Source organism: Ixodes scapularis, unplaced genomic scaffold, assembly GCF_016920785.2.
Source record: "Ixodes scapularis isolate PalLabHiFi unplaced genomic scaffold, ASM1692078v2 PGA_scaffold39__5_contigs__length_11793443, whole genome shotgun sequence".
NCBI classification, from domain to species: domain Eukaryota; kingdom Metazoa; phylum Arthropoda; class Arachnida; order Ixodida; family Ixodidae; genus Ixodes; species Ixodes scapularis.
The window spans coordinates 472066-543802 of NW_024609867.1; the positions used below are offsets into that span (position 1 = coordinate 472066).

General features: G+C 48.1%; 1 protein-coding gene, 2 long non-coding RNA genes and 1 other non-coding gene across 4 annotated transcripts; 1 reads left to right on the forward strand and 3 right to left on the reverse strand.

Annotated features, from left to right (window-relative positions):
- Positions 1 to 7666: 7666 nt before the first annotated feature.
- Positions 7667 to 16252, forward strand: LOC121836987. Its single transcript, XR_006078051.1, has 2 exons — positions 7667 to 7706; positions 15978 to 16252. It is a non-coding gene; the product is annotated as an uncharacterized LOC121836987 (long non-coding RNA).
- An 8638-nt stretch (positions 16253 to 24890) lies between these two features.
- On the reverse strand, positions 24891 to 52370 carry LOC8023731 (phospholipid-transporting ATPase ABCA1-like). Its single transcript, XM_040217783.1, has 4 exons — positions 51980 to 52370; positions 50737 to 50976; positions 45285 to 45631; positions 24891 to 25557 (listed from the first exon to the last, which is right to left on the reverse strand). Exons 1-4 carry the CDS (start codon positions 52215 to 52217, stop codon positions 25144 to 25146), a joined length of 1239 nt encoding a protein of 412 aa, XP_040073717.1. The 5' UTR covers positions 52218 to 52370; the 3' UTR covers positions 24891 to 25143.
- Trnas-uga lies at positions 26635 to 26716 on the reverse strand. Its single transcript has one exon. It is a non-coding gene; the product is annotated as a tRNA-Ser (tRNA).
- LOC115324726 lies at positions 35322 to 38619 on the reverse strand. The gene is made up of 4 exons (XR_005716963.1): positions 38566 to 38619; positions 37564 to 37698; positions 36356 to 36478; positions 35322 to 35368 (listed from the first exon to the last, which is right to left on the reverse strand). It is a non-coding gene; the product is annotated as an uncharacterized LOC115324726 (long non-coding RNA).
- Positions 52371 to 71737: the final 19367 nt, after the last annotated feature.

Consider the following 71737-nt stretch of genomic DNA (forward strand, 5'->3'; position numbering starts at 1 on the left):
CGCATTCAATATGCGGTCATGTAAACGGCATAATGCGCAAAGCGCATCGCATTTTGGAACGGGGAGGGTTATCGCAAGGCGCTCGCTGCGGGATCGAGTGAACAGCTGAAAACATGGCGGCGGCCAACCTCGTCAGCGGCGCGGAGAGCGGTCCCGCAATTTTTTTTTCCGAGAACAAACGCAAGCTTTTATTTCGATCATAAGTAAGCGGAATATAGCGGAGCTGCTCGGTGAGGGCGGCCCCGTCCAAACCTTTGCGAAGTACGACTTTCGCGTCCGAAGGGATCACAAAGGCTTCAGTACAAGCACGAATGACACCGTGAGCTTCGAGCACTGTAGAGCACTGCATGGTAGCGCAGAACGAGCAGCTCCTACCTCGGTGCCGTTCCTGGCTGCGCAAGAGCCTCTCGGACTCGGGGTCCGGTTGGTCCGGTCGCGATCGGCGAGGTCTGGCGCAGCGAAACGCGGAGGTTTTCTCAAAGCGTGCACACACACGTCGCCTCTCGTTCAGAGTAAACCGGCGGCCCGGCCTGGGGTCCTAAACGCCTTGGTTTTGATGCTTCTTCCGTCTCCCGACTTCTTCCACAGCACCGAAGACAGCGGGCACGATCTTTACGTCCACTGAATGCGACGTAAGGCCTCCACGTCCGATGCACCGGAAAACGTGGTGCGGCTGGTGCCGGAACGGAACCGCATAACTTCGAGCTTTGAGTCAACGTGCACGGCAACAAACCAGACTTGTACGTAGTTCAACTACTCTACTCAAGTTACTGTAGTTTAACTACTTTTCTGAGTGGTTTAGTAACTTCCAATTACATTTTTATTTCGGTAATTAGTAGTTTACTTTAATTACTTTTTCTGAGTAACTTCTACTCAAATTACAAATTACTTTCGAATTGTAGTGGTTGTTTTGCCTATCAACAAACACTCCTGCACAGAACAGGTAAGATGTTGGAAGATCAGCTGATATTTGCAAAGAGGGAGAAGCATCTGGCGTAGGAAGGGGGGGGGGAGAGAAAATGACGCGCCATCCCCCCCCCCCCCCCCCCCCCCTGCAACAACACTGCTACGAGGCGCGGGTAGCGAACAGACACGACACAAGAGGGGTCGAGTAACTACGGGATTAGCGCCGAAGACTGGCGTTTCTTTGAGTCCCAAAGACTGCCGTTTCTTTGAGACCCATTTGAACAAAAAGCTCGTCTTCGCTTTTCCTCAGCGTAGAAACTCTCGCCCACTACAGGAGGTGCACAGACTGCATCCTCACTCAAAGGAGGCAACAAAATGCAGCACGTTCTCTGAAGCTCTTCTGTTGCTACCGTAGTTTGTGCCGTACTCAAAGAATCGCGTTTCAAAGGGCAACGCCAAGAGGACCTTTTTGCGTTGCCTTTCGTCCCAAAACTTAGAATATGCAGATCTTCGAAGATTCGAAGGTCGTTAAAGAAAACTTAATAATTCCCCCAACGTTTTTATATAAAAAATAATAAAGAAGCACTGTTGGGAAGAACTCTAAGTACCATGGTACTTAAAGTACTACTGTTTAGAAACCTTGTACTTTACTTGAAGTACATTCTCTGAGCATGTACTTGTACCTTCCAAGGAAAGAAAAACTCCCGACTTCAATGTACATTCCCCGAATTTGAAAAAAAAAAAGGTGTATCGCCGTGTGAAAACGCTCTTTTTCAAGATGTCATCTGCTCATTTCTCTGAATTAAGTAATGACAGCTATAAAACCGATACAAATAAGTGCCTTATAAGTTGATTGTGTCGAATAGCTCGTCAGCGAGAGTACAACTATTCTGTGGTGACTTGACTTTATACAATATTTGCTGCCATTTCCGTAAAAACCGATGCACCTCTGATTACCCCTGGAGCAATGCATACCAGCTAAAAGACACTGTATAGAGAATGAAAGGTCATCATGAAAGATTGCGTTAAAGGTATTTCTACTTTACCTTCAAATATATTGTATTTATACTACGTTACTTCCAAGTACATTGCACCCTGTGTACTTACTACTTTACTTGAGGCACATAACGTCTCATTTACTTTGTACTTTCCTTCAAGTACTTTCAAGATGTTCTTTACGCAACACTCTACACAAGCATGCACTATCTAAAAAATCAATCTCAGGCAGTGCTAAACCTCAAAGTAGAAATGACACATTTGCAGTACATAATTGACCAAACAAACAAGGAAGTACAAAGCAATTAGGCACGCAGAAGCAGAACCAGCTTTTTCAGCATTTCTGTGAAAAAACAAGCCGATCTATATTTGGCAAGCACAATTTCGCTAACGGATCAAAACCTGTGTACTTTCTTTTTACCATAAAAAATATAAAAGTAACTTCAAAAGTAACTTTAAAGTAATTCGCTACTTTTTTACGGTAGTTAGTAATTTACTCAATTACTTTCCATTTGAGTAATTTCTACTCTACTTAAATTACCTTTGAGGCCAATACTCAGTAACTTAACTTAATCACTTTTTTTTAGTAACTTGTACATGTCTGCAACAAACCGATCGTGACACCAATCCGCGGATACCGCATCGCCGGTCGACAGCGGCAAACGGCACGTTGCTCGTATCGTGGGCCGTAACTCGTTCTCGGCCAACTTGGCGTCTTTTCGTGGCCCCTCCCGTCGTCGCAACCAGCCGCAAACCCACCAGCCCGCAGCCGTAGCCGGCGTCGGAGAAAATCGAAACCGAAACGTCCGCCAGTGGCGTCCGCTCCGGAGCCTTTTCTAACTTCCCGGCTTCCACGCTTCCGGTCGTCAAGGAGATGGCGACGTAGCGGTTTTGGCGTCGCTGGCTCGTTCTGCGTTTTACGGGACAGATGTTTTACGGTCCGTTTCTACTACGTCTCTGGCTCTCAACTCGACGACGCCTCTCATAGTTAAACCAGGCGTGGTCAGCCTGGGTCAGGCCGGCTCGACTCGTCCGATCGCCGTACCGCAGGCGACTTCCAAGTTCGGCCGTGAGGCCTAGGATCCGAAGGCGGCTGTCTCCGTGAAGCGGTAAGCGAATCTCGTCCCGTTTTCGTTCTACTTTTAAAGTACGTTAGGTGCGCTACAGTGTAAGCATGCGTGCCAAGTGTTGTGACAATTTTGAACTAGAATAATTGTGCTTCATTGCGGTTTGTCATTTACCGAAAATGTAAATCGAGCAATGAACGAGGAGCCATGCTTGAAAACGATGTATGTACTCGATGCTGACTTCTACCTGGGCGGCTTTAAAAAAAGTCAAGACTGGTTACGGTTGGATGCAAGGCTGGTCCCAATGCAATGATAAGCACTTAGAGCGCGCCTTTCTGAACGGCATGTAAGCAATATAGCGATCAACGAGACGAGCGGCGGCGAGAAGCTACGAGTGCCGGCGCCGAGCGACGAAGATTTCTCACTCTCGCTGCTTGCGCCGCTCAGTTCTTGGGCTTCTAGAAAACGTCGCTCATCGCCTTGGTCGCTCGCACCAATCGCTTTCATAATGTGTGTCCCGTCGCACGGCTGACTAACTTTAATTTTTATTTTGGGTTACGTCGGACGAAATTTGTATGCTTGACAGTTACGTTGGTCGTAAATAATCTTTATTTCGGGTTCCGTCGGACGTAACGTTAGACACTGCGTTACACTTAAGCAAAATAGGGGCTGCTGGTTCAACGTATAAACCAACTATTTGTGTTTAATTAAAAAGCATCACTGGCCTAAAAAAATACTGCTATCCTATAGGAATGTAGCGCATCAGATAAATTTGTTAATTTTTACTTTTAGTCCCTGCCCCACCAGATACAACATCTGGCCTAAGGCGCGAAACACATGTACGACGAAACTGTCCGTTCCGACGTCCGACCACGCAATACGACGGTCGCAGGCGAGGGTTTTCAACGCTCTCCGATGCTACGAAAACCCTCGCCCCCCAAGATGATTCCGGCAGTCCGCACGTCGGATCGGAAGGTTTCGTCGTACATGTGTTTCGCGCTAAAAGCAGTGTTTCGGATCTCCTTCGAAGACCTCAGGCGGGCCGTCATTCAATCCAGGAGTCGGCGGCGTCTCATGGGCGTGTTGCTGGTGCTTCTTATTGGATGGTGCTACCTAGGGAAAAGTGGTCGTGCTTCGGAAAAGCAAGTACGGCCGCCGTAAGTATACTTATTGTTTTTACCTTTGCTCGAATCCACTTTTAAGAAATGCACAGTTCACGTGTGTGCATCTCTCAATGCTTCTACAGTCGGCTGTTATCATTTGAGGTGCTCCAACGCTGTCAGCGCTAGTTTCTCTAGATCATGCAAATGGGATGCAACACTAAACCACAAATGCTCTCGCAACAAACAGTGTTGTGCTGAAGCACTGTGGAATCTACTCTAGCTTTATAATGCAGCACAAAATAGTTGACGCCAAGTATAGCTACTTTTGTGACTCCGTTTTACCAAAAGCTCTGCCGAAACAAACTTGCCACCTTATAGGTAGTGCAAAACAACCTCGCGTGCCTAACCTGGAGAAGGGCATTTTTTTTCATAGGTCAATTTTTTGTTAAACCAATACCTTCAGCCTCCTTGAAATGTTAACATCATGTGACACACGGAAGAACAGTAAGCCCCTTAATGTTGGCGAACCTTTCGTTTTCGCAGCCTGTAATTTTGCGGAATTCAGTGGCTGCGATTATGTCCTCTGTGACCAATTCGAGAAGAAATAGGGGCCACGAAGATAAGGGGATTTTACTGTACATCGGAGGAAAGAGGAAGTCACTTTTCTTTGTATGCAAGAGTAAAACCAACAACAACAATCATGGTGTCGACACTTTGTGAGCCTATCTGTGTTTATTGAATGTTATCAATTTTATTTTAGTTTGTTAAACATTGTTGCCTGTACATTGTGGGATGTCGTCTTTAACACGAGCAGTGGTTTTCCTCTGAAACAGGCAGCATGGACGCGTGCCGCACCACAACATAGTTTATTTGCAGGTGGTACCGCTGTTTGAAGGATGGTTCGCACAATATGGGGGAATCACAATTCAATGTTCTACCTCGGGCGTAGACAAAATTTGCTCATTCTAAATCATTTTGTCTAGAAATCGCGGATTTGCGACGAATTTACCCACATGGTTGGAAGGGCCAGACAAGCCTTGTGAGCGCTTCGTTTTCTAGCCTCTCAGTCCTGAAGCCACTCACGCACCACACGTGTAGATGTTCCGATAGGCGGGAGCACTTATTTGGAAAATGGTGAATGGCAACTGTTGTTACCTTTAAGGTGGACTGCATATTTGCAATACTTATTCTCACTTAAAAATATGTCTTACTAAAAATATGTAGTATAGCCGATGACAAAAAGAGAATGGTTGGGCGTCCTCCAGCACGTGCTTGTGCTTTTCACTCCGCTTTGGACAGATGTGCTCGCTCCAGGCTCATCAGACGCTGAAACGTCATCGAAGGCAGCAGACGGGCTGGAGGTCGAACAACGGAGACTTCTCCCTGCCTTTGTCATGGTGTCAGTGAGCGTGTACTTCTATACTCTAACTTAGCTTAACCTGCACAGAGCTGAGTAGAATAGGCGTGGCCCTTATTGCATATGCATTTGTACAGCTGAGGCACTTTCTGAATCACGAACATTGTGTACCTTACCTTCAAAAACACATCATTTTGGGGGTGCAATGGAATTCTAAGGCATAATTTTGTTTGTATTGTCCTATTAGGCATCGACTCCTTCAACTTAATGCGGGCTCGACCCAGCCTCTTGAATAATTTAATGCCTGCCAGGTAATTGTTTTGCATTTCGTTAATATATCAGTATTCAATTAGGTATCCCAAATCATTAGTCGCTGAGGTGGAGTCTCTCTGTAAGTCAGTCATGTTTAACATTCATAAAAATGCGTGTCAAATAATGGTAGTTTCGAGGACATGTACTCAGCTCGAAGAATTGCTGGGCACTAGCTGGTCGCCTGGTTACCAGAGCTGGCCAAATTACTGATATTTTGTAATTAAATTACATTACTAATTACTTTACTGAAAATTGCTGAAATGTAATTAAATTACATTACAAATTACCAAAGCCAGAAAGTAATTAATTACCATTACAAATTACTCTTAAAAGTAATGACATTACTTTCGCATTACTTTTGTATACTTTTAAATATAAAGGAGCTATTGATAACTTCCTTTTACAGATAACTTTATTTACATTATTTACACAGTTCATGGCACGCAGCTAGAACTCTCTGTTGCATGTTTACCGATGGACAGAGGAACGCACGCGACTTATCCGTTTCCCACCTCAACCCGGACAACTATTTTTGGAAATGACTGAGGACCCTACGCGGATTATCTCTGGGAGGGGGGAGAACAATTGTCATTGTTCGCAAAATCGCGTCGAGGGCCGTTCCACCAGGGGCCTTAGTTCGATATACTTCCCCTCCTTCGTTTCCCAAGAATGTCGAGCAGAAAAGCTCGAATGACAGGCACTTACCAGCCCTATTTCTCACAGTGGAAGATAACACAGAGAGGGTACGCAGTATGCATCAGAAAAAGTAAGCGGAAACTTTCAAGAGGGGCCAGAAAACGTCGAATGCAAAACCGCCAAACAAAGGTAGAGAATCGCGCTGAGCGGGTTTTCATAGTTCAAGAGAGTGGCAGAAAGTGTCTTGCTGATAGCGGGCGCGAGAGTCACAAAAATTCTTTTTTTTTTTTTTGTTAAAACAATTAAGGAGTGAAATGCCTTGCCCAGTGCGGTTGCGTGTGCCGCGAATTCAGAAATGTTTTTTCAGAGTTTATTCGCCCCCTGCGATAATGCCTGATGGCGCTGCAGGAAAATGATGAATAAAGAATAAAGCCGCATTAGCATCAGCAACATAGCGGCGGCCAAAGAGCGTTTTTTTGGAAAGGTGTAGAGGAAAAAGAAAAAGTAAAATAAAAAGAAAAGCTCTCTTGTGTATTGTGAACACAAAAATATGCCTGGTGCGAAAAAGTAATTAGGTAATTTAATTACAATTACCGTCGCTGGAGTAATTCATTACATTACTAAATTACCTGCTACAAAAAGTAATGAATTACATTACTAATTACTGGAACAAGTAATTAAATTACTGTAATTTCATTACAGTAATTACATTACTGCCAGCTCTGCTGGTTACAGGCAGCAAACATTCCTGTTGGAACGTCCTATTTCGCAATGTAGCTGCAGACTAGGTGAGGGCCCCACTCACAAACGTCTATACTTTGCGTCTCTTTAGGCTGGATTACTTTTGACCACTACAAGCCATTGCAGCAAAAACAGCATGACACATGATTATAAGCTCGACGTACCATGCCGTAAAACTAGAAGGTCACATTGCTTGCTTTGTGCTCTGAATTTGCAAGGATGGCTTGAAGGTTCTGTCGTGGTTAACTTTAAGCTGAGATAGTTTGGAATAATGCTCTCGGTTTTTAGTGCTCCCCGCCATGGTTAACAAGTTGGTGATTTAGTGCTGCATTGAAAAGTCTGTGCATTCATGACTGTATTACCTTATGAATGCATACTAGCTATTAAACTCTTTGTTCTGCAGAGAAATGAAATGCACTTTGCTTCCAATTGCACCCGCTTTTGTAACTTCATGGTATGAAGCACCTCATGGCTGCAAGCTCTGACCCATCTTGTTCTGTGGTCTGCGCAGGCCCATTGCAGGGAGTCGCTCCGAGAGCCTCACCAGCGTTTCCTGCCCGCGGTCGTTCTACATTTTTTTTGTTGTAGGTATGCATCCTTGCTGTCTTTCCCTTAATTGTACTCAAACGTCTTCTTTTCATTTTCGCCGATTTGCCTCAAAATTGGTTAAGCACACAAATGGATGCTGTACAACTGAATCGCACATATTTTGTTCAAGGTAACTTTTCTTTGCCAAAGTTAGATTTTTTTATGAAGCTTAGTCTTTTTAGTTTTTATTTACAAATTTATGTGAGTTTCCATGGGCAACACTAAAACGTTATGCCAGGGGCAAGGTCAAGTTCACTGCTCTAACTTGTTCTCAACTGATTGCAAGAAATTTCGTTAATGTCGTGAAACCCCCTTCCAGCACTTGCTCTGCAGCATGAAAAAAAAATTATATATAGGATATACTCTGTTTTTTAAACTGCTTGCTCATTCTGCAGGTCTGCCTGCCATAGATGTCGTGCTACTGGAGAGCAGACGAATTCGATTGTTGGTTTTGCCATTGCTTTTTTTTTAGCCGTTGTTTTAAAAGTTCTTGTAAATTTAGAGATTTCACTAAAAAGCAAGCCGGCAAAAATATTTAGTTTGATTAGGTAGCTGAAAATAATGGTTTAGTACCCCTTTGTCAGTAAAATAGATACTGTGTGACGCTTTTAGTGTCAAGCCTAGATCCACGCTTTTTTGGCATTTTGCTTGGAGTAGTACCCATTTTTATTCGTTAGCCTCTTAATGCGCCAACTAAACTCTTTTTATCCAGACACCTTCCCTCTGCTGGTACACTCTACCCTCATGTTCATCGAGTGTATGAACTGGAGTTGTATCGCCAGTCGACACTCGCTGAGCACGAGGGTAGGAAAATCTTTCCATTGCAGCAGAGCAATATATGAGTAGAGTCTGACAGTCTATGATTTCGCTGCCGTAACGTCTCCCTTCCGAGTGAGCTAATCAGCCCGCGGGTGACGCTCCTGTCACGTCGGTGTTCAGTTTGGTCGAATGGCAACTTTGACCCACTGATGCCGTCTCGTAATACATACGTCATGTGCGGCCACTGACATCTGATGCACTGAAGCTGCAGGGCTGGCTTCTAAGCCGCAAATTTTCCTGGTAGTTTCCTGCATTAATGCAGCAAGCTCGGGCATGTATTGCTTACGTGGCTGTGCCTTTTGCTGTACCGTTGACTTGATAGCTGGCAACAATGTTTGTTTGCTAAACAAGCCATTTCACTTCCATTTCGTAATGGCGATTTATTCTGCATCCCGCGACCACTGCAACTTGTGTAAGTCTCGTGTGGTGAAGTGAAGTCTGGTGATGCTTGCAGTCTTTTTGAGAGCAACCAACCATTCTATTTCTTCAAGTCACTCAGCGGTATTATCCCTCAAAGTTGGTAATTGTGTGCTTCGTTGTGTGGACACAGATAATTGGTGTCAACAAATTGTTAGGTATTGTCCTTGAACGACAACCGACACCAAACCAACTGTCCTTGCATTGCAGCTCACCTGCTCTGTCGTGCTTACCTCCCTTCCAGATGAAGGGGGTCACGAGCTTCGGAGTAATGTCGGCACCAGGGACAAAGACCACCGAAGATAATCTTCAACCTTTCGCGGATGCTCGTCGAGACGTGGTCGAGGGTCGTTCAGCACGAATCCTTGCAGGCCAATTCATTGGTATGGGCACCTCCAGTAGACATGGTCGGCCTAATGCAGTGGTAGCACAGTGGTTTTCGGTCGACCATTCGCGGCACCTCCGTTTTCCTCGGTGTACTTTGTTCAGCGCGGACCTACACTGGTTCTTCCCGATGTCGGGAATGCTTCGGCGTTGAGGTGTCTCGTTGAATTAGCATTGAATAGTAACAGGTAGCAGGTACTGGTCGTTGTGACTTGTGGCATAAGTCGCCCTCGATTCGTCAGATGCCGGTTTGCTCGAAGAAGTCTCCAGTTGAAATGCCTGTCGAACTTGTTCCCAAACAATCTAGGCAATCAAAATAAAAGCCGGGCAATTGATGGCAGAAACTAGCTTCCTTATCTCCTCCCGGACACCGTTGTGAATGATGTCGCGGATACCTGGGGGGCTGGCGTCGAAATTGCAGCTGGACGACTTGACTGTCGAGACGCCGGGAAGTTGTTGACAGTGACAGGCTGGGGCCTGCAGTGTACATTCAACGTTGGAAGCCTCGGTGATATGAATCCTTGATTGTTGTCGTGGGGTTGCGGACAAGATTGATTTGTGATTTGAGTGTTCTGTTAACTTGTGCGTAATAATCCCACCCCCTCTGTAATGCCTTCGGGCCCTGAGAATACCAATAAATGAAATAAAAAGGCTGACGAAGCTGTTGTTCCTCCCATGATGGACATGGGATTCTTAGCTTCTTGTCTTCTGTAGCATCAGGGTTGGCGTGGGTGCTCGATCAGGCGCAAAACATCGTTCACGAAGGCGGTGCCGCACTCGTTGGGGCCATGTCCTGGACAGAATCAGGAATTCCGCTCTCTCTCGTCAATGTTGGCTTATGAATGTGCACTTAAGCTCGATCTTGCAATTTTCCCACGACGTTCAGGAGGATTCGTGGTTCTCAAACCAGTGCCTGGCGGTTTCTTCCACAAGAAGTATCAATTCTGCAGCAGCTGGTTGTCCATCTACCCACTGTGGCGGGCGACACGGTCATGTTATTCAACCCAGCCCTCGACGTCTTCATACACCTTGTGTGAAATGGCGTCGGAGTGCGAGGTGCGACGGGCATGCAAACAATGGTGGAAGCGGACGCGGTTTGCTGATACAGGTATGTCATTGTTGGCTTTGTCAGCTTCGGTTATTCTGGCAAAAGACAATTCCGGTGGTTCTTGCTGGTAGCAGCGACTGGCTTGGATTTCAGGTTCTTCGTGGTGTCTTTCCGAGCTTCGTCCTGATGGTACTCGCTCGTCTTGCGGTTCTTGTGCCAGGCTCGGGATAGGACTTGGTTCACTGCTCGCTGGTGTTTTAATACGCGGGATAATCTGCCACCCGTGTCTTGTTATCGGGCAACTCGGCTGAGGAGCCGCCAGGGTCCACACAGAATGAAGGGCTATGGGTAAAGTGCGCAGCACCTCCACCAGAACATACGATGAGAGCTGAACATGGCCTGGAACTTTCCAGAATAGTAAATATTGATAGAAAATAGGGCTGGAGCAAGCATCCGTGACAATATAACAGAACACACAGAAGGGAGCCTATCTTGACCACTAAAGAAGCTGCATTGCTTTAGTGGCATTCTGTTCGAATAAATCCTCTCCTTCGGGGTTTGGCAGCTGCCGTGGACGAGCTGAACTGAAATGAATGTGGGACCACTTTTCTTGTAATGAGCCGCTGCAGACTGTCGTCGCAAAGCGGCGTGAACGGGTGGACTGAACAGGTAACACGCACAATGAAACGCCCATACAGCTTGCAATTCGCGTAACGAGTGTTGATGAAACTTTTGTGTCTACGAAACGTGCGACAGACCAGCGGAATCAATACCAACTGCTACACATGTGCTCCGTAAAAGTGCAGGCCTACAACAGAACAATTTAGGAAGCAGTACAGCATCCCCTAAAGCACGGCACAGGAACTACCAGCTTGAAGACAGCTCTCCGGTGCATCGCACAACCAAAGTGAGCCTTCGGTCATTTGAACGAAGCGGCACCACGATTGCACACTGCCAAGCACGACTGACGCAATTTCCGTCGCTAAACTGTGTATCCAAATATATTGCACACGCTTTACTGCAGACCTCGACGATTCCGATGGTCAGCGAGAGCGCAGAAACGTCGCCTTAAAATTTGTCCTAGCGGTATCCGAATCAATCCGAGGTCCGAGCAACGGAGGGCCGATTGTCTCTTTCGTGGCAATATCCCCGTCGTTTCCTTTATGTTTTCTCGTTATACCAACGTGAGACATAACGCTGAGCTCTGTAGTCGCTTTCGACCGGCCTCATATGACGGCTTCCGCTCCCTGAAATCAACTCGCCGAGGTGACTGACAACGAACAAATCATCCGACAATCTCCGGCCCAGCTGGGTCTAGCCGCTGCCTGGGCGCTGCCATCTTTCCTGTGACGTCACGTATTTGGTTTGGTCGCGTGACGAGTGGTCAAATTGGCGTACAATGGCAGCGGCCTTATGGGGGTCACTTTTGAGTGCAAACCGGAACCCCGGTTTATCGCTCTAAGCCCCTCTACCACGTTGGCCCCAATCAACATCAATTACCACATGGAGGTGCGGTCATTTTTAATGTAATTTTCTAATTGCCGCCTTACTTTTTGCGGCAGTAATTTGTAATTTAATTTCTTTACACAATATTTTTAACGGATTACTTTAATTACGCGTTACTTTGTAGAAATAAGAACCTAGTAGAGAAACTGGAGCAAAATGAGCAGGCAATTCAGCCGCATAAAGATAGCAAGCTCAACAAAATAGACAACATCGTGCAAAAGAAAATTAGCAAAAAAAACTCTTTTTATATAATTAGTTATTAGAATTACTAGAAATACATCCAAGGCACGCGAATTTTCGAAATACAAAAATCAAGAAGAGAACGCCGAGTTGTCTTCATATTCTCCTGGCGGAGGTAGACGCAGCTACTGAGCATGCGCACCCCTTGCTTGGTCTGCGGAATTCCAGGGATTACTTCCGGTCGCCGTAAGATGGCGGGTGCGGTTGCAGTTTTCGTTGCCTCGTCGGCCGTGTTCCAAAATTTACTCGATCTTACTCCAAAGTAAGAGTTTTGCACCTTGGCGTTCCAAAAACTACCCGCGTCCAGCATTCTTCAATTTGTGTTGTCACGTGACACGACCCGCCGGAGTAACTCGGGTTCATTTGGGTAAAATTTGGAACACAGCCGTCAGCTTTGCGGTGAACGGAGTGCACCTACATTATTTCTCTTAAATAATTCATATTTACAATGACTACAATAATGTGGGCGTTTGAGAAACGGATAGTAGTAGTGGAACGTTGTTTAAAACATCAAAATTCTGTCCTTTGCCTTCTTGATATCTGTACGAGAAACGTAACGTGAAAATAATTTGTAACGTAACGAGTAAAGTAATCCGTTACTTTTCAGCGAAAGTATTTTGTAACGGTAATCTATTGCATCTGAGGCCCGGTAATTCGTAACTATAATTCATTACATCTTTCGAGTAACAAAATGGGCGCAAGTTTGGTTTGGAGGCGTCGAGCGTTCCGCGACAACCGTGTGTGGCTTGGACGAACACATGGTGTGGACAATCAAATTTCATCGCAAACGCCAGAATTACTGGTGTTTGCGCGAGTGCATATTCAAAACATTGATTTACGGTCGTACCAGTGGCGTAGCCAGGAACTTTTTTTTTATGGAAGTGACGGAGAGGGGGGGGGGGGGGGGCAAGAATAGGTGGAGTGCGGAGGCTGCGGCGTCAACGGAAACGGGCGTATAGACGCCATGCGTTTCGGGGGTCGCCCACGTTTTCTGCAGAAACAAGGAAGCGGTTCCCTCTTTTTGGTGCCGTTTTAAAGGAGTACGGAAACGAAATATTAGCGCCGATCTTTCTGCATAAATATGGGCTAGGGACAGGCACCACCTCGGAAATATCAATATCGCGCTGTAAAGCACGGGAGAACTAATTTTAAACCTTATTAAACGATTTCAAATTCACATCTGGTGGATGGTGGGAAAGTTCTCGTGACATTACTTGTGGCATAGGAGCAGCGCCGTTCTGCGGCAATATGGCGTGCCGGAAGGATTAGCCTAGGCCTGAACACGTTTGCAAAGCCTTGGCGGAGAAAGCCAAAGCGTAGTTGGCCACAGTGAGCTCGTTCTCGTTGCGGCTCTTTGCACGACACGACCCGAGTATGCTTCTGGCACGGCCGGTATTAGTTGCTGTGAGTCGCGAGCTGCGAGCCGACGTTAAAAAAGATACGTTTGAACTACGAGAGTGTCAGCAAGAGCCACGCAAATACCTGTTCACACTCGGAAGGGACACGCGCATTTGATCGAAGTGCTGGATTCGCTCTGTTAGACCGCGCTTCGGTAAGCGCTTCTGGACCGATCTTTTACAATTACAACTCGATACTCACATGACACTCGGCAAAGAAAGGTTGGACCGACATCGCGTAGCTCCCACGAACTGCTATAGCTCGACAGTGACGTAGCGTCGTGTCAGAATAAAAATTGCATACTAATAACAAAGTGTACATACCGTGTTGCGAAGGTAATCCGTATGGTGTTTATTTGACCTCTATATCACACAAAACAAGAAGATAGAGAATCAATGAGAGTTCCTTTTCGACGACAGCGTTCGTCACCGCTGTCTCGGAAAACAAGGAGATCGAGATGACAAGGGGAAAAGATTGACCTCTGAAATTTAGTTCAGAGATCAAACTATTCATCCGGGAAGGGTCCACAAGTGTCGCGCGGGCATATTCCCTTCAGCAGGCCAGCCGGTCATGGGCAGACGGTCTTGGCCAGGGACCGCCGGAGCAACGGTGCGCCGAGTCGGTGTTGCTGCTAGGCCTACTATATTCTGCCGAGCTCGCTTGGTCGGTAGAATCGTGGCCGTTGTAGCTCTTCTTGGGTGTTTGTGGATCCTGCGTTCTTGTTCGTCGTGGTCTGTTTCAAGTACTCCTTCCTTTTTTTCTGGCTATTTGAAGTCGCGACGCACGAGAAGAGCACGTAGAAAAATAAATGTCCGCTGGTCGTCGCTGTCGGCCATGTTGGTTTGATCGTAAAAATCCTACGAGAGCTTCGGAGCTGTCGTAGGATTCTGTCGTAACCTGCGCAAAAGTTACGACAATTTCGTTTCGAGAATACGGGTTTCCTCTCAAATTTGTCGTACGCACTTTTTTCGTCGTGAGTTCGCTTTGAGAATCCGGCCTCAGAGCTAGTTTTGTCAGTGGTGCCGTGGTTGCCGACTTGCCGTGGTTGCCGACTTGCCGTGGTTGCCGACTTGCCGTGGTGCAGCGTGCGTGCAGCCCTTGCACATCGCAAACGGCCACGTTGTCACAGGTCGTAAGTCGTCGACGCGCCACAAAGTGACAACGCTCGTAACCACAACATCCACGCCGTCGCCTTTCCCGTCTGGCACAAGTGACGTCACGAATGCGCCCAATATCCCAAGACGCATCGCGCTCTCCGATGGCCGATTTTTGAGCGCGAGCCCAATCGGGCCCCTCAGGGTGAAAAATATAGCCATCCGTTCAAAATACAAACGCGCGATTATGATTTACGGATATCATTGATCATATTGAACCTATTTCTGAACTGAATAGGCGTATTTCAAGTTTCGCTTCAGTATCCCTTTAACGTCAAGTACGACGTTGGATCGCGCATTGAGGTTCTCTTAAGATTGTATAATTTCGCAGTGCAGGAGCGGATCAGGGGTTGATTAGCAGCACCGCCCAACCGCCGTGTTTGATTCCCAACGTCGTTGATATTTGTTATATCCGACGTTAAAGATTTTTTTTTACTATCAAGGTCATTCTTTTTATATAATTTAATGGTTCATTAACTTTTTTGGCCAAACGTCACGTTACCTCAAAATTCCGTATTTAAATGTCTGAGTTCATTATTCCTGCGCATCGTAAACAGGGATGCCAGCGTATCAAGAAATAATGTAATTAAGTTATGGCCGGCAGCGAGACTAGCGATTATTTTTTTGTCATTTTAACATTTTATCAGAATTTTTTCTGGTCACACCTGCCTTAAAATCTGCGTTATTTAAAGTTAATTGAATATATGTTTTGTCCATTCCGCACGAACGTTCAAGGTTAATCTCGACGAGGGTTTAGGGCGTCTACTGACGGCCACTACAACATGCTGTTGTTGCGGCTACCTCGGTCTCATCTCGCCGCAGCTCATCTAAACGCAGTTTACTGCAGGCAAGAGTACAGGCAGTTTAACTTTTTTATTCGCCTTTGGACAGTTGAAAGCGGGTTCTTTAATTTTTACCTTAGTGTGTGTGCTGTTCACGCATTTCCGGTGCAAATCAAAGGTTTTCTTAGAGTCGATCGATTAGGGCAAAGCAAACACGGCACGCGTGTGCCTTTTTAGTGTTCCATTTTTGTGTCTTTATCATCGCGCGCTGGTTTTCTCATTAGACCTATAGGAAAACGCTTTAAATTGGGTCAGATTTTTTCCTGTAAATCACTTACAAAAAATATTTATAGCTTGAATAAATTGATTATTACTTGAGTCACAAGAGGCATTTTTCACTGTTTTGAATACATGTCTTCTAATAGTTGTGATACGTGGGTGACTCCCTAATTGTAAGGCTTTTGCCCAATTTGGCGCAGAGTATTACCGGGCGCACCTGAATGAAGTCCATGTCGTTCTCCAGGTGGCAGATGTCGTTGAGGGAGGTGAGCCACATGGCCCGCGTCAGGCCCCAGGACAAGGCCACGGGCGGGAGGCTGCGGGCCAACGTCATGCCGACCTCCAGTAGTTCCCGGCTCGGAGCATTCTCAGCCTGCTCGTAGTAGGCCATGTGCAGCATCAGCATGAACAGGACCAGCAAGATGGCTGCGATGGACGACACACGCTTGCTTCTCGGTTTGTCTTACAGTGACCTTTGATAGCCCCGAACTTCAAAACCCGGGGATTGAAATTGCCACTGGACCAGCGAGTGTCTCTTCATCAAAAATCTCCGAAATACGTGAATGCTGCCCGGTAGGAATTCACTTAATTCTAACGAACGTAGGAATAAAATGTTACTTCCACGTTCCCGTGGCAGCGGCGTGCTGTCTGTCATCTTGATATTACAAACACAGCACCCAGCCTGAAAAAAATATCTAATCGGTGTCTGGTCCTAGGCTATCTTTTTTCACGTGGGACCACCACGCGCGCATTTTCACAAACACACACAATAGAAAGAATTTAACACCAGCCATGAGATACATATAAAGTAGCTATAACGATTATTGCAATAGCATCTATCGCGTATTTGAACTTGCAGCACGATTGATTAGTAGCTTTTCCATTATAAAATCCTAGATATTTTGAGTTTGTCTGTTTACATCTTGTTTTGTTTATTTACTGCTGCGAGCTCTATTGGTTCCGTGTCACCTATGTATTACCCATTTTTGTAGGCGCTGCCGAAAAAAAAGTAACGAAATAGGTCACTCGTTACTTGCGAAAAAAAAGGAATGCGTCACCGGCTTGCGTTGCCTCAAACTAAGAGGAACGCGTTACCGTCACCGTTTAAACGTAACTCGCGTTACTTTTGCTGTACTTGAATCAATTTCAAATTAATCCGTTATACACTTTTGACGTCACAGGTATGCAAAGCGCCATACTTCAAGTAACATTATGCAAATCCTGAAACTGAACATAATTACCTTATTTTCTCAAGGTTCCACCTAAATACTCACGAGAAAAACGCAAAGAAAACTACAAAAGACCCAAATGTTTATATGGCTTGGTGTTTAGAAACGCGAAAAAATTGAAGTGAAATCTTTTAAGTCTTGGGAAGAATATGTAGCGAGTAACGTAATTTTATTACACGTTACTCGAAATAGGTAACGTAAGTACGCTACCTGCTACTGATTTGAAAAAGTAACGAGAACGTTACTTCGTTACCAGAAAAAAAAAAGCGTTACGATAACGCCATTACTTATAACGCGTTCGCGCCAACACTGCTATTATCCATACTATGTGTAGTTCCCTATGTACGACTTAGGTGTCACAAATTCATTCCAAAAATATTCTTGTTTTTATATTTTTAGCTGCAAGTATTTACCGGTGGATTCTGAGTTACTTGGCAACTATAGAAGAAACATGTTGTAGAAAGCATCCCGTTGCTTTTTACTGTTCCCTCAGTATCGTGATTTTATTTTGGCAAGGCAAAAAAATATTTTACAGCTCCGAATTTCTCAAGTGAACAGCTTCAGATGCTTTTGGCGTAATCTTGTTTCCTGAGCTCTACAAATGCAGCTTTTCGCTTTTGACCTAGATGTTTAGCAAAAAAACTTTGTATCTCATGCGACACACGTTACGCACGAAAGCTTAGAACATTACATGTTAGCCAAGGCGTCGCAAAGCATACCAGGCTATGGCAGGCAATGCACCAGCGCACAAAGCATATAAAAGCATACTGTGTAACAAATCATTACACATAATTACAATCGGCGTGATTTACCAAGCGGCGCACCGGACATCGAACACCCAACCATGCAATCTGCATCTCGAAGCCTTCGCTCGGTGCGAACTAGGAATCGAAAGGAAGCGAAAGCAACTGCTTTATGGATTCTGCGACAGCAGTGGACCGTGAGTCTTGCTTAGCTCAGCTGGATGCCGAATTGCGAAACTTAGATCCCGACGTCACGGTGCGGTTCCTAATTAACTAACAGGGAGTGCAGCGGGTGTATGAGCTGAGGACTTCGCGCACCAAGCAATAGATAGCGTAGAAGGCGCAAAAAACCACCCTCTAAACCACCCTCGCAATATGGCAGCACATGACACAGCTGACGTTACCGTCCACCGTGTGGAAAACATCCTACATCAAGCGAAGCGTCACGCGATCTCCCGAAGACAATGTCCATACAACCTGGATGTCGACATGCCGGGTTGGTTTCGCATGACGAGCTCGAATTCCTCGTGCATAAACTCCGGGAACCATGGGATGCCCATAATCCTGCGCGTCCCCTTTAAAATCGACCTTCGGAATCCCAAGCATTTGTGGCTTGGGATTGATGTACCAGCGATTCCAGCTGGTCTTGCACAAATGACCCGGCATCACTACGACCAGCAGCAGAAGTTGCACAGATCTAGTTTTACAGCACGTATAAAATATTCATGTTCTACTCAAGGTAAAAGCAACCCGAAGTAACGCTGACTCCCAAGCAAAGCTAACCGACAAATATGTTCTGTTCGTTTCTAAATGACGAATACGCGAAGTTTCAAGGGGAGTGACAATGATGGTGCAGAGCAGAAAATACTTAAATTCAGTAATAGTGCAGGACTTTCTACTATACGGTTCATGTACGCGGGGACAGAGATGACTCTGTGTCTTTCTTCCTGTTGTGCCCGCTTCTTTTTTTGCTCTTTTATTGATCCTCACATGTGTCGTTTCAGTCATTTTGAAGGAAGCTTTGAGCTCAGAGTGTATTAATATTTTGCCAACTGGAACCGTACTGCAACTATACGTGATGCCTGAATTTCTCAAAGGCAGCGAACTTATCCGATGTTAGGCCCAGTCACGTCCGGGCATTATGATGCGATCGGCAAAATCGAGCCAGTGAGTTAACTGTTGAAGAACCAAGGAGTACAAAGGCAATTACGCTAGACAAATCGGTCGGTGCGACCTTTTCCTTTACTGCTCATTTTTCAAACTGATAAAAAACACAAAAAACATGAGCTCCCGCCGCTTCTCTTCTTTCTCATCGTCCGGCTGCAACATCTTCCCGAGCTTGAAGTTGACTTGGACGAATTTCCAGCAAATAAAGTTTCTGCGGGGGTCTCTCTGTTTGCTCTTTCACGAGACAGGCGCGAAAAGTTCCGTCAGTTCCGGGGTACATCTCTACGATTCTTCCCAGTTCCCAAAACAGCTTGGATGCTTGGTTATTTTCCACTATGACTAGGTCGTCCACTTTCAGGGAGCAAGTATTGGTGACGGGATATCGATGAGCTGACCGCAACTCCAACAGGTACTCAGACCTCCAGCGTTTCCAAAAATGTTCTATGATTATTTTTCGATACTGAAACTGGCGAGCTGTTTCCTTCTTTGTCACGCATCCTGGGCTGTCGTTAGACAAGTTTGTTTCTGGTAGAACTGTCAAACTTTGCCTGATTGAGAAATGTGCTGGCCTGATGACTGATGGCTCTCCGACTCCCGAGTAGAGATATGTCAGTGGTCTTGAGTTTACCATTGCTCCCACCTCTGCAAGGACAGTCGTCAGTGCTTCGAAGCATAGGCTGCTTCTGCCCAACACTTTCTTAAGTGCTGTCTTAACAGATCGAACGAGCCCCTCCCACCACCCGCCCCACCATGGAGCGGCCTCCAAAATGAACTTCCAGTTTATTCTGTGTTCTGCAATGTATAATTTAAATACTTCTTGCTCAAGCGCACTCAATGCCTTCTTAATGTCTTTTGATGCTCTCTTGAAGGCTAGTGCATTATCAGAATATATGTCCAGTGGTATTCCTCTTCTTACTATAAGATGCCGGAATGCAAGCAAGAAAGCTTCCACACTGAGGCCCGTTGAGAGCTCCAGGTGAACTGCTCGAGTGAAGGCGTATGTGAAAAGTACGATTACGCTTTGCTGCAGCTACCGTCGTCTCTTTTTGCGTACAGCGGCCCCGCGAAGTCGACTCCGGTTATCTCAAACGGCTTTGCCTTCTTGATTCGATCTGTCGGTAGCGGAGCTTGCTCAACAGCAGTTGCCCTCCTGTTGGCATTCAACCATGAACATACGAGGGAACTTTTTATTACCTTCTCGGTCAGGTGCCTAGCACGTATTATCCAGTACCTCTAGGTAACACATTGTGCTTGTTACTCCCCCGTGCATAACCTTACAATGAGCGTGCATCAAAATTAGCTTGACAAGGTTATGGTCGTTCGGTAATAGGACTGGATGTTTCACATCGAGACTTTCATTCAACCTCTGCAGTCGTCCTCGGACCCGCAGGATTTTGTTTTCGTCAATGAAAGGATGATACTCTTCGAGTCTTGGATTAACATCCGTCGTATTTTTCTCGCGGAGCATTATAACCGTCTGAAACTTCTCGTTTTGTATATGCCTGATCCAATACTGCTCTGCTTTGTCCAACTCTGCTGTAATTAATCCACCTCGTATTTTGTCATTTCTCTTCTGAGCGTTGTTAGCGAACCTAATGACCCAGGCAGTGATCCTTAGAACCATCCGGTAATTCTCGTAACTTCCGGTGTCGAAAAATGATGGAACTTCTTGATCTTTCTCCAACAGCGCATGTGTCTCTTCTTTTACTTCGAGTTGAAGAGTGTCTTTTCAGAACACTGAAGATTCAGGCCATTCTGAAGGTTCTTTACTGAGCCAACGGAGCCCTTTCCACAAAAGAGAGTTAGTACGAATCTCCTGAACGCCTAGTCCTCTGGTCAAGAGGTCCGCCGGATTGTCTTGACCGGGGCAGTGCCTCCATTGGTCCGAGGATGTCATGACGCGTATCTCTGCCACCCTGTTTTTTTACAAATGGCTTCCATTTTTCTGGAACTCCTCTCACCCAACTGAGGGCAACCGTTGAGTCGGTCCACATAATGTAATCAAGTTCCACGTCATAATATGGCTGCTTTATGTATCGTAGGAGTCTGGTTTCAATATTTGCCCCCATCAGCTCCAACCTAGGCAGTGATAAAGGTTTTATCGGTGCCACTCTTCTCTTCGCAACAACTAACGTGGTAACTGTTTTTCCTTGGATCGGCTGTTCCAAAGTACACACAAGATCCGTAGGCTTTCTTACTAGCATCTACAAAGACGTGTAGCTGTACCTTGTTGATGCCTCGCTTGACATGTCTTGGTATTCTTAACGAGTGCAGTTGAGCAAGGTCCGCCGCTCAAGCGCGCCATTCAATGATCGAATCAGCGGGGAGTTCTTCATACCAGCTGATTCCCAATCTCCATAGCTTCTGATATAGCAGCTTAGCTGTTGGGACGAAGGGCGCGATCAGTCCAAGAGCATCAGACATTCTTGAGGCTGCCTTGAGGATGAACCGTTTAGTGTCCACATGTGCTGAGAGAAATTTAAGCAAAGCTTCAACTTCGTAAATAAAGCAGTCCTATTCGTGATCCCACATCATTCCAAGTACTTTGAATATTGGTGAAGGTGAGAGGCTTTTTTTTTCGGTCATAATTTTTGGCTCTTCCTTATTGAACTGCTCCTGCAGTTGCTCGTTGTTCGCAGTCCATTCCCGGAGTGTCAATCCTGCCTGCTTCATGACGTTCCTGGAAGTGTGGTAGAGCCTCACAGCATCCTCAATATCGTCGGCTCCGAGCAGTAGATCGTCGACCTAGAAAGGTGTTCTGAGTTTCTCTGCTAATTCTGGGTCTTCGCAGACCAACTTCAAGGGATGTTGTCTTGTAGCTGTGAGCACGAATGGACTAGACGTGGATGCGAAAGGAACCCGAGTCATCTTCCACTCTTGAATTTATTCCTTGTTGAAAGGGAAATTTGGCTCCTCAGCAAACCAAAGGAGTCTACAAGAATCATGATCCTCTTCACGGCTCGCAATTTGTAAAAACGCTTTCTCATTTTCGGCGGTTGGTCATTGCAACTGAGTACCATCTAAACCGAAGCAGGACCTGCAGAAGTTCAGGGTTCAAGTTGGGTCCTGTTACTAGGCGCTCATTCAACGACCTGCACCCTTTGGCAAGAGAAGATGCGTCGAAGACGATCCTTAACTTTGTTTTTGTTGCATCTTCACGTATTACTTCTTTATGCGGCATGTAATACATGACCTCCGCGCTGTCGTTTTCCTTTCTGCCCTTGATCACTTCTGCTTGCCCATCACGCAAATACTGTCTCATTGCATCATCATAACGCTTGAGTAATCCCTCCTTTCGTGAGATTGTTCTCAAGAAGCTCCCTAGACGTAAAATGGCAACTTCCCGCTTGTTTGCCAGCATATTATCAGCGTCTTCTTTCTACGGCAGAGCCACTTCCCATAGTCCGCTTTTCTTAATGATGTTTTGCTCAAAGTGTGTAATTATGTCTGCATCAGTGTCGCCGAGCTCACTGTCGACAACTCCCATTCTGTCTAACTCCCAGAAGGACTGTAGCGTCTTTTCCACTTGGGTTTCCTTTGTCTCCGCTTGTAGGACAGATATCATCAGACTTGAATCGCATGGGGGCCTTCTCACTTGTCTTGCAGGACCTTGCAGTGCCCAACCCATCTTTGGGTTGATCGCTACCAATCCATCCACATCTGCGCACCTGATCACGTCTCCTGTGCAGAACTTTTACAACTGGTCGGATTCAATCAACAGACTTATTCCAGGAACTGTTTTTACACCTGGGAAAATCATGTCGTCTGAAAGATTCTTACTGCTTTCTCGCAGAAATCGCACAAACAGGGTATCAGTTCTTGGCGTAGATAGATCCTGGCAAATGACCGGGATGTAAATTGCTTCAAATGTTATTTCTGTATTGTCAAATTGAATTTTGAGCTTTACCTCCACAACGGGACTCCGCTCTAAAACCTTCGAAGCATTACTGGCGAAAGTGTTGAGAGCTATATTGGTTCTCCGCAGGACCCTCGGCCCTAGGCGTTGCGCTACCTTTTCTTTTATAAATGTGAGCTGGCTGCCACCGTCGATTATTCCCTTGACATAGCTGCATAGCAGCTGCCAGCGTTGGTCAGTAAAAATGCCTTGAACGTCTAGAGACATATGCCATAACTAAACTTCGTTTCTGAGCGTGCGCCCGAGCTGGATGCAGACACGCAAATCGTGTCGTTACCTTGGAGTGAACGTTCCTTCATCCGCCTAACAAACTCAGGATCGCACATTGTGGTTGCATGTCTGGCTCTGCAAATTCCGCAACAGAGGTTTTTTTTTTTTTTCTGCAATCTTGTACTCGGTGCCCTTTCAATGTGCATCGGAAACATCTGGAGTCTGATGATAACAGCCTTAAGTTTTCCTCTCTCTCTGTTTGCTGCAATCACAAAATTGCGTGGAATGCTTCTTTGAATGGCAGAAAAAACACCGAGGAAGTGTAGCATTTGTTGCGTTATGAAGAGCTGATGTTGATGCAAACGACTTTACCTTTGTCTCGTGTTTGCCTCGAGCGTGCTCAAGTCTACTTCTTTCTCGGCTTTCTGTTTTCACGCGCATGAAGCGAAGCATTCCATTCAATTCGGTCACTGATTCCGACGGAGTATCCGCTGACCTTGAAGTTCCAGCCGCCGATCCGTCTCCTTGGTCTTGAGCAGCTGCGCTAGTGAAAGCGGTGTTGTTGACTTGCCGGTCATACTCCACTGTAACCTCGTAAGGTAACGCCCTGACAAGAATGTCACAGAGCATGACTGAAAACCTTGACGTGGGAACATTCAAAGGGTATAGACACCGAACGTTGAGTTGTGTGGTGTCATGCAGGTTTCTCAACCCTCTCACGTCATTAGCTGAAGCAATGTGCGGTAGATTTCTGAGGGCATTCAGATGCTATCGCTCTATTCTCCTCTGGTCTCCAAACCTCTTTTGCAAAATGGTGATCGCTTCGGCATTGCATATTTCTTTTGTTGGTAGCCCGGCTATCGCAGCAGCAGCATTTACCGTTAGACACCGACGAAGGTAGTGGAACTTATCTGTGGTTGTTAAGGTTGCATTGGTATGGATGGCTCCACCAAACTGCTCCCAGAATGTGAGCCAGTTGCTTAGTTCTCCATCAAAGGTAGATAGCTCCAGCTTCGGAAGCTTTGGCTCACGTCTCGCTGAGTTGTCTTGAATGCCGGTTTGGTTTCCGGTGCTCGCCGCCGAAGCTATTATTCTCTGTGATTGTAGGGATTCAATCTTGCTCTCCAACCAGCTGATTGCCATGAGGGCTTCGTCTTGGTATTTTGCAGTGACGGTGCACTCACTTTCCAGTTCTTGGATAGGAATTAGCAGCTCTATCTCATCGTCAAGTAGTCGACGCTCTGCATTGCTGGTAGCGAGTCTGTCCTTGATCGAACGCACTCTTGCTAGGTCGGGGCTGGGATCCTGTAGAATTCGATTGCGTGGTCCTTAATCCTAGTGTTCCGTGCCCGCCGAGCCGACCGCCTAGCCTTCAGCCTTTCAATTCACTATTCGTATTTACGAGGCCGTATGGTCGCCTGCCAAGGTTTCGTCGCTGTTCTTTTCCCAGTGGTCTGCTCCCGCCAAAGAACTGCTGAATTCCGTTGCAGTTGCAGGATTGAAATTCCCTGCGGCGTGTAGCTTGGGCCCTTGTAATGCGGAAAACTCCCAGGTTTCGGCACCATATGTTAAGGAAGCAAAGAATACGAAGGCAATTCCGCTAGACAAATCGGTCGGTATGACCTTTTTTTTTTACTGTTCATTTTTCATACTGATAAAAAATGCAGAAACGCATGAGCTACCGACGCTTCTCTTCTTTCTAATCGTCCGGTTGCAACATTAACAAAGCCATTTACAGCCTGACAGTGGTATTTATTATACCATTCCACTCTCGGTGTGATTGCCTCGCTCAAACCGGCGGATCGGGAGCGGAGCTATTTATTTCCGTTTTGTTGAAAATGTTGACAGATGGCATGTTTTATAAAATGTCCCTATTTGTTCCGCCAGCAACTCTTGATCACCACCTGTCTCTGGAATGTACCGCTAAACTAGAAGCGGGAATACTACCATAGCACACCAAGGCGCCGGCGCGCCAAATCTGTACTACCGCCTATACCACATTTGACGTCAAAGCCCCGAATATTGAAAATGGCGATATTGTTGCGAATGCAAGCTTACAGCCGTAAGCAGAGAAAGCGCCTTCGAACCCCAAGACAGACTCGGCTGTTAATACACGGTCCGACAGAGTACAAGAAAGTCCCGTGGTCACGCAGTACACGAAACCGTGTTGCTCGCACACCCACCGAGAGGCCCCTTAAGAGTGGCCGCTGCCGCGAAGGCGCGCGAGGGCCTCGTGAAGAGCTTGGAGACAAGGTAAGCGAACGGGATGGAAGCCCAGCCGTAGGCGAGGAAGAGCAGCACCACCGTGAGCCAGAACTGGACGTCGCTGTCCCCGTAGCCCCAGATGGCCACCATGGGCGACAACAGGACGAGGTACAGGTGGTACACCAGGCCGTAGTCCCAGAACATGTTGGCAAGCCAGTAGAGCGGGCCGGGAAGGCCGGACAGCTGCTGCAGCAGGCGGCCCCCGTCGGCCGCGTCCTGGGCTGGGAAGATGGCCGCGGCCGCCGTGAACAGACCCAAGGACAGCGGCACGAAGGTGGCCCCGACGATCTTCAGCTGAGCCAGTAAAAAAGGGCGGTAGGGCAATTTAGTTTATATTTACCAAAAAACATGATTGCGCTTTGAAGACAGGGACATAGGAAGAACAGACACCACAGAGCGCTAACTTTCAAGTGATTTAATTCAAGAGTTTCAGCGTAGAAACACACTGCGTCACCGCACCACATCTCAATCAATCCGTGGCCACGCCACGGACCGCAAGTACCCTAACTCCTTATCCGCCAAGTCAATTGACGCAACAATGACACAACACGTGCCGGAACTATTTATAGCGTTAGCCTCCATAATCTCTCTAGCAGTCTTATTTTTGTGCCTAGCACTAGGCACAAAAATAAGACTGTTCGGCTTAAGAGGCGCAAAGAAATCAGTTCAAAGTTTGCGTTTTGTGCTGTCTGTTCTTCCTATGTCCCTGTCTTCAAAGCGCGATCATGTTTTCTAACGTACCATACCAACTTGCCCAACAATCAGCACTTGTCATATCTACCAAGTTGCCTGTCTGGATGAACATCGTATCAGCGTGTGGTCCTGTATCACAGCGCGAAGCAAGTTCGGGATCCCAGACTAGCATTGGTAAATGCATGTAATTCACAGCGGAGAAAACACCCTCAGGGGCTGACAAACTTTCCACTGTCTAGGTTACACCCGTATAAAACGCACCCGTTAGACACGGACACCTGTCCGATAAGTGTACCCTTTTGATACAGGCCCTTTTGAACAGAGCATCCGGGTACTTGGGCAAATCCTACGTTAGCTACAAGTGGATACCACCTGAAAGGGGTCGGCCAAGCGCATGCAAATAATGAGTCTGAACCTCTCTTCGGCGGTCAACTTTATTGGAATAGCTCTCTTAGGATTGCAGTGCTCATCTTTTTAAACCGGACAAGCCTGCATAAGGAAGTATATTAGAAAGTGGAAATTGACGAGACATTGATATAGGCCGAGTATTACTTTTTCGAAACAGATATTTTTTTAGGGGCGAACCTCCTGAGGGTCTAGCCTTGCCCGTCCGGCGTCCGTGCTAACATCGATTGCCATGCAATCTGTCTTCTTAAAAAAACGAGAAAAAAATGTTCGCGCAGTCGACAGGACTCGAACATGTGCGGGGAGACCCCAATGGATTTCAAGTCCATCGCCTTAACCACTCGGCCACGACTGCGGTACGAGTGGGGGGATCTGAGATGTGGTAGTAAGTCAAGAGCTGGGGATGTCATGGATGAAACGTGGCATGTAGCCGCTCAACATCTATACAGGAGAGGGCGCTGTGGTCAAATGCGCATATAATCGCGGTAAATTGGCATGCATTGACTCAACGTTTATAGACGAGAGGGCGCTGCGGTAAAATGCTCAACTACGTATATAACCACAATCCGTGCCACACATTCTCTTTCTGACATGGACCGTTGACTTAAGCGGTGGAGATGCGTTACCACAGCTTGTAGCGGATCGAAGCTGATCCGCTAGAAGAACCAGTAGCTCTGCATTTCACTGACCATAAAGCAGCAATAATGCAGTCGAAACGCAACCTGGAACTGAGCACTATCTATGAGCAATAAAAAAAAATCAGCACCATCAGTACTACATATGAACAATAAAATCAGTATCATCAGCCCCCCACAAACAGTAACAATTACGTATCTTTTGCATATTCGATAGTTATCACCTTCAAAATGGTAACACTAAGCACGGTTCATCCTGGACTTAAGTTTGGAAGATGTTGGACTCCATTGACCTTTAAGTACTGTAATTTGCCGCAGGTGCTTTTCCCTTCTTTCCTGTACTACTCTGTACGCCGAGGATAATGAACGTCATTTGAAAATAATCGATAAATACTTGCTTTATATATTATTTTCAAATTGTTCAGTTCCTAACGGCATTGAAAACATCAGGTTGGAGAGAGCATTCCAATATTAAGCCTCGGTTTTCTTTTTCTTTGAAATAAGAAATATAATTTCAGCTACACCTTTGGGGCTAGATTCAAAACCTTTAGTTGCACAATGCTTTGCCACTATAGCCCCGTGGGTTTATCATCTCTTTCATTGCAGTATGATTCAGACAACGTTCTCAAATCGATACTTTCAATAAAGTGTGGCAATTTATTTTCAGTCCCAAGGTCAGTATGATCTATCATCAGGATCCCATATTGAAAAAGGGACTATAATACCCATCAGGATTTCCTGAAATGTTTTGACATACTCTTCAAAACATTTTTAGGGGCTGAAGATTACCTTAAGCTAATGAGCCTGGCGTACCCTTTAAGAATTTCTAAATGGTGTAAATGACCCGTAATTGATATTTAAGAGGCATGTGTGCTCAGTGCGAATTTTTAGCATGAAGGCACGGCACCCATCAAAATCGTTTTAACGCGTCTGTGGGAGGGATCCTGTGACCCTTCAGGGTATATGGGTCGGGAAGTTGCTTGGCCATTTTGTATCGGGTGGCCGCAACGACTGAACGCTTGGTGGACTTTCAATATCCCACGCATGGGACCTATGTTCTACAGCAACTTAGTGTGCGGATCAAAAAGAAGGCCTTTCAGTGTTCTGTTTCTTCTGTCTCTTCGTTCGTCCGTCTTCAGACGCTCATACAGGGAGCGAAACGACGCAGGAGACGCCACCGCGACGGCACCACCGCGAAACACCGTGATCGTGCACTGGGTTTCTCAACGGCGGCGAACGTTGGTCTTGTTTTTTTTTTTCGCAATACTTCGTATTGAGAATCGGTATATGTGTGGGTAGAGTACCTGCTTGATTGTGATAGTTGTGATAGTTGGATGACCATACACCTCAGGAATTTACCGAGTGGCATTTTGAGCACCTCAATATATAAGTTTTTGCGACAAAGAACATGGATGTCTTTATTTTGTCTGATCGCTTTACGCTCGGGTTCGAGTGCGCGTTGATTCTTATCGTACTTTGAAATTACAAGATGCATGTAAAACTCAAGTCGGAAGTAAACTTATAATAATATTTAAAACTGCATTTTTGGTTCATTGTTTACAGTCATTTGTGCATCTAAAAGGTTGAAGTCCTGAGTGGGTTTAAAAAATTTGAACGGTATGAGGGGCTAAAAGGGTTTGAAGGGCTGCGAGTTTTTATTGGCTGAAGGGTTTGAATGGAATAAGTGGAGCCCATAACACATCAAGGTTGAAGTGATATTTTCAGTAGGGTCTTTATGAAGATGGAACTAAACGTACTCGGTCGTTGGCTAAGTTATGATAGGAACATCTGTAAAGCAGATCAACAAAACCAACTCTACAGCTACCATAATTCTGGCAATGCTCTATGGTCTGCTGTTTGTTGCTGATTATGTAAATGAAAAGCTTAGCTACTCAGTTGTTTTCACAATATAATGAGCTTCTTAAGGCTGTGGTCTCACGGCAGCCATCTTGAACAAGGCGTTAGTTCAAACAATAGATGGCGACACGCACCCGTGGGGTGGCCGAAATACTGGTTCACGGTGGGATGGCTCGAACACCATCACGTTCCCATCATGGCTTTGCTCGCGCCGCTGCCAGCTGTGTTCAGCTGGCTCAACAACGTGGCCCAGCAAACTTATGTCTGCGAGAATGTTAGGCTAGACAGTAATTATTCTCTGATATGGACATGTGATTCGGCGCTTGCCACGGGCTTTCCAAATAAATCTTATCAACGAGGAATCAATTGTTGATTGACGTGTCAATATTATGTCACTGAAACATTCTTCTCCAGGAATGCGCGCTCAGTAGACTCAATCTTCCAAGACACCAGTAGAAGCGGACGTCTAATAAACTGCTTCGCCATTTACGCTACTTACCTCAGCATTATAATGACGATTGAAAAGTGACGTCACGAAATATTGTGTTTCACGGGATCCGGAGGATGTTTTAAAGGTTGTTAAATTATAGTTCCCAGGAAACAAACGCCGCTGCACATAATGTTGTAAGTACAGCTTAGGAGGAATATAATGAAAAGCATCAGAATAAATAGGAAGACGTTTATCTGCAATGAAGACGCTTTGAATGAGCGGCGTTTAACGACGGCAAGTGATGAGCGTTCGGGAATTTATAAGTTCACGTTATTACTAACTATGGAAATGCGGACAATGAAGACCTATGTTGTCGGGAGATGGGCTTGTGGTGATGACCTGATATTGAACGACTCGTGGCAGACGAACAAGCAAGTTTCTTGTCAGCGAATGGTAAATGTCCAGTGTCAAGCACAACACGTGGCAACCGGCGTTGTCGACGTTTTGAATACTTACCGCTTTCGACAACAGTGTTGGCACCTGGGCTAACTTTGCGGAAGCACTTCAAGTCTTCCTCGAGTCCAGCGCCATCATGAACAGTAACCGAAACGATCCACTATTAATTCGGTGGGTGGCGAAACGTATCCGCATTTGTGGAGTCATGGTCGATGAGTACTCTAAGTGATTGGAAGTTTACACGATGCATGCCATGACGTCCAAACGCGTCATTGACGTTCTGCACTCTCCTTTCGCTACTTTTGCCCCACCGAAAATACTTTTCTCTGATAACACACCGAATCTTGTTTAAAATAAAATAAAAGGGTTTTTGAAAAAAAAATACAAAAACGGCATCAGGCATCACATTAATGCACCATACCATCCTGCAACTAACGGGCAAGCAGAACAGATAGTGTGCGAAACGAAGAAAGCCCTCTTGAAGCTTACGGAGAAAGCAGTTCAGTGAAAAATTTCCAGGTCCTTGTCCCGGCAACGTGACGGTCTCATCTTCCACGGGAAAAACACCCGCCGAAGCAATGTTCGGCGGAGGAAAAGCCACACCCCTCGAACTTATGACACTATGGCCCACGAACGAAGATCGAGAGATTCCCAGATCGGGAGTAATGGCAGTTTATTCGATCGGACAGCTCTTCTACGTGAGGGATTTTAGCGAAAGTCCGGCCTTCCATGTAAAACTTCACTAGAAAAAGGCTCTATGTTGGTTGACCAGAAGATGTCAAACCTCTGAATACGTTGATATCAATGGCCTTGAGAATAAATATAACAAAATCACAAAACTTTCTTTGTGTACTGTGCAACTGCCCTTGTATTTCTTAGTAGAAATTATGGTGATGATTTGGACCTTTCACACCAGGCTCCTTTTTCTTATTTTTCGCCTCATACTCTTTTGCGGTTTCAGTAGGCTTCAAGAATCTTTTGGAAAGGAGACACTTCACCTCAACGAGGCCATTTGTTCCAAGGAGTCCATGAGGGGATGCTGCTAGAAATCCATTCTTCATGATAATGAATAAGCCGCACTGTTGCACCATGCAGGTCCACGTACAGTTGTAAAGGAGCATCCTCATTGATTCTATCATATTCTGTTGTAGGTGAAGAAACGTCTTTGGGTATACGATACTTGAAACAAGTCTGGAACTGTGCGTTGTGGTTCGACATCCACTAATGTCGTCGACTCATCATTTAATCATTACATCGTCACCTCATATTGCTCTTCATCAACAGTAAGTACAATAGGCTGTCGCCGTATTACAATCCAAGAATTGAAAAAAAAAGAGTCGCTCAGTCCTTCATTATGTTTATTATTTATATAATGTTACTACGTTACATTACATTGAGACGATCGACGTTCATAGTCGATCTTCAAATATACCATATAAATTAGACGCACAATCACAAAAAACACAGCGTGCCGCCCCTTTTCTTTGGATGGTCTTTTTGAAATCAGCGCAAGCTTGCGTGTTCTATCTTCTGAGACGGTTAGAACGGTCGCACATAAAGCCCGCGTTTTCCCTGCCCGGCAGCTTCCTCCTCTCATTATGTGTAGTTGGTCATAACAAAATAAGCCATAATAATGGTGTATTATTCATATTTAGTTGCAGTTTCGGCCAGGGGAAAGAAGGTTCGCGGGAACCGGTGGCACTAGCGGGAACAATGAGGAAAGGGAGGCGTCAAAAGGTAGTGGCTTGTGGAACCTACGGGGCTTACGGCATGGCCCCTTCAGGAATTACAAGCTCTTTGAACAAGGACATGAGTAGTTTCATTAAATAAGCTAGGTTTCAGAGTAACGACACTTGGCCATATTGTGGCTTAAAATCGTGTTTGCAGTTATCTGAAGCTTTATCTAAAACCACTGAAAACGCTTTTTCGTCCTCCAAAAATGTTTAAACAGTCCACGACAGGGCAAAGCAATATTGGGTAAGCTTCCTAACACCGGATTTAATGCTGAGAAAGTCGCACTTTTGAATCATGACGATCGGCAGTTGCGTTTGCTCTGTACATGACCCAGAATGGCGGCGCCTACAACAATGTTGGGTTGCGGAGTGCCGATACTCTAAGCGCAGCTCATTTAGTGGCTCTAGGCATGAAGCGAAATTGGGTGTATTCTTTTCCTTTTCGTCTTTATTGCTTATTGATTTCAATCATATCGAATAATGAACACAAAATATCACACTATGCTTGTGTAATTACTTATCTTAGATTTATTAACCTGACCCAGTACTTAAACCATTCATTTGTCGATAGTAAATCTTCCAATATATTTTCTAAATGTGACGGTAAAGAGACACGGATACTGATGATAATACAAACGCCAACACCGCCCTCGAAAATTACTTGAACATTAGGAATAAACAGTTTTGTCTGCCATCCTTCAGGTAGCGCAACAAAACACCAAAACAGTTTTTAATTGTTTTTAAAATTGGCTAAGCTCTACACCTATCAAGAAACCAAAGCAAGATCATTGTAAAAATCTAATACATCGCAATGTATATACATTCCGCACAATAAATGTTATTAGATGCCAATAAAGTTGTTTGATGCCTATAAAAGATATGCGTCAAAAACATGTAAGTTTGAAGGGCTCCTGAAGCGTTATGACTTTCAAAATGGAAAAAGCCATCGTCCACATCTTGGGCAACCACTGTAGTTCTAAATGTTATGAAGGATTTCATCATAGTTTAATTATTTCCTCAGCGGCATTTGAAGCACCGTGACTCGAAGCACAAAAAAGTGCTATGTTTGATATAGAATATCTAAACGAAAACATTTTACAAAACAATATTTTTTTTTCTGAATATTACCAATTATATGCACTACATCTACAGCTAATTTTATTGCCCTTGCGGATTTCATTAAAACATACTTGTGCTGAAAAATTACAATTTTAGGGCGTTATTTGAGAGATGAACAAAACTGGTGCACATACCAAAAAAAGTGTAGCGTTACATTCTGCTCCGACAACATCTTAACAAAGCTGCTCTTTTGGAACCGTGTTATTTTAATAGATCGTTCATGAAATATGAACCAGCGGAGCAAGTGAAGGTCCGTGCCGTCATATTCGCAAAGCTACAAATGTGCATGAACAGTATAAACCAATACATACATAAAATCAAATGAAAGAGGATTGCATTGCTTTTCGAACGACATCAATCCCACAAAACAGTATTCAAAAGAAGATGAGTAATGACCTGCAAAGAGGTACCTAAACTGCCACATTCGGTGAGATTGTGGCCGTAAGAACGTTGGCATCATCGAAACGGGCTACAGACTCACTTGTTCTTTAATCACAAAATACCATTATCGCTGCTTCTTAAAAGAACAAATACATATTTCTTTTTTTGGTCCCAAGTCAAAGTGGACATCTCAGGAAATTAAGAGGTCGATTGTGCTGCGAGTTCTGATATTGGGAGAGAAGTAGATACACATAAAATACAGGACTATGCGATTGATCATCTAACTTGCTGATTGTTCGATTGATGTTTTTATTTAATTGGTTAATTGGTTCAACATAAAACGGAATAAATCAAGACAAGTTATGTGAAAATCTTACCTTTTGCATGTTTTTATTGCCGTGTTGTTTATTCCTAAAAGGCAGACACATTGTTCGTCGGTAACAAACTCACAAATAGCAACGCCATTATGATTGGCGTAGATTCCTGAGAAAAAGGTACAAATTCCCGCAGCTTGACGTTCATTAAACTGCTTGTGCACCCAGTCAATGGCTTTCCTGTTGGGGTTTAAGGCTTTTCCCCTTTATCTTCTGGCTTCAACGGGAGCCCCCCGGGATTGCTCAAGGCGGCAATTAGAAAACACAGTTTTCATAATCCTTCGTCGATGTGGTACCACTGACGTTTTCAATCCCATCAAAGCCGCCAGCTTTCATTATGGGCCAGCCGAGTGACGGCCTGCTTAATGGTGACGAACCCGGTGTTAACTAGCCCACGGAAGAGCATAAGTCTGTCTTTCTATAGTTCCACAGTCAATCTGAAGAACGGCGAATTGCGGTAGCAATCGCAGGGCTTCCACGTTTCTTAATGCGAAAAAAACATAAAGTGCATGTTCTGGTTCGACCTCTTTTGAGCACCTGTCTAGTGTAGCCGAGAATATCAAAATAGTATGTTGAATAATAGCACAACATGGCTCGTCAGAGAATATATATATAAAAAAATCTTTTTGCTATGCCTCCGCCCGTACTTCGACTGTACTTAACTGGACATGTTTGTCTCCAGCTAAAAAAGCACATTGAAGGGTTTATCTATTTTAGCGTTATATATACCTCAAAGTTAAACCGACCTATAATATAAAAACGCCTCATTTTGCTTAAGGGTGCTGATTAATTGGTTTAAGGCTTTCAATTGACGCCGAGCCCTGATAAAAAAACTTCGCGAATACCATCAAACCTTTTAAGGCGTTGCATTCTAACAAAAAGAAAATAGAAGTGGAACAATAAAACACGCAACAAGCTGCATGCTCCAAAACACTTGAAGAGGTAGTCGGAGGGTTCGCGGGATGGGGCAGTTTTATGAGGTGGTCATGCGCAAGCTACGAATCGGTCACATGTGTCTCACCCACGTGAATGTGCAGTGCGGAGAGGCGGCCCCGGAGTGTGAGTACTGCAATATTCCTCTAAACATGCTGCTTTAGTTCTCTGAGTATAACCCTGATCGTTTCACCCAATTTCACTCAGTAACGCTACTTGGCGATGAGCCGCTGTTTCCTCATAGCTGTATTCTTAACATCCTGAATAACGTCGACGTTATCCACTTATCGTGATTTTAATGTAAACTTTAACGTATGCCCATGCCGTTCGCAATTATGCTCATGTTATATTCATCGTTTTTTCATATCACCAGCTTTCGTGTCACTTTTTTTTAAACCTTCTACCTACCTTTGCATTTCGGCCTTGGCAGACCTTAAGCTATGTGCTACGTAGCAAGCGCACATACGGTGCGTGGACGACTGACGAGACCAGCGCTGGGGGACTGGAAAAGAACGTTTATTCGTCCGTGAACAGAGTATTTAACGCAAGCAAGAGAGAGGGAGTTGGGAAGGGAGAAAGGGCGAGGAAAGACATAACGCTGCTGTTGTTGATACGTCACACGCCTGGCTCAGGCGGCGGGAGATAGCATATCAAGATGATTTACAACATTTCTCCTCCCTTAGTATTGAAGACGCTGTACAGGCTTCCTTTCCCGAGTAGATCGTCGCAAAGCTTGAGGGGGTTCCTGCGCCTTCTGGATAGGCGGCGACGCTTGTGCCGGCGCCACCTGGTCTGTAGGCTGCTCGTTCAAATCGCCTTCGTTGTCGGTCTGTGCGGGCGCAGCTGCAGCCGAAGGGCTCCCCTCGTCTTGGTCTCGAACGCCGCTCCGAGCGGATGCCGGGCTCGGCCTGGAACGCACTTGGTCTATGTGACGTCGAACCACCCCAGTAGGCGTTTGTATGGTGACCATGCGTGACCCTGTAGTGGACTGCACTTTCCCTGGTGTCCATTTCTCCCCCTGGCCGTAGTTACGGGCGTACATGGCTGTGTCGGGCGGCAGTGTCCACTCTTCCGTCTCCTGGGTTGACCCTGGGAAAGGCGGGAAACGCGAGTCCAAGCGCGAGCGGATCAAGTAGCCGAATAGAAGTTCGGAAGGGGATTTTCCCTCGTGGCACGGCGTTCTCCTGTAGTTGAAAAGAACTTTGACTAGCTTCTCTTCAAGTGTGCCTTCGCTCATCTTCTTTAGCGCTTCCTTAATCGTACGAACAGCTCGTTCAGCAAGTCCGTTAGACTGTGGGTGATACACAGCCGTACGTAGGTGTGCGATGTTATTGTTCTTAGCAAAGATGGCGAATTCTTCGCTAGTGAACTGCGTACCGTTGTCCGTAACTATTGTGCGTGGAACACCGAATCTGGCACAAATGCTGCGCAAGCTGGCAATCGTGGATGACGTGCTTGCCTGCCTCATGGGCACGGCTTCAATCCACTTAGTGGCAGCATCCACGACTACCAGTATCATGCTGCCTGCGACCGGCCCGGCGAAATCGGCGTGGAGCCTCGACCATTTTTCCTTAACGGCTGGCCAACTGATGGGTTGAACAGAAGCCGGCATAGGCAGGTTTTGAACGCAATTGTGGCACGACGCTGAGAGGTGTTCTATCTCTCGGTCTAGTCCCGGCCACCAGAATGCCGATCTGGCAACCGCCTTCATGGCCGAGGACCCTTGATGCGTTTCATGCAACATGTGTAGTACCCGTTCTCGTGCTTGTGTGGGAACAACAACTCGATGACCCCAGTATACCAACCCGTGAGCCACAGATAGTTCCAACCGGCGTTCCGAGAATGGCGCCAATCCCGCGTCCTTTACATGTGTCGGCCAGCCGTGCTTCGTATACTCCACAACCTTCGTTAGTAACACGTCCTGCGCAGTTAGCTGTTTGAGTTCCTCGACATACACAGTGCCATCATCGAAACTTGCCAGCGCGTGAACATACCCGGGGGGTTCGCTCCTTGCTGGTGGTTCTGGAGTGTGCAGCGGTAGCCGGCTGAGTGGGTCGGCGTTTAGTAGCAGCTTACCGGGCGAATACTGAAGTTTGTAGCGAAATCCACCGAGGTAGAGAGCCCAGCGCTGTATTCGGGCTGCGGCCAACGCCGGCGTAGGCTTGTCCGCTTTCAGCAGGCCCAGGAGCGGCTGATGATCTGTGACCAAGGTGAAATCTCTGTTTAAGAAATAGTCGCGAAATTTCGACACCCCAAAAACCAGAGCCAAGGCCTCACGTTCTAGCTGAGAGTAATTCCGCTCGGCACTGGTCAGCGTTCGCGACCGGAAGCCAATGGGCCGGTTTACTTTTCCGACCGTATGAAACAGCACAGCACCGATGCCATGCGGAGAAGCATCACACTCCAGTTTCAATGGTTTCGCGGGGTCGTAGTGAACGAGTACCCCTGCCGCAAGTAAGCACTGCTTTGCGTTGGCAAAGGCGGCCTGCTGAGCTTCTCTCCAGACCCAACGCGCATTTTCCCCAGCAACTGGTACAAGGGTGCAAGCACGGATGACATATTCGGCAGGAACTTGGAGTAATACGACAGCATGCCCAAAAACGAGCGAAGTTCCTGCACATTTGTCGGGTTAGGAGCCTGGGCGATTGCTTCCACATGTTTCTCAGTGGGATGTAGGCCGTCTTTGTCGATTTGGTGCAATAAATACGTGACTGAAGGCTGACTAAATTTGCATTTGTCTCGCCGGAGTTTTACACCGTGCTCGCGGAAACGCTGCAGTACCGCTCGCAGAGTATCGTTACTTCCTTGTCGCTCCGCAACCAGCACATCATCGAGGTAAGCTTGCACGCCTGGTAGTCCCTGCAGGACTGTTTCGATTTTACGTTGAAAGATGGCTGGGGCAGACGCTATGCCAAAAGGCAGCCTCTTGAAGCAAAATAGCCCTCGATGCGTGTTGATTACGCATAGCTTCTGTGATTCTTCGTCAAGCGGTACTTGGTTATACGCGTCACGAAGATCGAGAGTACTGAAGTACTCTCCCCCGTTTAGGCACGCAAACATGTCGTCAATCACCGGCAATGGGTACTGCTCCAGTTCGCATACAGGATTTAACGTGATCTTGAAATCGACGCAAATCCGAACTGTTCCATCTTTCTTTAAGACAGGCACAATGGGCGTAGCCCACTCCGCATGCGCAACCGGTGATAACACGCCAATTGCTACCAGTCTGTCTAGTTCTTGAGAAACCTTATCACGGAGAGCAAAAGGGATGGATCGTGCCTTACAGAACTTTGGTGTAGCTCCCTCCTTGAGTTGAAGGTGTACAGGGGGACCGCTGATGCAGCCGAGTTCCGCACTGAAGACGTCTTGAAACTCGTTGGCGATGTCGTCCGCGGCCGGGAGACTCGTTGGCGATCCGGCTTCCGCAGTCGTGTGAAGAATAGGTGACCCTGCGTTGCTCAGCTGAAACAGTAGATCCCGCCCGCATAGACTAGGACCGGGGCAATTCAATACAATTAGGGGGCACTCTGCTACGGCACCCTTGTAGGCTACCTTCATGTCCAATTGTCCTAGGACGGGGAGCTTGCCAAGATAACAGGACAGCTTGACACCTGAAGGTTGCAATGGCGGCCATCTCTCCCAGTTCTTTTCATAAATTTCGCGGGGCACAACACAGACGGGCGACCCCGTGTCTATCAGCATTGGCATGTCGACACCGCACCACGTGAATGTCCTGTGAATTGGGGGCTCTAATTGCCACTTTCGAGAAGAAGTCAAAGTCCAGAGGTGCATCGCTTCGTCTACGTTCCCCTCCGCACAGTCTTCCGCCATCGCCAGTGCTCGTCCCCGCATGCCTTGTGTCGACGCCGTTTCGCGTTTCCTCGGAGCGTCGCTCGAGCACATATTCGCAAGATGACCCGGCCTACCACAGTGATAGCACCTGCTCTTGGCCCAGCGGCATGCGTGGCTGTTGTGCTTCTTACTTCCGCAACGCCCGCATTTTAGAGTCGGCTCGTTCGTCAACACGCGCTGCGCGTCAACCTTCAGTACGGTGGTTGTATCGCCCGATATCTTATTTGCGTCATCATCTGCCGTTTCGGCTGATAGTGCTATCGCTTCGGCCTCTTCCAAAGTCAAGTTTGCTTTTGCCAAAAGCTGTTTTTGCAAGGCCTTTGATCTGACGCCACAGACTATACGGTCGCGGAGCATTCGTTCCAGCATGCTGCCGAAATTGCAGTTGTCTGCAATGCGTCGGATGTCGACAAGGAAATGTTGTAAAGGCTCACCTTCGTGCTGACATCGATTGAAGAACCGGAAGCTTTCGGTGATCTCGTGGCGCTTTAGGTCGAAATATTCATTCAGTGTTGCAACTACGTCTTCGTAGGTCAGACTGTTGGGTTTCTTCGGAGCGACTCGTCCCGCTAGGATCTGCACAGTCTTTGTGTTTAACGCTGCTACGAGCAACGCCCTTTTTCTCGCTGTGTCGGTAACTCCCGTTGCCTCGAAATAAGCTTCTGCCTTGATGACGTACGCTCTCCAGTTGTCCCTTTCGCCGTCATACTCGGGAAGATGGTGGTGAGCCAAGGCTGGCGTTGTCATTGCTGCAGGTTCTTGAAAGGCCGTACCATGGCTTTGCTCGCCGTGATCTTCTTTTAGTGCATGGGTTCCTGTCTTGCTCGTCGCCACTGCTACGTAGCAAGCGCACATACGGTGCGTGGACGACTGACGAGACCAGCGCTGGGGGACTGGAAAAGAACGTTTATTCGTCCGTGAACAGAGTATTTAACGCAAGCAAGAGAGAGGGAGTTGGGAAGGGAGAAACGGCGAGGAAAGACATAACGCTGCTGTTGTTGATACGTCACACGCTTGGCTCAGGCGGCGGGAGATAGCATATCAAGATGATTTACAACACTATGAAACCCCAATCAAATAACAAACACCAGTGCGACTAATATTACCAGATAATTCAAGACGACTGTTAGAAAGAAACGATTCAATAAATCTTGTCAAAACATTTTGTGATAATATTACCACGCGCGTCGCTGAGCGAGCGCGTACCTGGCCGAATGATTACCATGCTTCGCTGTCGCGCGGAGGATCTATGTTCAATTCCAGAGAGCGGAAAGTTATTTTATTTATTCTGTCTACTTGGCGTTCTCGCCAATTCGTGAAATTGATCGTCTGATCAAGTTACGAATGTTCTAACCCCCAACGTTCTAGGGCGAATGTTCGTGAAATCTACGCGGCCACAAAAGGTGCTCCGCGTGGCAAGCCGGAGTCAGTCTTGCCCCAGCGTTTTATCCTGGTATTACGCCGACTTTGACGCCTATGACACTCCGCTGTTATCTTCTATCCTTTTTTTTTTTTTGTTTTGGGCGCAAGTTCGCACAATTAAACGTTTCAATTTTCTCAGTTATTCTTTGTTTGGTCACGTCGTCATTCGTGACATTTTGGTGAAGGTGCAGGGTAACGCATGTCCCTCCAGCGTAGTTCTGTGAGGATCCGCTCTACAAGTCCGACACCAAGCCCACGAAGACCCAACGAAGGTACTACCGAGACTCGATTAAGTCGCAGCACCCCTAGGCCTACACCCGGAAATCGGACTTCTGCCAACCAAGACCAACCAGCCAGCGAGGCCGACGATGGACCACCAGTAGTCGCAGACCCCGACCGCCGCCAACGTCGTTAACCTGCCCGTCTCACCACGTTCGGCTGCTCTGTTCTACGCCGAACAATACGAAGACGGCGAAGACTGGATCGACCAGTACGAATGCGTTGCCCACCACAATGGGTGGACCAACGAGCAGTGCCTGCTCAACCTCTATTTCTCACTTGAAGGAACTGCAATGCGCTGGTTCGCAAACCACGAAGCCTCCCTGACTTCGTGGGACCTTTGCAAAAACAAGCTGACGCGTACGTTTGCCAGTCAGCATCAAAGAGAGAGGGCCGAGGATCTGCTGCAATCGAGGACCCAGACCACAATGAAAGAGTCACGAGCTTCGTATAAGACGTCGTGCGCCTGAGTTCTCGCGCCAACCCTCAGGCCACCGAGGAAAAGAAGCTGCTAATTCTGATACGTGGCCTGAAGAACGACATCTTCGGTGGACTCGAACGCCACCCACCGACGACCCCTCAGGAATTCGTCACCGAGGCGACAAACATGGAGCGTGCCATCCTTACAGTGGACACCCACTACCAGAGCACCCCTGCGTAGCTGCCCCCTCGCCATCGGGATTTGACCACGGATCCAGCCGGACTGGAATTCGCGAGATCCTTCGCGATGTCGTCCGAGAAGTACCCAGAAAGCTCGTGCCTGCTGCCAACCAGCCGGTTACACTGTCAATAGCCGAAGCTGTCCGCGAGCAAGTTCAGCGGGCGTTCCAACCAGAGGCTTCTGCCACCGTAGCAGCACCGGAGGAGCTCGCATTGAGCTACGCCGCAATGGCCCGATGAGCACCACCGACCCCTCCTCCATACATGGCGTTTCCTCGACAAGGACCTCCAGCGCCGCAGTATTCCCGACGCCAGGAAGATCGGGCGCACGTCCGCCCAGATTCAAGCTGCGCCAAGAAAGATCGACGTGCGGAGGACGGCCGATCGTCGCCAGTTGTGCTACCACTGCGGGACGCCATTATCGACGGTCACGACGCATCGGCCCTCGTGGACACCGAAGCAGACTACTCAGTCTTTAGCGGAAAGCTCTCTAGACGCCTTCGAAACGTGACAACTTGTGGGATGGGCCGCAGATGTGAACCGCTGGGGGACACCTCCTCACGCCTGTCGGAAAGTGCACTGCTGGCATCGAAATTCACGGCGAGACGTGTCCTGTGGAATTCGATGTTCTACAGGACTTTGTCATTCTCAGCATAGACTTTCTGTGTAAATACGGAGCCGTCATCAACCTTCGAGAGAACAGACTGACGCTGCGGACACCTGCTCCGCATTAGAGAAACCCCAAACTTCGTCAGCCGCCGTCCGAGTCACTGCCGACCATGTGAACCTGCCTCCGCGATCAAGTGTTGTTGTACCCGTCGTTACCGAGGCAGCTTCCTGCAGCGAAGTTTTTCTGGACGGTAACATTCAATTGCTCCTCAGAAGAGCAATAGGCTTCGCAAGAGGAGTAGCTAAACTTCAGGATGGGCACACTGTGTTCTTCGTGACGAACTTCCGACAAGAAACGCAACACCTCACTAACGGTGCATCTATGGGCCACGTCGAGTAACTCCGAAACTCCACCGAAATCGCTGCGATTACTGACCAATCCTCGCCGCCTCAGCAAGACTGTACGTCGCCAGTGCAGCTCGACATTCGCCCTAAGCTTCCGGACCCAAAACGACGGCAGCGGAGTTACCTCCTCGCCGAATACGGCGACTGCTTCGCGACGTCGTCGAAGGTGCGACAAACCACTGTGGCGAAGCACCGCATCATTACCGAGGACGACGCGCCTCTGCGTGGCGCACGCAGAGGCGCGTCGTCCTCGGTAATGATGCGGTGCTTCGCCACAGTGGTTTGTCGCACCTTCGACGACGTCGCGAAGCAGTCGCCGTATTCGGCGAGGAGGTAACTCAGCTGCCGTCGTTTTGGGTAAAACAAAAAAGGAAAATCATCCAGGAGCAACTGTAAAAAATGCTGAACGACGACCTAGTTCAGCCTTCCAGCAGTCCGTGGGCCCCTCCAGTCGTGCTGGTTAAGAAGATTGACGGAACATTTAGGTTCTGCGTGGACTACCGGCAGCTGTTCGCGGTGGCGAAGAAAGACATCTACCCTCTCTTCCGCATATACGACACGCTAGACGGGCTGCGCCCCGCACAATATCTTTTATCGGTGGACCTGAAGAATGGCTACTGGCAGATTGAATTCCACGAACGGGACCGAGAGACGACAGCCTTCGTCACGCCGGACGGACTATACAAGTTCAAGGTGATGCCCTTTGGACCATGTACGGCACCAGAAACTTTTGAGCTTGCCATGGACACCGGACTTGTTGGACTGAAATTGAAATGGCAGGGTCTGTCTCGTCTACCTTGACGACGTCGTAGTGTTTTCAAGCGATTTCGACCAGCACTTGCGACAACTCAGAGCTGTTCTCCAAGCCATACAGACCGTCGGCCCCACTGTCGAGCCATCAAAGTGTCGGTTTGCGTATGCCTAACTGAAGTTTCTAAACCACGTGGTTAGCTGCGATGGCGTTTGATGAGACCTAGAGAAGACTCGCGCCGTCGCGGCATTTCCACCGCCGACAGACAAGAAGGCCGTGCGAAGATTCTTTGGACCTTCTGCCTACTATCGACGCTTCGTTCGCGACTTCGCAAGGATTTCCGCATCACTCACAAACCTCACAAAGTTTGAATGAACCGAGGAGCGACGGCAGGCATTCGACGAGCTGATGCGATAACTGACTCCTCCGGTCTTGGACACTTCGATCAAAATGCGGAAACCAAGATTTATACGGGCGCAACTATCGCAGGATTGGACGCGGTACTTGTTCAAGTGCAAGAAGGCACCGAGCGAGTCATCGACTAAGCAACTCGGACACTGTCCTAATTGGAGATAAATTACTCCACTACTGAAAAGGAATGCATTGCGGTCGTCTGGGCAATCCCAATGTTTCGTCCGTACTTATACGAGAGCCCGTTCCGCGTTGCCACAGACCACCACTCGCTCTGCTGGATTGCAAACCTAAAGGACCCTTCAGGACGCCTCGCTCGATGGAATCTCGGACTGCAGGAGTTCAACATGCATGTGGTCTTCAAGTCAGGCTGGAAGCACAGCGATTCCAACTGCGTGTCTAGAGCCACTGTCGAGACACCTCCCGGTAGCAGCGACGACGACGACGACGACGACAGCTTCCCATTCGCAATGAACACCGACAACGTGGCTCGACGTCAAAGAGACGATCCTGACTTGCGCGCGCTAATCAAGCACCCCGCAGGACGAAGGGGTACTATCCACTGTGTCTATTGCTTGTTTCAGAGTAGTCATTCCAGCTTTCAAGACTTTGTTCAAATAAACTTTTCACTATCAAGTTATTCCGGCGAGTGTCTTTAGTCAGGTTGTCAACGACTTTCATGAAATCTTCCATTTGGCTGAAGAAATATCACACATCTTCACATTAAGTTGAGAAAAAGCCAGTTTACCTTGAAGAATGGTTAATGTCCAGGGGAGCTAATGTTAGTTATAGATGATGATTGAAAGTTGAGGCTGTGGTTTGAAAAACGAAAAACTCGTGAAGGAGGAAAAAAAGAGAGACGTTGTCTGTTCCTTTTTTCTTTTTCCTTCACGAGTGCTCCGTTTTTCATACCACAGTATCAGGTTTAATCATCATGTACGGTTTACCTCATTTTACTTGTATGAACCTCGTGGAGAGACTCCTCGAGTTTGAGATGACCTTTAATCGTGCATTCATGCCTTTCAGGGTAGGTTAAGTTTCTTTCTGGTACGTTTCCGTAGATTTAACGCCGTCTGTAAGGTTTACCAATACTTTGTCGCCTTCATCACGTAACAGGTTTTGCTCAACATCCCACCAAAAAACGTTCGAGAAGCATAAGATCCAAAGAATCGTTGCGCTATAACACAGTGGTCCGCGAGTGAGAAAGTTGTGGCACTTAACGTGCATATTGCTGCGCGCATGACCGAGAACAAACGCTCCTCCGTTCATACAGAAGATTCGCGTACACTCTTACCTCGAGCGTAATCGATAATGAGGCCAGATTGACCTTGTCTAGCCAGTCTCGCCCTAGCTCTTTCCCGAACATTCTAGTCAGTCATTCTTGCGACGCCTATTCTTTGGAAGAGGAATAGGCGTCTTAAGGGACGTACCAGAGCTGCAAGATGGATGCACTGTGGTTTTCTGCTCTTGCCGCAGTGCGCGGAGATATGGTTCAGATACGCGCGGCGTCGCTCCTAACAGCGCACTAAAGGCGCTGTTGTGCAAGTATTCGAAGCAGGAAGCTCTTGAGCCACGAACAAAGTAGATATTTCTAAAGCCTTATGAAAGAAGCATGCCAAACATGTATTTGAGAGGGATATGCGGTCCGTTTACGAAGACATTTGGCAGTTTTAATTTTTTCGCGTCTGTTGCGACGTCAAGCTTTTTATGGTTAATTACGCGATTGGTGTATTTTATGACACCAAATGCCACGAAACGATTTGCGTGACTGCCCTTTGGCTTAGTAAAATTTAGTGCTTTGAGGCAGTCGGTCTCTGCGATTGATAACATCACCAGCCCTATGCTGCTTTTATTTAGTCACGCAATGTTTCTGTCAATGGTCATTTTATACGTTTAGGAATTATAAGAATGTAACCGTGGGGTTCAGCTATTCCGGGAGTGGAAATGGATCCAGTGCCTTCATTCCGAGGATTTCAGGGTAACGCAATTGTCGGAATCTCTGATTCCCCGAAATAAAATTGGAATGGAAGGGGGGTGCCCATACCGAAACTATGCATAGCACGCGCGTCTAATATTCACTGCCAACATAAACTAAGTGCTAAGTTGAGTTTATAGGGCTAGGATGCTAAAGTATCAGTAAACATTAGATGCGAACAGCCGTTGATGTCGTTTCAAGAACAAGGCAAAGCGACCCCCTCTTCTTGGGACCACAGTCACACTCGGGGAGAATTGTCCTGTGCTACATTATAAAAGCTAGCGCAGGTTCTTCGGCGCTCCAAGGTTGTTGCAATTAGGTTCGCGGGTGTTTAACTTTTTTCGATACCTTTTTGGCACAAAGGGAGTGGGAATAAACCGTAAGACTGAGCCAGGGGCTCAGGCTTCAGAGCTGAAGTAGCGCGGAAACTACGCAGATCTAACAATAAATACCTTAACGCCTATAGACATTCCCGTGTCAATCTCAAGTAAGGACTAGCCCTGACTGGAGGTGATCAGTGTGGTTACCGTGGTCAGTAACTGGCACCAGGGTCTATAAATCAACAAAGTAGACTTGGGTGCCACCGGGAGTGGAGGCTCCCGAGTCGTAACCTCTAGCTCTTTGATCGCTCCTCTCAGTACCTCGACATCAGTGAGCCAGCTGAAGACGTTTGCGGGACCGATGGTGGCTCCACTGGACGTGAATTCTCTCCACGCTTGAATCTGGTAGTGCTCGCTGGCCGTGAGCTGTTGCAGCGCCGCATTCTGAAGCAGCAGAAGCGACAGGACCTCGGACTGACGGACCCGCACGTTGTACCAAGCTACGAGAGACTGCGTGCCTAGTTCGATACCGAAGTCCGATGAGACGTCGCGTTGCAAAGAATGGTCCGTGGCGCTCGGAACTTTGACCAGCTGAGTGCCTTGCTGTTCTGCCCTGACTTTCAACGCTTCCTCGAGCGCCGCAGAGGAGTCCACAGCCCGGTAAAAACCTGTAAAACGAGTGAACGAGGTATTAATGTTGCGGTTTGTTTTTATAAAGGTATCTAGATACTCCAAAAGCAAAACGCAATTTGTGCGGAATTGTTTTAAACCGCGTAGCAGCTAAAGTACAGAGAAACTCTGGCCAAAATTAACACAACGGCAGGGTATCTAGTTTTTCACATAATATCTGCCGTTATTGTTTCGGGGGGAAAGCAAAAGCTATCGTTCCGCCTCACCATATTTCGCGTAGCAGACAGTCCCGTCTGTCGCCAATATTTCCGCTCTTGGGGCAGTAACATTCTTATTTAGTGCGGTGTCGTACACCAATCATGAGTGCGGTGACACACCTCAGTAATTATTTTTAGTGGTAAAAATTTAAGAGGTTTTTTTTTTTTCTTATCTTGCTTGCCGCTCGGCTACCGGTACTATCACGAAATTCTACATACGAATAAAAAACCCATCCCTCCACGGCGTCGCCAGTACCACGAAGCCTAAAAATCTCGAAGCATCGGGCCTCGGCTGTTGCATGCCAGTTAAGACTGGATGTTCCTGTGCTCGATCTGTTCGATTAGCTTTAAAAAAAAAAAACATCTAGATTACGGAGTAAAAAAGTGATGCATGTGATTTAATTAGATTTTGCAGCAATTTCCCGTGCTGTCCCGCTAACCACTTCCGCACGGTGGGGGTCACCTACCCCTGCATTGTCAAGCGTGTAAGTGTACACCTTCTTTACAAAAAAATCTCGATAATTGGCAGATTCACCAAGAAACACACTCTGGAAATTTTCGAAGCTTTTAGTATAATCCGCTTAGGCGAGCGTTGTGTCAGCCATCCTTCTGTGGCTTTAACCGACAAGAAAATCGCCTTTCTACATTTGTTTGAGTGTGGAAAAAAAGCTGCAGACCTGCAGCTTTTTTTCCAGCGCCCCTGTCACAAATGTACCGTTTGTGGCAAAAATAAACGAATTTGAATTTGAATTTGAATTTGGTTGGTGGTGTGTGTCCTCCGCGTGCTCGGGTGCCCACGTGCGAGTGTGGCCTCGGCTCGAGCTGATACCGAGGGCTAATCCTTTGTCTTCCTTCAATACATCGAGTTGTGAGTTTGAGCTTGTCTCTTCTCTCTCCTCTGTTTCTTTCTGTTTCTGCACAATTTTAGCCATGTTCAATTCGGAGACAATAACACAAAACAATATGCAGATCTGGGTCCGTTTGCTCGAAGCGCTAACCGCGGCTAAAGTTAGCCGCAGTACCTAGGAGAGGGATTTTGAAATCACGTGACTGGCTCGGTAGGGATGCGGGGAAACATGGCGGTGCCCTAGTGAGTGAGCGCCGCTCGCTTTGGAACTAATATGTCGTTGTAGCTGCAATATCGAGCGCGTTAGTCAGCAACGAATGGTGCAGGAGGTTTTCGCTTTGCATTATCTCACTCTAATTGCAAAGCATGGGCGATAACATCGCCGCATTTTTCATATAGTGTTTCGATACTGGCCATTCCTAAGCCTAAATGAACGCTATAATTGTCGGCATGGCAACGTCTTTGGAAAACGGATTGCCTTGACTCAACCGGCCGGGTATTGATAGCACACAAAAGCAGACAGCGTCCCAACATACTTTTTTCAAAATTATTCAAGCATCGCGAGGAGAACGCTGGAAGTGTAATTCTACGGTCCACGCGCGCTGGTCTTCCTCTTATAAAAGATTCGAAGTAAATAATCATAATAAGGCTTTAACGAACGCGCGTGCAAGGCGAAATTTGTTTTATACTTTTTGCTGTAGAACTGTTACTACTGCAGACGCCAGCGCGTGCGACGCGTGCAACTACACTCGTAGCATGCACCTCGGTGCTTGGATAATTTAGAAAAAAGTCTGTTGGGACGCTATCTGCTTTTCGGTGCTATCAACAATCCACTTTCCAAATACGTTGCCATGCCGACAATTATCGCGTTCATTTAGGCTTCCGAATGGCCAGACTCGAAACACTATATGAAAAATGCGGCGATGTCATCGCCCATGCTTTCAATTAAAATGAGATAAGGCAAAGCGAAAACCTCCTGCACCATTCGTTGCTGACTAACGCGCTCGATATTACACCTACAACGACATATTATTTCCAAAGCGAGCGGCGCTCACTCACTGGGGCACCGCCATGTTTCCCTGCACCCCTACCGAGCCAGTCACGTGATTTCAAAATCCCTCTCCTAGGTACTGCGGCTAACTTTAGCCGCGGTTAGCGCTTCGAGCAAACGGGCCCTGAAGACATCCCTCAGATTGACACACACTCGTGGCGCTATAGGTTAAAAGACATAAAATCTTTCAAAAATGGCGTATGAACAATAAAAATCTTAAATTCAAGAACGTCGAAGAAGACATAACCGAGGAAGTTCACAACTACGCACAGATACTCGTGCCAAACAACTGGCTTGATCTATGTGATAGCCTAAACAATCAATTCCCCACAGCAAGGGCATGGAACATAATTCGCACGCTCCTCAAACGGCCTAAACGTAAATACTCTTTAACCATAGTACAACTCCGTACAGGCAACACTAATGAACAAATTGGGGGAGAACTTATCAACCAGATCTACTTTAGCTTTGCGTCTAAAGACGCCACAAATATAGTAGACCAAACACCCAGGGAAGGGGACGAAGTAGAAGGAATAAGCTCACCTTTTACGATGAACGAGCTCACCAAAACTCTCGCGAACATCAGACGACACTCAGGCCCAGGAGAGGACGGTGTTAACTACCACATGCTCCTTAACCTTCCGGACAACCAACTTGAACACATATTAAAAATAATCAATGCCGCTTGGGAGACTGGCGAAATTCTACACGAATGGAAATAGCCAGAATTGTACCGATCCTCAAACCGTGTAAATCGCCCTACGAAATCTGCAATCTCAGGTCTGCCTCACTAACATCCTGTATAGGCAAAATTTTGCAGAAATTTATTCTTGAAAGACTGATTTGCCACATCGACAAGAAAGAATGTTTGCCTCACACCATAATAGGTTTCAGACCCCACATCTGCACGCACGATGTCATGCTCCGCATTCAAGATTACATATATGACCCTGAAAGCTCCACCTAGCTACGGACGATCGTGAGACTTGACATCAAAGGGGCCTTTGATAACGTCGCTCACGAGCAAAAAATTCAAAAGGCAAAATACCTAGGAGTCGGAAATAGATTACTTAACGGGTAGCAAAATATAACGACACCGAAAACAAGCAGACACTTACGTACGTGCTGTTTTGATGCTGTGCTTTTTTTGCACGTACTCTTCTGTCGTTGTGCAGTTTTGACGCGTGCTGTTCTGTCGCGTTCCCGTATCCTTCAGAACTGTGAGCCAGCTACCACGCATCTTACTCACTAAGACCCAAACTTCCAAACTTGAAACGGCTCCTCGCTAAGGCCACAGGCTTGCACTAAGTATCCCACGATTCTCAGCGAATTACCGTATGGAAGCAACCGGTTTGTTTAACACGCTGGAGGAGCGGTGCGACATTCGACGGCAATCCCGACATAGCCGCCTACTAACCTCGAGGCAGGGAAGAGAGATCTTCAGGCAGCAGGGTTGCCTTACACCTCCCCCTGAAGAGGTCCCAGGCATCCCTCCACCGTGGGATTACATCACGAGTCTAACGGTTGTACCTATTCCTCGGAACATGAACAACAATAGACACGTCCCAAAGAGCGCGGCAAAAATCAATACCTCTCCAATCTCCGCCTACGTCACACTATACTACACAGAAGCCTCACACAAAGAAGAATTGAGCACCACATCGGTCGCCAATCACCACCTGATATTGCCGCACGCTTAGCCGCGTCAGCAGTTCATTTGGCTCACACGCATGTGGCTCTGGTTCGATTCCTGGCACTGCGTTTCATTTTCTTTTTTCTTTATGAAAGTAGAAGATTCGAGAAGGTTATAGAATACCCTAGCCTATTCATGCTCCGAATGTATATACCTTTGCGAAAATCGTCTTCTGCGCGCTGCCACCTTTGTCTGTTGGGTTGCTGAACGCCTTTTGAGCATGCGCTGTTGCTCTGCTTTGCGGTATATCAAACGCTGCGCATGCATCCGCAGCTCACTGACTCAGCATTTTTTGACGGGGCGATAAGCGATGCAAAGGTCTATACTTTGAGAAGGAGGAGCAGAATATTCTAGACTCCAAAGGAACCCTACCGAAAGAAACGGTATAGCTTTTCGCTAACTGGATTATGGAACAGGGAACTTAGCTGGATTCCTTGTTGGAAACCTGAAATCCAGTTTGCAGGCAATTGTCTGCAAACTGGATTTCAGGTTCCCAGCAAGTGTCAGTTTGAGTTTTTCTTCCATAGCCCAGTTATCAAAAATTTATACTGTTTCTTTTATTTTTTTCGGTAGGAAAAGGTTAAAAAAAGATGCGCCACGACGTACAAGTCAGTCTCGCTCATGCGCTCAATCGTGCTATTTCACCGGCCTGCAATGCTACATCTATGTATTTTTGTTTTCGGCACAAGTTCGCCAAATTAAATGTTTAGTTTGTTCATTCGTGGCCTGATAATTTTTCATGCGCCCCTTTATAGGCAACCTGCAATGCTGTTTGGTTTGGCGCCATCCAGCGACTGAAGCAAGAAATATTGGGTACCCCTGGGAGTGGCGGCTTCATTGTTCAAACGGGAGCTATTACTCTGGTGGCGCCGCTGAGCCTAGTGTCTGAATCAAGAAATACTGGGTATCCCAGGAAGCCGTGATCGCGTAAGGTGCGAGTAGAGCGGAAGCTACGGCCTTGGCGGGCCAATTGGAACGTGACTGCGTATCACCGGAGCGCGCCTCAACTCCGGAGAAGTATCAGGCTTTTCGCTGCGTCATGCTCCAATATATGTGCGTTGCGCTCGTATACGTCGCGCATTACAAAGCATTCGGCACGCAATGTGGGGCTTATCGTTCACCCTTTTCCAAGTTACAACGAGGCAGGGTATAACCGTGCGCTCTCACGCTGCTGGCGCCGCCTGCCCGTTGCCGGTTGGCTATTAGTCCGTACCGGGCCAACTCCTAGCTGACGCTGGAAATAGAGCAGCACTGCTTCCTTATCTAGGCGTAATCCCAGGCCTCCAACAGCGTACCGTGCTTGAAGTCGTTCTGCTGGTCCATGCGGATCGGAGCAATGGACCTGGGAAGGGGCAGGCGTACGCTGGCCACTCGATCGGAGAATACGAGGAAGAGGAATGCGCCGCTGGCCAGCAGCAGCGTGTAGAACCAGCTGTAGCTGAGGAAGTGCCTCATCCGGTAGCGCAGAATGGACAGGAAGCCTCGGCAGCGGGCTCCACACCCGCCGTCGCTCCGCATCAAATGTACCTTGATGCCTGCAAGAGAGGAGATTATTGGGTCAAGTCAAGACCACCAGGATCACCGACCCGCCCTAACCGACAAACGCGCCCAGCCTCGGCGAGAGTCTCCGCTAGGCGGCACAGGCGTCTGTATTAGTGTAGCTGCGTTCTAGCGTCGCGTATGTTATCAGACGCTGCAATGCGTGCTGGTGGCAACACTGAGCAAGCAAGGCGGCGCTGCGTTGTCCACCAGGCGTGAAGTTTGCAGACGGAAGACGCTGGCCTTGTCTTCTAGGTCGGATTGATCAAGTCACCTCTGGCGCCAATGCTTGCTTGCTCACGTTTAGATGATAATATTATGCGGGTCAAAAAGCAAAAAAAAAAAAAAAAAAAAAGAATCCTGTCCCATATAAAAAAAAAAACTTGGGGAACCCCGTTTAAGTGAGAGAGTTGATAATAGCGTGAGTGATTGTCTAATATTGTTTATTGCCACGCATAATACGCGGCTTGTACCGGCCGCGGTAGTGCAAACATTGCTCCAAGTGAAGTGCACGCTGCTGGCACGTAAAAGCAGGTCAAAGTAATTGTGGCCATCACGCTTTAAAGCAAAAAGTGCATTCGATAAATGTACCTGATTCTACATTACTTGATGCTTGTTTTTTTATAGAGTAAAATTACTTCTTTAAAATATATTTTTTTTTAAGTTGTAGGTAAGCTACATTTATTATAAAAATCAAATTCAAAAATTCATCTTTAGAAGAAAGTTTGAGACACAAAGCGATTCAATAAATCAAGCGATATAAAGGTTGTTTTTAATTTCAATAATATATAACACAGTGAGACTAAGGAATGTCAGTTCTTCTACCCTTGCCAGCAAAGTACCAGAAAACGTCGTAGCTAGATTAAAATGGGTATCTGACTGGGTGGTATAATTTAAGCAACAAACGAGACCTCAAAGTACATATGTCGAAGTACAACCAGTACCAAAACTCCTAACTCTGTTCAAAACATCCTCGCTGCAATTTTCAATTGCACTCACTGAGCTTTGGGTCGTAGACGACCCCCGAGGGCGGCACCATGGTCTCCCCGGACATGAAGCTGACCCGGAGCAAGACATCCTCAATGGTCCGACAAGGGAAGCCGACGTCGCCGATGCCCAGCTTAATGGCCTGTTCCCTGAGCATGCGGAAGGTGTGGCCGAAGTGGGCGAGCTTCTTGCTGCCCAGCGAGAAGACCATTTCGTTGGCCACCTTGGAGAGCAGCTTCGCCGTGGGCATGCACCTCTGCAGCAGAGCTTCCACTTCGGATGCCTTGCACTCGGGCGACTCCCGGATAAGGCGGCACCGATACACGGTGCCGTACGCTCTCTTCAGGAAGGCCGGCGACCCGTAGCACTGTATCACGCCCTTGGCCAGGATAGCCACCTGCGGAGGGAGAGATGTCCTCCTTTTTAAAGGAATGGTGTACCGAAGTTTGCATTACATAAAACAATGCAGGACTGCACAAACGGCAGGCGGGACGCTACAATTATTACAGCACCACTCGTAAGGCAATGTCTCGAATGGAAGACAGTATATTTGGAAAGAGAGGTCGAGATTGGATAGGCCGACGAAGCGCGTGACGTCAACTTATCTTCTTTCTTCCTCTCTTCGCTTCGCCACCTCAAGGCGGCGAGACGGAGAAGACGCGAGGCCGTTTCCTTTCATTGTCGACTCTTCTCGGAGATACGACATCAACATATTTTCAAATACACATCCTTTTTTTAGAAAAATACGATCATCCGTTCGAGATATCGCTGTATGAGTGATCTTTTGGTGTTTGTAGCGTCCCGTTGCACGCTTCTGCCACCGTGTTTTGTGGAATCCAGATTTTGGTTCGGCATCCCTTTAAGCTATCATGACTAGGAGGACCTCTACACCCGCTGCGAAGTTCGTGGTTCATGGGGTGACATCTATGCCCGCTGTTAAGGTTATCACGTTTTGGGTGACAACGACACCTGAGCTGTGGAGGTAGCCGTGCTTGGTGTGACCACAACACCTTCCGTATATGCCAATTTTCTGTTCGTTAACTAAAATATGCCGGCACATTTTTTTTTTAATACAGACATCTCATATTTTTTAGAAATAAGGAGAGCATAAAATGTTTCGTGCGTGCATTATGTATGCGTCATGATGTGTTATGCTTCGTTGCGAGGAGCTTTGGTTGCTTTCGGACAGTGTTGTACACCTTTCTAAGAAATAGGAACGAAATCTCGTTTCTTTTTTTAAGGGGCTTTCGAGGTCTGCACCAATCTTTCCTGTGAAAGCACGGCACCATCAAAATTGTGTTAATGGGTGAGTGGGAGAGATTACGTCACCCTTCCGGTTGCATGCGTCAGGGGAGCCGCTTGGCCATTTTGTATCGAGCGGCCTCAACGTGCGGACGCTCAGTGTCGGCTTCCCGTCCCAGGCGTGGGACTATAGCCTCCTACATACTACAAAGCCTGGCAGATCGCCACAAGAAGCGGTTGCCGAAATGGAAAAGGTGGAGCAGAAAACAACGCTTGAGAGGAGAGCCACGTGACTGGTGCCTCGCCGCGGCGAGACGCCAAAACACACTTTTCCCAAGCGAACAAGCGTGTCTCGGGTCCTCGCCGCTGCAAAAGCTGTGCGCTGACGTTCAGGCTCCCCAAGAATTAGCTATTTGATGCTCTGTGCTACCAGATTCTCGCGCTCCAAACATGCGACCGGGCACTCTATGGCTCCTTCGTCGAACTGCCAGGCTTTGCGAGTAAAAAGAAGGCTATGGTTTGACCCATCTTCTAGAGAAGCTCAATGTGCGGATCAAGGAGCAGTCTATTGTGAGCGAGCCCACGTCGTATAGCACGAGCCCCCTTCGATGGGCCCCACGGTCTCCCCACCGCAAGACCGCAACGCCAAACCACCAGCTCACCGCACACACTATGCTTCCCAAGCCTTTCCCTCTCACCCGTACGCACTCGCCACCGCCATCTCAAGTGTCTCCCCTCCGCATTCCCAGACAGCTCTCCCTCGCCTTCTTCGCTGTGTTCTAGTGCCGTGCCCATTGCTTACTTCGCTTTGTGTGACAGACCGCCTTTGCCTCTAGCCCTCTTAACATGTAATCCTCTAAGCTCTTCAATAAAGTCCCTAATTATCACTTCTACTCCCTGCCTCAGCCCTGCCATGCCTCACATCTGGCGCAGTCGACCTCAAGAACTTTAAACTAGCTTTCAAGTATTTTTAAAAGTCTTTCTCGCAGTTAAAACTTGCCGACTCTCCCACTCGACTCAATCAGCCAACGCCCTGTTCGCCTCTTCTCCCGTCCGCCATGCCGCTCATCAACTGGGAGGAAGCCACTGCCGCAGAGCTCTCCGGCTTCACGGCGGATCTCATCCGTGAAGAACTCGGTCGACGCCAATTGGACAATACTGGCAACAAAGAGGAAATTATTGAGCGTCTCCTAATCAACATCGCCGAGACAAAGCCACTACCCGAAGCCAACGCCCATGGAGTTCCTCCGTCCGACTCCACTTCAGCGGGGCAGCCAGGCACATCAACCATGCCTACCTTTACAGCCGATCTCGTCCTCAATAGGCAGTTGTTGACTGCATACCTACAACAAAGCCTCCACATCCCGGCAAGATCCGTAAACGTGACAACCCTTCCGGGTTTGTCTTCTACGATCTCCACGTTCAGCGGAGACGGAGGGATTTCCGCTCGCCGATGGCTGGAAGACCTCGAGCGCACCCAACAACTTGCCTCGTGGGAGCCCTCCACCCTGCTAGCCATCGCGCTGGGAAAACTCCGAGGACCAGCCGCCGACTGCAAAGTCACAACCGGGAAGCAATTCAAGACCAGGCCCGAATGGAAAGAAGCCTTCCAGGCACAATTCGGCGAACAGCTTTCCCTCATTCAGTGGCAGACACGGGTGGCCGCTCGACAACAAGCACAGGGGGAGAGCCTCGTCAATTACACGCTCGCGAAGCTCAAGATCATCGCGAGGTGTCCCGTCACCCTAACCGACCAACAGCGACTCGAGTACGTGATTCAGGGTCTCCGCGATAGGCAAATCGCCACCGCCATCGCGGTTCAGCGTCCAAGCACCGTGCCACTCTTCATGACCATCGTCACGGATCTTGACCGCACCCTGGATCACAATCGAAGCCCTACGACGCCCCCTGCGCCCGGAGCTTCCGCCGCTCCAAACCTGCCCTCGCCTCGACCGCGCCCATCACAGCCTTTCGCCTCCGCGCCCGCGTCTCTAATAAGCCCCGGCACTACTACATCGTCAGTCCCGCAGCCCCAGCGACCGCAACGAATCTCGACGCTTCCAGTTGAGCAACAAAATGCTCGATATCGGGACATTGAAGCGAGAAATGGAGCCCCAGCCTTTCGCTCAGGACAGGTCTTGGCAACAGCCATTTGTTACAACTGCCAAAACCCTGGCCATCTCGCCAACAAATGCCCCCTGCCTCGAAAATCACGAACCCCAAATCAGGTCACCCCAAGCACACAGCCTAACGCCACAGCCTTCAGCACCTATTCCCCTGAAGAACTCCCCGGCTCTAAATTCGCATGCATGATCGTCCCCGTCACAGTCGCTGGCGTGGGCCCGGTCGATGCATTTCCCGACAGCGGTTCGAAGATGAGCATAATTTCTTTGCGTCTCGTCAGCCACCTGAACTTGCTCCCCTGGAGTAAACCCCCGCTCGTGGTGGTTGGAGGAGGTTCTGTGACCCCGATTGGCTGCGTTTGCATTCGCATCTCCGTCGGACCCATATCCGGACTGGTGGAAGCAGCAGTTTTACCCCAAAACGCCTTGCCATTGATCTTGGGGGAGGACTGGTTCTGTGCGTCACAAGTGGAGCTGCTCGTCCGCCCTCCACTTCCATCGCAGCTTCGCCACCCAGGCAACAACATCATCATCGACTGCCAGGAAAGGCTACTGCCGCGAATGGCCAACGCAGTCTTGCTCGAGAACTCCGCCCTGAGTAAGTCTCGCATGCCCTGTGCTCCTGACGGACTGCAGACTTCCCCAATCTTCCCAGTAGAACAGCCAGCATGGTCACTGTTAGGATTAACTGCCATGCACATTACGCCTTGCCAAGAACCACAGACCAGTGCGATTCTGCCCCAGCCGGCGGTAATCGGCACGCAACTGCTCCCCGACGAACGCAATCGAGTTCAAGCCATTCTCGAGCGACACGCACTACTCTTCGCCACCAGTGACCATCACCTCGAGCTCTATGACAAGGTAGAGCATACCATCGACCTTGTGCAAGGTGCACAGCCCTACAGCCGTCAGCCGTATCGTTGCACTTCCGACGACCGTTCGTTCATTGAAGAGCAAACAGCGCAGCTCCTTCAAAAGGGAATCATCGTACCGTCGATTGGACCATGGGGATTTCCCGTTGTTGTCGTGACTCGCGAGAACAAGAAACGCCTTTGCGTAAATTATATACCGCTCAACAAGCTGACCATCAGCGTCGTCCAGCCCCTTCCCCTCGCAGATGATCTCATGAACGACGTTGCCGGATGTTGCTTGTTCGCGTCCCTAGACCTCAAGTGTGCCTATTGGCAAATCGGCCTCCTCCCGCAGGATCAAGACAAAACCGCTTTTGTGACGCATCAGGGAGCCTACAAGTGGACCAGAATGCCATTTGGCTTGAAAAATGCCCCTGCAACCTTCCAGAGGACAATGAACACCATCTTTGAAAGCCTCAAGCCACGTCATTTAAAATGCGGCGCAAGAGTCTACCTCGACGATGTCCTGCTTTTCGCAACGAGCTTCGCCGAGTTCTTGGATCTGCTTGCGGAAGTTTTCACCCTCCTATTGCACAGCGGACTCAAAGTGTCTCTCACCAAGTGCAAGTTTGGAGTCGAATCGATCAGATTATTGGGATTCATCCTGTCTTCGCAAGGAAAGCTTCCGGACCCCGCGAAAGTGGAGGCCCTGAATCGGATCCCCATGCCTCAGACTCCGAAAGCCGTTCTGTCATGGGTCCAAACAGCCGGATTTTATCGTCGGTTCATCAAGGATTTCGCCAAAGTCACCGCTCCACTTCAGTCGATCATCCGTTCGGGACTGTTCGAGTGGACGCCCACGTGCGAATCTGCCTTCCAAAAAATTCGCCACAGCCTCACCTCAGCCCCAACCTTGGCGTACTTCGACCCCGCAGCACCCACTACGCTTGCCACCGATGCATCTGGGGCTGGCCTTGGTGCTGTACTCACGCAGATGCAGAACGGAAGCGAAGTCGTAATTGAATATGCAAGCCGCACACTCTCGACCCACGAGCAACCCCTTCACAGCAATGTGTGGGAGTGCATAGCTGTCCACTGGGCAATTACCCAAAAATTTCGCCAGTACCTCATCGGCCTGAAGTTTTGCCTCATCACAGACAACTGGACAGTCGCCTGCCTGACGTCGAGCCTGAAGCCCTCGCGGCGCTTCACTGGCATGCTCATGGACCTTACAGAATTTGACTTCACGGTGCAACACCGGCCCGGACGTCAGAACGTGGTAGCAGACATGCTATCTCGCCTTTCTTGTGCTACAGTCACACCTACCACTGCGCTTGCTGACATGCAAAGAGAAGACAGTGACTGCTCCGTCATTCGCCAACAACTCACCTCGAGCGGTGATGCCAACGACGAGTACCTCGTCTTAGACGACATCCTCTACCGCCGCCTTTCCGCTGACCTCAGTGTCATCGTAGTGCCGGCCAAAATGCGTCAACACGTCTTGGAACTTTGTCATGACGGCAGCGGACACATGGACCTCACTAGAACCCTCGCCAAGGTCGAGAGCCGCTACTGGTGGCCACGCATGTCAGCGACCGTCTCGCAATACGTCGAGTCATGCCTCATCTGCCAGCTGAACAACAGACCTACAACGAAATCGGTCGGACTCATGGGCTCCATGCCAACCACCGAACAGCCTTTCAGCATAATCGCAATGGATCACATCTCTATGTGCTCAGCCGACAGTTCCAAGTACATTCTAAATGTTATCGACTTCGCTACTCGGTACATCGTCCCTGCCGCAGTAGCAACAACGTCGGCATCGGAAGTCATACGCCACCTCCACGAAGTATTCCATGTGTATGGCGCCCCTGACCACTGCCTGACTGACCATGGACGTGCGTTTGAGTCCAGGCAGTTCCTGCGCTTCATGGCCCATCATGGAGTCACTATGCACTATTCAGTGGCTTACAGAGCAGCCAGCAACGGCCTCGTTGAGAGGAACAACGCTACCCTCGTCGCCGTGCAGAGTAAGCTTTGTGGCGCTCAGCCGGAAACATGCGAAGGGAAGCTTACGCAGGCTGCCTTCGCGATGAACACTGCATTCAACGCGTCGTTGCAGTTTTCGCCCTTCGAGCTTCTCTACGGCTATACGCCCAAGCTCCCCCGTCAACGACATTGCCCTGTGAACACAACCAGCCTTGAGGATCGTCTCCTCAACCTCTGCGCGACTAGGTCGCATGCTTCCGCAAAGGCGGAGAGTGCAAGAGATGGTCGTCGCCAGCGGTACGACCGCACACATCGCGAGCAACAGCACTTTCATCCCGGACAGCTTGTTTGGTTACGCCGCCAAGAGCCTGTCACAACCACCTGCGAGAAGATGGCACCCCGTTTTAAAGGGCCCTACCAGATTCTCGAACTGAAGACGCCGACAACGTATCTTCTACAGCGTGTCTCGTCCAGCGACGACGGCGTGTCGCGTACGGCAACCGACACGAAAGTCGCCCACGCAAGCCAGATCAAGCCGTTTCATCACCCGTACGTCGACGAAACCCTGCTCGAGCCCTCAGGAGAATCTCCGCCCGACAGCCAAGACATACTCCTCGAACGGGACAGTCAAATGGTTTCCCCCGCGCATCCCGAGGATACGCAAAACGACTCCCACCCAACAAGCCCCGACTCCATTGACCCAGTCGCGGAAGATCAAACGCCTCTAGCGCGCTCAGACCGTGCTCGAAGGCCTCCTTCCTGGCTTCGAGACTTTTTGAGTGACTAATGCTCTCCCAAGTGGACTTGGACAGCTTTGGGAGGGGTGGGATGTGAGCGAGCCCACGTCGTATAGCACGAGCCCCCTTCGATGGGCCCCACGGTCTCCCCACCGCAAGACCGCAACGCCAAACCACCAGCTCACCGCACACACTATGCTTCCCAAGCCTTTCCCTCTCGCCCGTACGCACTCGCCACCGCCATCTCAAGTGTCTCCCCTCCGCATTCCCAGACAGCTCTCCCTCGCCTTCTTCGCTGTGTTCTCGTGCCGTGCCCACCGCTTACTTCGCTTTGTGTGACAGACAGCCTTTGCCTCTAGCCCTCTTAACATGTAATCTTCTAAGCTCTTCAATAAAGTCCGTAATTATCACTTCTACGCCCTGCCTGAGCCCTGCCATGCCTCACACTATCTATACTGGAACGCAAACTAAATGACGTAGAAAACTGCATTGGGCACTGATTGGCTATTCTCTCGGGTCACGTGACATGACGTTGAAATGTAGTTTTTCCCTATGCAGTTCGAGCTATGCTCGTAAAATGATGCAGTTGGCGGTGACGTAAAAATGTCGTCACGATGCATTTTGACGATGCAGTTAACTGAGTGGTCGAGACGAAGCCAGAGATCAATCTGCATCGTAAAAGATGGCGACCCTAACATATGCATCTCTACTGTTGGGTTCGCCAGCGGATCGAGTTTTTAGAGATCACCGGGATGCTTTCGAGACGAACGATGCGAGGTTTGTGGGCGAATACCGCTGACCAAAGGGGTGAGTCGCTGGCTGTGCAACCAGCTTCGCGGAAAGCTCCAGCGTTGTCGTGAAGGGCCCCGTGTGCTGACGGTCGAACAACAAGTCCTCGCAGCTCTACGCTTTTACGCCGCTGGCGGCTTCCAGGGAACCGTCGGGAGCGACGAAAACATTTGTGTTCACCAGTGCACTGTGAGTCGCGTACTTGGTGATGGCACCAATTCGCTATCATCGACTGCCTCGGATCGAAGTGGTTGTGTTTCGAATAAACTCAAGCAGAGAAGGCGCTCACAAAAAGAAAGTTCTTCGAGCGATGCAGGTTCAGCGGCGTGATCGATAAATACTCTAAATACTTTAAACACAATTGTGTTTTCATTTGAGTGCACCCCATATAAGCGATTTGGCTGAGCAAAAAGCCAAGCAAGCAACGGTAACAGGCTTCAGTTCAGCTGGTTCGTTCATACTTCAGGGAGAGAGAGAGAGGGAGAGATATACTGTATTTTAAAGCAACTACTTCAGGTAAGGCCAGCTGAACTAGAATAAACATACACATAACGAAAAGACCATAGACGCCGTGGGACTAACAACTGATTTTCTTTTTTCCTCCTCTTCTGCAACAAACCCAACTTGAGGAAAATATTCTCTTTTCTTCTTTTTTGCTTCCTACTTCACCGAAAATTTAACACCAGAAGGAACATTTTTCTTTCTCGTGCAGCACGAGAGAAGTTGCACGAACGCAGTCAAATATAGCCAAAAAGTAAAATTGGTCGTTAGTTGTTTATACAGCAGGAGGTTAGTCTGCCTGAACATGGCGACATTATTACCCATTGTAGATAAGCAATTTAGCCAATGCAGTACGACTGCTAGCCCGGGGTCTTTAACGTGCATCACACGGTAGTGCTACACGACCGCACGCCGGTACGATGCTCATCCAGATCGAAACGGGCAGGGGCGGGGATTGAACCCAGGATCCCTGGGTTCTGCAGCGCGAGCTTTCGCTCCACGTGTTCCGAGCTGGTGTGCGCTAGCCTACTCGGCGATTCTCCGAAATTCCTGTAGGGGAAAAAGAAACGATGTAGTTTCAACTCAATCGCCACTGTTCGGCGACGTCACCGGACACCGTCACGGTGCAGTTCTCTTCCTATGTAGTTTGTTGGCGATGGAGATTAGGCTCCTCCCACCGGCGACGTCACGATGCAGTTTTTCCACCGCTTTTTTCAGCATAGACAGACAGATCTCTCACTGGCCTGTTTCTTGCGCCCCTTCGTCCGTCTGGCTTCAGAAGCATATCCAGCGAGCGAAAAGGACGCCGGAGAAGCCACCGCGACGGCACCAGGGACGACACCGCGACCGTGCTCAGAATTTCTCAACGGCGGCGGTCGTTGGTTTCGCATTCGGGGTTTTCGCTAAACCTGCTCCTGACAGTGCGTATGCTTGCGTGTGGTGCACCTGCTCGGCTTTATTACTTGAACTACCGTACATCTCAGAAATTTACCCAGCGGCATTGTGTGTAGCTCAAGATATTTTTTTTTTGCGACAAGGAACTCGGTTGTTCCTGTTTTGTCAAATCCCTTTTGTCTACAGCTGCTTGCGCCCGCGTTTAAGTACACGTGGTTATTATCACAACATGCACGTAAAACTCAATGTGTGAAATGAACCTAACGCTTTAAACTGCACTTTTGTTATATGGTCATTTGGGTATATTAGGGCTGAAGGGCTGAGGGGGTTTAAAAGGCTGAATTATCTCAAGGGGTTTGAAGGGTCGAAGGGGTTCGAGGAGCTGTAAACGCGAGGGGTTGGCTGGGTTGAAGGAGTTTGAAAGGCTGAGAAGGTCCCATAACACATCAAGGTTGAAGCGTTATTCCAATAGGGAGAATTGTGCTTTAATGATACATTTACATAAGTTCTGTTGTTCCCTTTTTTTTTTTGGTGGGGGGGGGGGGGGGGGGCATGGGTCGGAAGGGGTGCCTTGAGTTCGTCGTCCTCGTTAATAACGAGAAGCCCCCACCGAAGTACCACAATCACCACCACAAGCTCGCCGGTGTGGGCGGTACCTCAAAGGGGTTTCAAGTCACCTATAGGCGGTGACAGACAAAATTATTAAGTACAATCTCCGCCTCTAACACGCGCTAGTTGCCTTTGGTTGGGTTTTGCCTGCACGTGCGACGAAGTGTTATCAAAAGCAGAAACCTCGCGCAGGAGGCAGAGCATCTACAGCATTCTTAAGCTGTCATCAACTATTCGCGACTCCAGCGATCTATAGGGGTCGCCACAATTGTGCAAATATGGCTGTCTATAACAGGTCGGTGCGCATCATGTGCGTAGCTCAATGCCAACTCTCGGGTTTCAACAGGCACCCATTACATTAGGAATGGTTTGCCTCAATTTATTCACTATCCAAGAGTTATAATAGTTGTAATCGATTCCTTTTTTTTTTTTTTTTTTTAGTAACGTGTACAAGACTGCTACGAGCCCAATCAGGACTGTAGGGTAAGTGGTCAAGCTCTTCGAAAGCACACTCTCAAATGACAGCCTGAGCAACGCGAGACTTGTGAACGGGGGCGTTGTGATGCACGAGGAGGACGCCGTTTGTCACCAATCCTCGTCGTTTTTCCACGATGGCCTCACGCAGTTTGCGGAGAACGTTGACATAGTATTCCCCTGTAATTGCCGGGCTGTTTTCCGGATGATCAATCAGTAGGACCGCTTTTGCGTCCCAAAAAATATGTCGCCATCGTTTTCTTCCGCGAGTCGAGGCATTCTGGGGTCCCCGAATGCCTCGACCGCATAGATTGTTATTTTGTTTCGGGGTCCCACTGGTAAAGCCACGCCTCATCCCCAGTAACAACAGTAACAAGGCGACCAAGACGAAAGTCTTCTGGGTCGCTTGCATAGATGCTCGAAAGCTCCCTTGAGGAGTGCAAGCGGTGCTGTCGATCCTGCGTAGAAAGTTTCGTAGCACCCATCGTGCCGAGACCTTTGACATACCCAGAACGTCATGGATGATTCTGCAACCACTGCCACACGAAAGTTCTATTCTGTAGCAACTTCGGACACCGTAATTCGGTGGCTTTTCATGGTGAGGCTCTTAGCTCGGGCTAAATGATCGAAATCGGTCGAATTGCTGGGCCGCCCTGACCTTGGGTTGTTTTGCATGTCCACAAGACCGCGTTTAAACTCGTTGAACCAACGAGTTACTGTAGCACAGTGGTTCTCAACCATCGATGTTTCGCAGACCCCTCGTGGATCGGCGGAGATGATCGAGAACACCGTTCATGGGGAGGGGAGGGGAAAGATATAGGTTAAATATAAAAATGATACAATAAATGGATTTAGCTAAAGGCTAGTGGGAAGTAGACTTTCTTGTTGAGATACACACGAGAAAACTGGCCCGAAAATGGAAGAATGCCTTCTCGATATGAAAAAAGACAACTCTTATTGCCGGGCTTGATTTTTGAGGCAGGGCTTCGCGGACCCCCCTTTGAGAACCACTGCTGTAGCATAAGAAGGGCATTCATCGCCATACACATTCACCATTCTATTATGACTTTCCTTGGCAGAACTCCCTTTTTTGCACAAAAACTTTATCACGCTCCGGTACCATGTTTAGCTGACTGGTGTAGACCAAAAGCGGAACCGGAAGTATCGATATTACGAACATGTTTGTCTAGATAGATGACCTAACCAACGGTTATACAGACATCACGGTCAAACTTTTGGCAATAGCCAAATTAATAAATCTTCAACTTTGAAACTCTAACCAAGCTTTATTAAAAAGCAAAAATCCCGACGTTTCGGAACCAACTCGGTCCCTTGATCACGGGTGACTGTTTTTGTCCCGCGGAACGGCCTGCCCACGAACCCGAACACCCCCGGGTGTTTTCCGAATTATCCCTCTTAAAGAGCTGTGCAACGATATTCAATTGGAATGTTTTTCTCTCTGCGCGAGCTTACTGGCACACCTGGGACCCAAGGATACTCACACGCAACGCCATTGACCAAGAAACTCCTTTGTTGCGGTGTAATTTCAAGGACAAAAGCGATCATTTTCATTCAATCTCTCCTTTGCAAAATTTGATGACGTAACTCGGGGATCGCAATACACCCAAGTGACGATATTTGAATGCGGTTCATAGATTGGACCTGGGCATTGCGTGGGCACTCGACTTGGGCTCGTGACAATTGCTAGCTCGAGAAGCATTTGGGTTGTGACCCGTGTCCAATCGCTGCAACGACGACAACAGCCGAGCCATAACAATGTCTGGAACTCAGCACGTGTCCTGCGCTTTGCCAACCCCAGCGCGTGGCTATGATCAACACTGGCGGCATATAATCGGCTCCATATCACGTGGCCGCTTGTTATGGCTGCGAGTTGAGGGGGTGAACGCTGCTCGTTTTTCTTAATTTTTTTTCTGGGACTTCTACTGCGTGGGGTGAGAAACGAACGCGTGTTTCATAGGTCATTAACGTTAGGGATCCGCTTTAAGCGGTATTTGTGCACAGTACAAAAATTGTTGCATCGCTCCTTTAACCCCGAAACGTAGCTGCTGGCAAGGGTCCCCGTCGACCGGTTTATGTTGCCACGTGTGCATTGAATATGCCACGACTCCAACAGAAGGCGCCTCCGCCAGTTTTTCTTCGTTCCGAGGATGGAGCTGTTGTCAAGGTCGATGGAGTGGTTCGTCTTCTCGACGTGTTCGGCCAGCGCGCTTCCCTCCACATTTTTCTTCGCGATGCCGTAGCGGTGGCGCCGCAGGCGCTCTGGATAGTTTTTCGTTTCCCCAACGTACGACGCGGGGCAGTCACCGCAGGGAATTTTATAAACCAGTCCCTGTGCCCTCTCCCTCGGGGGGCGATCCTTTGGCAGGGGGAGAAGGCCGCCGATGGTCGAGACTGGCCTGTGTGATACCGCTATGCCGTACTGTCGCAGTACTCGGGCGAGAACCTCGCTTGTGCCCTTGATGTAGGGCACACACACGCGGGTGGAGGGAGGGGGGCGTCTTGGGTTGAAGGGGTGCCTCGAATTTTTTCGATCGTGCTTTTTACAAATCTAGCTGTGTAGCCATTCTTCCGCAGGTCCTGTTTGATCGTTTCGATCTCTTTTCGAAGGGTCTCCTCTGATGTGCAGACCGTGATCGCCCGTCTGACGAGTGCCGAAGCCACGGAAGACTTATGTGTCCTTGGGTGGCTTGAGGAAAAGTCCAGGTATCGGCCTGTGTGTGTCGGCTTCCTATACACACGGAAGTCCAGGCGGCCGGACTTTCTCACTGCACAGACGTCTAGGAAAGGGAGACAACCATCTGATTCGTGCTCAATCGTGAATTGAATCGCTGGCTCGATGGAGTTTAGATGTCTGTGGAGACGGTCGATTTCACTGGTCTTTATAACACAAAAGCAGTCATCGACATACCGCAGGAAACACACGGGTCCTGGGGAGAAGGTGTCCAGGGCTTTTCTCTCGATCGCCTTCATTACGAGGTTTGCCACAGTGACGGAGACCGCAGCACCCATAGCCGTACCTCTGGTTTGTCTGTAGAAGCGACCAGAAAAAGAAAAATAAGTGCTGGATAGGCAGAATTCCAGTAGACGGCAAATCTCGTCCACCTCAAGGCGCGTTCTTTCGGAGAGTTTCGTGTCAGACGAGAGGGCCTCCCGCGTCACAGACACTGCGAGAGGCACAGGCACACTTGTGAAAAGTGACACGACGTCGAAGGAGACAAGGCTCTCGTCGTCCCGCAGTTCGAGGCCCGATGTGAGCTCGATGAAGTGTCCAGAATTTTGGACGTACGTGTCGGTCTTCCCGGTTAAAGGCGACAACAGTCGGTGGAGATGGTTGGACAACGCACGTAACGGAAACGTGGTGTGTACCCTACATCAAGGGCACACGCGAGGTTCTCGCCCCAGTACTGCGACAGTACGGCATAGCGGTATCACACAGGCCAGTCTCGAAAATCGGCGGCCTTCTCCCCCTGCCAAAGGATCGCCCCCCGAGGGAGAGGGACTGGTTTATAAAATTCCCTGCGGTGACTGCCACGCGTCGTACGTTGGGGAAACGAAAAACTATCCAGAGCGCCTGCGGCGCCACCGCTACGACATCGCGAAGAAAAATGTGGAGGGAAGCGCGCTGGCCGAACACGTCGAGAAGACGAACCACTCCATTGACCTTGACAACAGCTCCATCCTCGGAACGGAGGAAAACTGGCGGAGGCGCCTTCTGTTGGAGTCGTGGCATATTCAATGCACACGTGGCAACATAAATCGGTCGACGGGGACCCTTCCCAGCAGCTACGTTTCGGGGTTAAGAGGGATAATCCGGAAAACACCCGGGGGTGTTCGGGTTCGTGGGCAGGCCGTTCCGCGGGACAAAAACAGTCACCCGTGATCAAGGGACCGAGTTGGTTCCGAAATGTCGGGATTTTTGCTTTTTATTAAAGCTTCGTTAGAGTCTCAAAGTTGAAGATTTATTAATCATTCCTAACCAGACGGATGTCCGTCGAAAATGTTTACATAGCCAAATTGCAAAACTTTCTCATCACCCCTCGTATTTACGAGTCTCGATGGCGCCACCGCTCTGGCCTGGCGAAAGAAGCTTTGAAAGCCAAGCCAATTTGCCATGCCTGCTTGGTCTTTCGGCTACGACTCCTCAGCGAGAAATAAGCCTTATTGCACTTCCGCTCGATGCTCTTTTTTTTATGGTGTTTTTGGCGTACTATTTTCTTGGAGAACTTTGAGGGGGAATTCAGAAGTGAAGATCTTGTGTGCGTGGCCTTGATCGGAGCTCGAGGTGAAAGTGCACTACGTGCCAATAGCTAGCTTCATTGGCCCAGAAAACGCTTTCTGCTACCTGACTCCCGTTTAGCAAAGAGCTTCTGGTGTAAGCCATTTTCAAAAGTAAAAAAAAAAAATGGGTTGTTTGTATGTTTATACAGCCTAGAACTTAGTCTGCCTCAACGGTTAACCTGTCTCCGAGCTGTAGATGAGCAATTTAGCCAGTGCAGTACAACCGTTAGCCTGGGGTCTTTGACGTGTACCACGCAGGAGTGATACACGACCGCACGCCTTTACAATGCTCATCCAGATCGAAACGGGTAGGGGTGGGGACTGAACCCAGGATTTCTGGGTCCTGCAGCGCGAGTTTTCGCTCCACGTGCTCCGAGATGGTGTGCGATAGCCCACTCGACCACCGATCCCCTGCCAATTTCAACATTCGCGTATATTGGGAATTTTAGAGCGCAGCTCTTAGGCGCTTGTTTCCAGCTTGAACGAAGACGCCGTCGGCGTCGGCGTCGCCGTCGGCATAACTGTGCGTTGTATTATGGGACGTTTCCTATAATTTAGTCACACGTCGCGTGACGTGTGATTAAATTATAGTCACACGTCACGTGACGTGTGGCAAATTTTTTTATATAAATTTGGTGGGAAATTTTTTGCTAAATATAGCGGGGAAATTTTACCCTCGTGACGTCGCACCTGCGCCTCCTGTGCGTACCCTCCCCTCCTCCTCCTTAAGGACTGCGCTCTAATTCGGCATTACAGAGAATTGTAAACGCTTTTCTTTTTTTACTTCCTTTACAAAGCGATGAACACGATTGTTCCGAGCTATGGAAATTTCACGCTGGGTTAGGCATTTTTGAGCATGCATCGTAACGACGAGCAGTCGTGCTGGCTAGCTATTATAGTACACTAATTAAATTTCTTATCTACAACTTGAACTTGTCGGCCATAACTTAGTGGCAAGCCAAACACACGGTACGCAAAGAAGCACTATAACATTTAAAATAACTACTAATAAAGATGTGGTTGTATTTTGGCCAGCTCAAATTGCTTGTGCGTTGAACCGAGACTTTCAGTTTATTTTCGAGGAGATATTTATTGTGGCTTAACATACGTGGAAACTCTTCAAGCCGCTCCGTAGGCTGGTAAGCCATTAGCGACTTTTAGTACATCGTATTCTAGAGTTACGCTTTGCTAGCGGAAGCTTAGTGCCATCACTTTGAAACATGGACGAAGCACGCTGCCTCTGGGCCCGCTGTCCGCACCGTACTACAACTCTCATTAGGCTCGTTCAATTTAAGTGCACCCCCTGCACCGGTGCAGCAAAGTGTAAGGTGGTGTACTTGCATTCGTGTCTTAATATACATTCCGAAAGTACCCTGCCCTTCACATTTCGACACCAGTGCAGGAGGTACAAGTAAATAAAACAAGCCTATTGTATATCGGCTGCGTACCGTCGTTTGGAACTTACTAAAAGTGCGAATAAGGGTTCGCATTGGTTTTGTCCGATACGTCTGGAAGTCGCCTTCTGATTGGGGGGGGGGGGGGGGGGGGGGGGGGGTGTCGAGATACGGGAAAGGGGGGTAAATGTCCATGCGTACTATTATTCACCCTAATAGGGGAAAGGACTCGCTGAACAAAGGGATAAGGGATTAAAAGTGGGATAGGATATTAAAGAGGAATCACAACTTCAAAGTTCCAGGCGGATTTAAAGGTTGAGAAGGGAGAGGGGGAAGCGGGGTGGGGGGCGCGATAGGAGTGTGAGAAGAAGACATGCAGGGGTCACAGGCGCTCGGCAAGCTCTGTCTGGTGGAGAAACTCTAGCACTGCACGAAAAAGGCTCCAGGCTTGCCGCCGGCTACCAGTGGGAAAAAGGAGACACGTGGTTGTAGCCGTTTGTCCTCCTGTTTTTAGGACAGTGGCAAAGAGCACTTTCCTTGCTGCGTCGTATTCTGGGCAGATGAGGAGCGCAGGTGCTCTGACCGCCTTCAAACTAAGCCTGCCCACGACCCCGGACTTCAGTTCGGCAGCAGTGGGCACCAAAGCAACAACTAACGTCTGTGTTTCCGCAGCTGAGAACCAAGTATTTGTTGTCTAAACTCAGAGAAGCGTCTTTGCGCTGCTGCCGAACACAGCAAACAATTTTAAGTATTTGAAACTGCCTTTGTGAAAGGGATAAAGTGTAATCGGGTGTTGCTCCCCAAGCTTCGAATCTACAATCAGTGAAGAAATGACAGAAATCAGGGAACCCATTGAAGATCTAAGACGCAAATTGAGGACGGAACTCAGAACTTCGAAAAACAATGTAAAGTTGTGTAACGACACTTTTGACGGAGTAAACAAAATTAAAAATAGATGAAAGAACTTCGCAAAAATATCCAGAATCTAATGGAAGTAAAGAACTAACCGTCGTGAACCGGAGGTTGAGCGAAAAGATCGAAGACCTTGAGCAGTATCAAAGATGTAAGAACTTCGAAATAAAAGGAGTGCCCGAGAAAAAAGCCGTACGCGGCGATGTTAAAAAAAAAAAAATTGAGTCTTCTAAATTGGCCGATTTTTGACTCGGGATTGGCAAGTTCGGCAACTTTGTCAGCACTGCAGATGTCTGTGAAGTGAAATAAACGTCCCAGAGCTCGCGCTACCTCTAACCACTACAAGAAAGAGACACCTCTATTGGGGTTATTCACTGGACGCAATATTTGAGACCGCATGCTCAGAACGAGCCCACATTAATACCCTGCTAAGACCGGCAATCTGGATGGTGCGGAATACACATGGCAAAACAACTGCGGAAGCTCGCCGTCAGCACACGCTCAGCAGCCGCGAACACAGCTATGGCCGCCAGTAGCTACTCCCTATGCTCCGTTCACCCTTAAGTTGAGACTGCAGCCAATGCTACAAGCGCAAGAGGAAGAAGATCAGCCTTTGAAACGTTCTTCCGCAGAACCATGCGCTCGCGCTAGAAAGGCACGTCTCAAAGCCAGGAGAGTGGGCTTGCTCGCTCTTGTAACTTTGGCTTTGGTCTCAGCTTAAGGTGCAACCCCACCGTTGGTTAGTGTGATTCTGAACCAACAGATGGCGGTGGGATCGCCTTCCAGGCCTGCACATCAGTGCGAAAAGTCGTGTGTGGTGGCGTTTCGATACAGTGGGGTATTTTGTCTGTATACTGAATTAGACATGCCTAGTCCTTCGCTTGTTTTTCTCTGCGCGAGCTTCTTTTGGAACGCGCACGGCTGTGCCGGTTCTCGTGCAAGGGGGCCAGTTGCCTACGCTCCGAGCTCACGTCTCCAGCAAATGTGGGCGGAACAAAATGCGAAAATCGTCCTGAGCCAAATGGCGAGACACATGTACAACAAAACCACCGACGCGTTGAAAAATATAATATCGTCTGTGCGCCGGTATCCGAGATTTCAGAGGCCAATTACAGATATTTTAATGTGATCAGATTTATATTGACACGGATGAAAGTGACGAGAGGACAAACTGTGAACTGAAAAATAAAGGTTTAATTAACAAACTTATGGCAAACAAAAAAAAAAACGCCTCTCCACGTGGTGAATGATGTTGATTGGGGCGAAGCTCTGGTGGTGCTTGTCTGCGTAGACGTCGAGCCGCGGCATGCCGAGCCTTTCGTTCGTTTTCATCCATGTCACGCTGCGGTCAATTGCTCAAATGCGTACATAACCACGTTCCATACCACACATTCTCTTTCTGACATGGATGAAAACGAACGAAAGGCTCGGCAGGCTGCGGTTCACCGTCTACGCAGACAAGCACCACCAGAGCTTCGCCCCAATTAACAACAATCACCGCGTGAAAATGTGTTTTTTTTTTGCCCTACACGAGCACGGGAGCACGTCTTCACGTGCTGGTGAGCACGTGAGCGCGTGAGCTTACGAGCAGGAGCACGAGCCCTCGACGCCAGAAATCGGACGGACATACGGACATGGCTAGCTCCTAAACTTCGCCCCCAAAATAAAAAGAAAGCATCGAGGCAGCAGAAAAGCAGGGGGCGATTCGGCAGCGTAACAGAGAGCGAGAGCGAGACTGACTCGACACGGTAGAGGGCAGCTGCTTATCTACAGTGCGTCCCCATATCGAAAGTTCGGCAAAGAAGGTTCGAGCGTCGCATTCTCGGGGCGAGGATGAACTAGCACTTTCGAGAAAACAAGAAAGCAGGGCGAACGTTACGTCTGGTGCAAGAATGAACGCGAATCTTCTAGAAGTCCGTGACCGAGCGTTGCTTTCTCGGCTCTACGGGCGGCAATATAACGGGCCGGCCCTTTTGTCGTGCATGTGTTTGGCTCTTCGTGGATTTCCAGGAAAACGTGATGACGTGATAGACTCGGGTTTCCGAAATTCTAGCATGAGGAATTAACTACCTAAAAAATAAGAAAAATAAACTATTTTTTGGGCGGTCAGGTGTCTCATTTAGGTAGCTGGGTGATTATTTTGACCAAAACCACCGAGACTGGAAAACACAAAAAATTATACTCAGGCTTAGATGTTGAGCTTGGTAAACCTAATGTAGGACTGGTGCGGGTATCATGATAAAAAATGTCGAGGTTAAAAATTAACTCACAGCAATAAATGACAAGAATTAAATTTAATACTAATTCAGTGATAAATGCAATGACTGGCCAGCAAAGATCCTGAGTCTGTGGATAGCTTTTGCACGTAGTTAGAGCAATGTACAGTGTGTCACAAAAAAAAAAAAAGTTCCAGTTTTTTTGTTGTTTTTTTACCGCGAAAATAAACTAGGCATCGCCGAACGCTCATTCTGCGCCCAAAGGTAGCGCTAGAGGTCACAACCAGATAAGTTTCAGCCCGACCCGATGCCTTATTCAAAAGTTATAAGGGATTTTCTGAAAATTTCAATAGGAAAATGGCGGCCGACGGAGTTTTCGAATATATGGGGCTCTATGGCACCAGAAATCAAAAACGAGCAAAAATAGGCTCCATGTTCGTATTGAAATTTTCAGAAAATCACATAACTTTTGAATAAGGTGTCCATTCGGGTTGAAACTTTGGCATCTGGTTATCACTTCTAGCGCCACCTTTGGGCTGAGAATGAGCGTTCGACGGATTCCGAGTCAGAACATCCATTGAGTCAGAACATCCATCGAGTCAAAACATCCATTTGTGGATGTTTTGTTTCGGTGGATGTTCTGACTCGATGGATGTTTTGACTCGGATGGATGTTCTGACTCAATAGATGTTTTGACCCCATGGATGTTTAGACTCGGATGGATGTTCTGACTCGATGGA

Excerpts from the sequence above, each read along its gene's own strand:
- LOC8023731 (XM_040217783.1), bottom strand. The coding sequence starts at position 52,217 with ATGCCCACGGCGAAGCTGCTCTCCAAGGTGGCCAACGAAATGGTCTTC. Across the intron at positions 50,977-51,979 it reads CGTCTACGACCCAAAGCTCA|GCATCAAGGTACATTTGATG; the intron begins GTGAGTGCAATT and ends CCTCTCTTGCAG. Across the intron at positions 45,632-50,736 it reads GCAGAACGACTTCAAGCACG|GTTTTTACCGGGCTGTGGAC; the intron begins GTACGCTGTTGG and ends CTCGTTTTACAG.